The sequence below is a fragment of the Xenopus tropicalis genome, chromosome 9 (assembly GCF_000004195.4).
Source record: "Xenopus tropicalis strain Nigerian chromosome 9, UCB_Xtro_10.0, whole genome shotgun sequence".
In the NCBI taxonomy this organism is placed as follows: Eukaryota; Metazoa; Chordata; class Amphibia; order Anura; family Pipidae; genus Xenopus; species Xenopus tropicalis.
In genome coordinates this window covers 18,422,834-18,494,922 of record NC_030685.2, presented here as the reverse complement: position 1 = coordinate 18,494,922, position 72,089 = coordinate 18,422,834, and the positions used below count along the sequence as shown (strand labels likewise).

The 72,089-nt window shown below is 44.9% G+C and overlaps 1 protein-coding gene across 2 annotated transcripts; it reads left to right on the top strand.

Annotated features, from left to right (window-relative positions):
* Nucleotides 1–12,461: 12,461 nt before the first annotated feature.
* epn2 (epsin2) lies at nucleotides 12,462–49,924 on the top strand. Of its 2 annotated transcripts, none has more exons than XM_031892601.1 (9): nucleotides 12,462–12,815; nucleotides 28,289–29,120; nucleotides 38,108–38,220; nucleotides 38,701–38,793; nucleotides 39,670–39,841; nucleotides 40,398–40,571; nucleotides 44,457–44,552; nucleotides 46,266–46,478; nucleotides 47,694–49,924. In XM_031892601.1, exons 2-9 carry the CDS (start codon nucleotides 28,523–28,525, stop codon nucleotides 47,969–47,971), a joined length of 1,737 nt encoding a protein of 578 aa, XP_031748461.1. In that variant the 5' UTR covers nucleotides 12,462–12,815; nucleotides 28,289–28,522; the 3' UTR covers nucleotides 47,972–49,924. The 2 variants fall into 2 exon arrangements, with proteins under 2 accessions (XP_031748461.1, NP_001006853.1); NM_001006852.1 differs by having other exon boundaries at nucleotides 12,545–12,815; nucleotides 46,263–46,478; nucleotides 47,694–48,528.
* The last annotated feature ends 22,165 nt before the right edge of the window (nucleotides 49,925–72,089 follow it).

Here is a 72,089-nt window from a genome sequence, read left to right as displayed (position 1 = left end):
CCACAAGTGCAATGAGCAAAATGCAATGCAGAGTTTTTACCCAGAATTCCGCTGTCATTGCAGATGCAAACAGGCGATTCTCTTTTTCTCACCATAGATACTGTATATATGTGCAATGACGTGGCCATCACCATAAGAAATGAGGCCTAGACACCATGTAAAAATACTTGTGATTTTCTTATAGCTTGAGAGGATTGTGGGCTTTTGGTTAACCCTTTTATAGCAAGGGGACATTGTCCCGGCCCTGTGTCTTTCTCAGCTATGGGATAAAAGGCAGCCTTGGTTTCCTCCAACACTTTCTCTATTTCTCCCCCTTCCCAGCAAATCTGCAAACAGAGCAGGACTTGTTCTGTGGGTGCTTTTCTTCCTATCTCTCTGTTCTGAGACAAGCCCTTGTCTGTTCTTCCTGTGAGGATTCTGAATGTCCATGTCATTCCCATTAAATAGAATATAAGCTATACCTACAGCCTAAGCAAGCAGTACAATACTCTTGTGGATCTAAACGTCCAGCATTATTATGCCATAGCTTATATATACAGGTATGTACTACAACTCCCAGAATTCCATCGCTAAACCTGCTTTACCACTGTGTCTACTATACTATACTATCCCCCCACTGCTACTATAGGCACCATCTCTCCCTAATATACCTGCTATCCCACAGCCACAGACCCTTCCCAGAGGCTATTATCCCCCCACTGCTACTATAGGCACCATCTCTCCCTACTATACCTGCTATCCCACAGCCCCAGTCCCTTCCCAGAGGCTATTATCCCCCCACTGCTACTATAGGCACCATCTCTCCCTACTATACCTGCTATCCCACAGCCCCAGTCCCTTCCCAGAGGCTATTATCCCCCCACTGCTACTATAGGCACCATCTCTCCCTACTATACCTGCTATCCCACAGCTCCAGTCCCTTCCCAGAGGCTATTATCCCCCCACTGCTACTATAGGCACCATCTCTCCCTACTATACCTGCTATCCCACAGCCCCAGTCCCTTCCCAGAGGCTATTATCCCCCCACTGCTACTATAGGCACCATCTCTCCCTACTATACCTGCTATCCCACAGCCCCAGCCCCTTCCCAGAGGCTATTATCTCCCCACTGCTACTATAGGCACCATCTCTCCCTACTATACCTGCTATCCCACAGCTCCAGTCCCTTCCCAGAGGCTATTATCCCCCCACTGCTACTATAGGCACCATCTCTCCCTACTATACCTGCTATCCCACAGCTCCAGTCCCTTCCCAGAGGCTATTATCCCCCCACTGCTACTATAGGCACCATCTCTCCCTACTACACCTGCTATCCCACAGCCACAGTCCCTTCCCAGAGGCTATTATCCCCCCACTGCTACTATAGGCACCATCTCTCCCTACTACACCTGCTATCCCACAGCCCCAGTCCCTTCCCAGAGGCTATTATCCCCCCACTGCTACTATAGGCACCATCTCTCCCTACTATACCTGCTATCCCACAGCCACAGTCCCTTCCCAGAGGCTATTATCCCCCCACTGCTACTATAGGCACCATCTCTCCCACACATGAAGACATTTCTGGGCATGGTCATCTTTACGGGAAACTTTTTTTCCAATGATCTGTTCACTACATGAATGCTCCATAAATACAGTATTTGTAATAATGATGATGACAATGATGAAGCTGTAGGACAGGCTCTCTCAGTGCTGTAACTGCCATGTTTCCTTCCTGATCTGTATGCTGGAGATGCCACATATCAGCCCAGTAATGGGCTCTGTGCATTAAAAGGAGCAGTTAAAGGGGGCACTTTGCATGTTGATATGGCAGCTAATGGGTGGGTTTCTGATTGCCCTCCGCCCTAATCAATCCTAGAAACCACAGTTCCCGTATCAGGTTCTCACAAGCTGAGATTGCCTTGGGACCGCCGGGTCAGTGCAACCAATCCCCACCCCCTGGCCCGACTGATTAATCTTATTATCTGTCCATTAGCTGAGGCTGCTGGAGACACTAATTCAATGTTGTGTTTTATTGCCCAGGAAATGGAGAATAACAGGTCATCTGATGATGTGATCCCTAATACTTCTTCTTGTTAATCTCCCTCCATCATTTAGTGCCCTTGTATCTTGTCATCATGGTCATAAACGACGGAAAGCCTGAGCAAAAGCTTTTAGTGGTTTCTTCCATTGTTTTCTGTTATAATATAAAAAAATAATATATATATATAAATTTAAGAGCCCATTTAAAGAAATCTGGTTCTTGGAAATAGCAAAAAGGAGAATGCCAAGGCAAGCACTATGGTCACCCCTACACGTGAGATGCACACAGTAAGCCTTGTCATTGTTTTGTGATGTCTGTTTAAGAAAAAAGAATTAGAAGATAAACACTACATATAAATAGAGCACATTTTCCCTTTTGGGCTGGGCTGTAGTGCCGTGGGGAAAGCCCGTAGCGGCAAATACTTTGCAAATAGGAATGATCTCACGCAGGTTTGTACAGGGACTGTAGGCAAACAAGATGAGTGCTCTTTGTCCTCTCACACACACACAGAAATAAAGATAATACTACATGTCACCCCTTGTATTTCATTTACAGGCTGGAAAATATAACTAAAAAGCACCAATACTGGCACAAATGAGAGTATAATTAGTAACCCCAAATCCCACTAGGGTAACAGTCACCCTGCTATAGTTCCAGGGGTACCCAGGGCACAAATAAGCACTCACCCCAAATCCCCCCTAACTGGCCGTCAGGCTGGGCCCCCTTAGCCCATAACATGGTTACAGATATATAGAAACATTGGGGTAACAGTCACCCTGCTATAGTTCCAGGGGTACCCAGGGCACAAATAAGCACTCACCCCAAATCTCCCCCTAACTGGCCGTCAGGCTGGGCCCCCTTAGCCCATAACAAGGTTACAGATATATAGAAACATTGGGGTAACAGTCACCCTGCTATAGTTCCAGGGGTACCCAGGGCACAAATAAGCACTCACCCCAAATCCCCCCTAACTGGCCTTCAGGCTGGGCCCCCTTAGCCCATAACAAGGTTACAGATATATGGAAAGATTGGGGTAACAGTCACCCTGCTATAGTTCCAGGGGTACCCAGGGCACAAATAAGCACTCACCCCAAATCTCCCCCTAACTGGCCTTCAGGCTGGGCCCCCTTAGCCCATAACAAGGTTACAGATATATAGAAAGATTGGGGTAACAGTCACCCTGCTATAGTTCCAGGGGTACCCAGGGCACAAATAAGCACTCACCCCAAATCTCCCCCTAACTGGCCTTCAGGCTGGGCCCCCTTAGCCCATAACAAGGTTACAGATATATAGAAACATTGGGGTAACAGTCACCCTGCTATAGTTCCAGGGGTACCCAGGGCACAAATAAGCACTCACCCCAAATCTCCCCCTAACTGGCCTTCAGGCTGGGCCCCCTTAGCCCATAACAAGGTTACAGATATATAGAAAGATTGGGGTAACAGTCACCCTGCTATAGTTCCAGGGGTACCCAGGGCACAAATAAGCACTCACCCCAAATCTCCCCCTAACTGGCCTTCAGGCTGGGCCCCCTTAGCCCATAACAAGGTTACAGATATATAGAAAGATTGGGGTAACAGTCACCCTGCTATAGTTCCAGGGGTACCCAGGGCACAAATAAGCACTCACCCCAAATCTCCCCCTAACTGGCCCTCAGACTAGCCCCCTTAGCTGATGGTGATCCCTATCTCCCAAGAATTGGGATTTTCCAAAAATTAACCAATAAAAAAGATGCAGCATTAAAAATCTACCATGCGCAAGGAATGCGACGGTTGTACAGTTGAGTGCAATACAAAGCTGGGCAAAGCCATGGAACTGTTCGGCCACGTTTCTATGAATAGGCTGAGTGTGGGAGAGAATGTGAGACTTATAAAAGTAACACCCATAGTGATTGGAGAGGAGAGGACGAGTTGAAAACAATTATGTTCTTCTGTATGCGCTAATCAGGTACTACTGTCAGAAACTTCATTCCAGTAAACAATCCCATAGACACAAGGCTGATCCCAAATAAAATACTGAAAGAATTAAAGGGCCCCCAAGAACAAAACCCTGCTAATAATATCCCTTGTGCTGCTGTACCGAAAGTCCCACCTCTTGAGCTTTAGCGTTTTTGCTGTACCCCCTGTTGTTAATTATATAGTAAATAATGTACCCCCTACTATAAATTACAAGGATATTAGAAGTCACTGAGGGGTTCTGTGACCATATAAAGGCACAAGGCTGCAGGCTGAGTTATACAGGGAACTCTGAGTATCACTCATGTATTATAAGGGATAATGTACCCCCTACTGTAAATGATAAGGATATTAGCAGTCACTGAAGGGTTCTGTGCCCATATAAAGGCACAAGGCTGCAGGCTGAGATATACAGGGAACTCTGAGTATCACTCATGTATTATAAGGGATAATGTACCCCCTACTGTAAATGATAAGGATATTAGCAGTCACTGAAGGGTTCTGTGCCCATATAAAGGCACAAGGCTGCAGGCTGAGTTATACAGGGAACTCTGAGTATCACTCATGTATTATAAGGGATAATGTACCCCCTACTGTAAATGATAAGGATATTAGAGGTCACAGAGGGGTTCTGTGCCCATATAAAGGCACAAGGCTGCAGGCTGAGTTATACAGGGAACTCTGAGTATCACTCATGTATTATAAGGGATAATGTACCCCCTACTGTAAATGATAAGGATATTAGAAGTCACTGAGGGGGTTCTGTGACCATATAAAGGCACAAGGCTGCAGGCTGAGTTATACAGGGAACTCTGAGTATCACTCATGTATTATAAGGGATAATGTACCCCCTACTGTAAATGATAAGGATATTAGCAGTCACTGAGGGGTTCTGTGCCCATATAAAGGCACAAGGCTGCAGGCTGAGTTATACAGGGAACTCTGAGTATCACTCATGTATTATAAGGGATAATGTACCCCCTACTGTAAATGATAAGGATATTAAAGTCATTGAGGGGTTCTGTGAACTTTATAAAGACTGTTTAATAAAGATTTATAATAAATATCTTTCACTTAGTCATGTGTCACTGGTTACAACACTAAACATGTTTATAAGGTTATTCTTGGATATTCAGCCGTAATGGCACCATCACTGTGTATGTCACTCACACTACTGATTGGCAGGTCTCTGTATGGAAAATATACTTATATTTGTCACCCTCTGACATCACAGAGTTACAGATATACAGTTAAATATCACAGTATATTCAAGGCTCTTATATATATATTACAAATACAATGAAGGTCACTCTAAGCCTTAAGTCCAATCAACATCATATTTTCCCAGCATGCCTCAGGGATCATACTCAGCGTCTGTCATTTCTGTGTGTATTAAGGTAAGCTTCTTATAGGGCGGTAGAGATTTGTAAATACATAATACTGTCGACCTAAAGGGTACAGCCTCTCCTTCTGGCAATCGTTAGGATATCTAATAAATAAATAATATAAACAGTTAAACTACAAAACCCTGCAGCCTACAGTGGCTTTTATCTCCTGTAGGATGCTGGGAGTTGTAGTTTAATAGTCACTGCTACCATACTGCTTGCTTATAACACTATAGTCATCTACACTCCAGCAAACCATGGAGGAAGGTCAGGGAAGGGGTTGGCCCCATAAGGACTCCCATCATGCCTCCTCCCACGATATTCAGGGAGTGGTTAATGAATTGTGGCAGTGGGGTGCACCGACAAATATTTTTTATGATGGCTTGGGCCAGTCTCCTTTAACCATTACCTATTCCTAGAGCAACTAATCAGGCTTTTTCTTTCATTGCTCAATCTACACTGCACTAAATAAAAGCTAATTGCTGATTGGTTGCGATAAGTTCTTGCACTAGGGAAGGTTTACACCATACTAACATGCAACCTCAGCTGATCCAAACCATACAGTACAGGTATGGGATCCGTTATCTGGAAACCCTGTACCCAGAAAGTTCTGAATTACGGAAAGGCCATCTCCCATAGACTCCATTATAAGCAAATAATTCTAATTTTTAAAAATGATTTCCTTTTTCTCTGTAATAATAAAACAGTACCTGTACTTGATCCCAACTAAGATATAATTACCCCTTATTGGGGGCAGAACAGCCATATTGGGTTTATTTCATGGTTAAATGATTCCCTTTTCTCTGTAATAATAAAACAGTACCTGTACTTGATCCCAACTAAGATATAATTACCCCTTATTGGGGGCAGAACAGCCCTATTGGGTTTATTTAATGGTTAAATGATTCCCTTTTCTCTGTAATAATAAAACAGTACCTGTACTTGATCCCAACTAAGATATAATTACCCCTTATTGGGGCAGAACAGCCCTATTGGGTTTATTTCATGGTTAAATGATTCCCTTTTCTCTGTAATAATAAAACAGTACCTGTACTTGATCCCAACTAAGATATAATTACCCCTTATTGGGGCAGAACAGCCCTATTGGGTTTATTTAATGGTTAAATGATTCCCTTTTCTCTGTAATAATAAAACAGTACCTGTACTTGATCCCAACTAAGATATAATTACCCCTTATTGGGGGCAGAACAGCCCTTTTGGGTTAATTTAATGGTTAAATGATTCCCTTTTCTCAGTAATAATAAAAGAGAACCTGTACTTGATCCCAACTAAGATATAATTACCCCTTATTGGGGGCAGAACAGCCCTATTGGGTTTATTTCATGGTTAAATGATTCCCGTTATACAGAAGGCTGTCCTTTCCCCCCTCCCAGTCCCATCTGCCTGCTGCAATAGCTGGAAATGCTGGGAATTGTAGTTGAACAACAGCTGGTTAAGAAAACTGCTTTTTTATTTAATTCTCCCAAGGTGAAAGACTCCCAGGCAGGCACATACCGACTGGCTAAAAACAACACAAATCTTCACGTCAAATGGAGGCAGCCATGGTGGGACCGGACTGCCGGAGCACCAGAGAATACCCCAGTGGGCCAAGCCCATAGCCACAATAAAAAACACATAATGAGCCTTTTCAGTGTGAACAGTATGATGTAGAAAGTGCTAACCCGAGACAATTTGCAATTGGTCTTCATTTTTTATTAATTGCATTTTGAATTTTTTGAATTAGCTTTTTGTTTAGCAGCTCCAGTGTTTGAAATTTCAGCAGCTATCTGGTTGCTAGGATCTAATTTAACCTAGCAACCAGCCACTGGCTTGAATAAAAGACAGGAATATGAATAGAGGAGGGCCTAAATAGAAAGATAAATAATACAAAGCCTCACAGAGGAATAGTTTTGTTGCTGCTGGGGTCAGTATGTATGTATATCTTTATTTATAAAGTGCTACTTATGTACGCAGCGCTGTACAGTAGAATACATTAATACAAACAGGGGGTTTTAAAAATAATAACAGATAAATACAAAGTATAACAACAACAAATACAAGGTACAGTTGCAATAAGTTAAGAATCAAAGAGACAAAAGGATAGATGGTCCCCGTCCCGTAGAGCTTACAATCTAAATCAGTGACCCCCCCCATCTTAAACCTAGAAAGAGTCAAAAGAGGAAGGCAAATAATTCAAAAATGAAAACCAATTGAAATACTTGCCAAGAATAGACCATTCTATAACATACTAAAAGTTAAATTGAAGGTGACCTACCCCTGAAATGCACTTACAGGACAAAAATGGGGGCATTTTGTTAAAATATTTTGGTGAGTTACGGTGAAATTTAGCCATTTGCCCAATCCCTTGTGCCTCCAGTTGCTTTCGCTGTCCCTGCAACCCCTCTGACTCTGGCTAGCCAGCCCCTATCGTGCCAGTGTGTTTATGTGTGAAGCTAAGGGCGCTGATTAGCCCGCACAATGGTGCACAAAATACACAAATATTTGAATTCCCCCCCCCCCCAATGGCACAGTAACCGGTTTATTATGAACAGTTTCTTTATTCACCCAGTGACGCCCACTCCCCCAGTTCTGCTCTTGGAGTTATAGAGGCGTCGGCCTGCACAAAAGCCAAGAAAACAGACATTTGTGGCTCGTTTGATGAAATAGCAACAAAAAAAAGGAGCTTGGAACGAAAACAAACAATATGTGCATTTTATTGTGCTTAGTGGCGGTTACACCGTTGGCAGGTGTGCGGCACAGGTAGCGGTTTGGGGTCAGGCCTGGACTGGCAAATGCCGGAGGGGCTGCTGTAAGATGCAGGGCCGGAACTAGGGGTAGGCAGAAGAGGCAGCTGCCTAGGGCGCAACGATTGAGGGGCACCAGGCAGGTACCTCTCCTGCCTACCCCTAGTGCTACTTTGTCATTGCCTCCGCCGTGCCTTAGCGGTGGAGGCAATGACCGATCTAATCGCACCGCCCCCCCTGCACCTCCTCCTGTGCTTTGACGCGCATGCGCCGTTCGGGGGGGTGGGAAGGTGGGCGGAGTTGGCCAACCGTGTTGCCTAGGGCACCCGGATCGGCTTGGCCCCCCCCCGGTAAGATGCCATGGATTGATTGGGCTTATGGGGGGCTGGTTGGGCTTCTATGTACTGGAAATGCCAGGGCCTATTTTGATTCTGAGTCCAGACTTGTTAAGGGTATCTCAAAATGTAAAAAGACACTTCTTTATGTCCCCAACTTCTGGCAGTGAGAACTGGCTGGACAGAACCAGGATGGGACTGGACCGTCAGGACATTGGGAAAAAGACAAGTTGGGCCCCACACACCCAGGCCTGATCCCTGCCAGGAACTGCAAGGGCCCCCTACTTAATTGGTGCAGCCACATGGAGAAAGCTCAATGTGGAGGCGAAGAGGTTGAGACTTGGGTCGGTTGGGCCCTGGACACCTCAGTCCAACACTGGGCAGAGCTGCTGCTCCTCAGCACCACACACAGGCCAACACGGCGCATCATCAGAAGGGATTTGCAAACCTGCCCAATCCGTACCCGACCAGTGCCCATTTGGAATAGATCGTTTTGCTTGCCCTTAGAATCACTAATGCTTGGGTTTTCTCATGACTTGGTAGCTATTGGGGGCAGCACTGGAAAAAATACATTCTTTGAGGGTTTCCATCAGGCAAGTCGCTGACCCGCAACCCGACCTGGACTTGCCTACCCACATTGCCCCTTCTCCAGGCACCCAAGCCTACCTACTGCCCTACCTGCTACCCCAAAACCAAAACTGATGCCACCATGGGCTAGAAGTAAGAGGGGCAAATTCGAAATTAGTGCCTGTGATATAACCGGGTACCCAGGGTTGGTACCCATACACAGCGAGGGGATCAGGGATTTTTTGCCTGAAACCCTAGGCACCCATGGGTACCCACCCTGACCTAGGCAGGGTCAGACTGGGGTGTGTGAAGCTTACTGGGGCTGCTACCCCTGGGGCCCCCACACCCTCTGCATACACAAATGTCTAAAACTACAGAAAGAGATATTTTGGCTTGGTTGTTGTATTGCAAACCCCAATATCAATCAAGTTGGCCACTCCTGATTGGTCACTTTGCTTCCCCCCTCACTTTAGAGACTTTACTCTTTCTCTATTGCCACCCAGAGAGCTGTAATATCCTTTTCTCCAGCTGACTGATCTATTTAGATGCATCTATAATAATGGCCTATACCGGCAGGGTTCCATTTGGCCGCCCCATTTGTTTCTTGCCCAGTTCAGCAGAGCAAAGTGGGCGGAGCTACCCCAGGAAGGATTAGGTTGCTCATGGAGAGTGCGAATTGTGAGGGTTGCTAAATACACACAGACATATGGCCTGCAGCTACGGGAGCCTGAAGACTTCCTGTACAAACAAAGTGCATAGGCAGAGCTGTATGGAGGTCCCCTGGAATGCCATATGTTGGGGGGGGGGGGCACATATGGGCATCAGAACACTTCTATAACAACTGTATTTCAGTTCTGCCTCATAATGTTTTGTTTCATATTCAGTTCTGTATTGTGTACCCCCCCCCCCGCAAAATGTATATAATAAATCAAATTCACTGCTGGTTTCTAATGGAGTGAGCAGCGCTTCTAGGAGCGATTGGGGTGCACTGGGGCAATGTTGGGGGGCTTGCTTGCCTTGAATGGGGCGCAGAGGTTATCCAGTCGCCCCAGGAAGAAATGGAAAGGGAAATCATTCAGAACCACTAAATAAATAATAAAATAAGGAGGACCAATGGCAAAACTGCAGCCTCATCTGTCGGTGAACTTGCCCTTTTGTACAAGAGATTGGGAACGTTGGTGCCACAGAATGTGGGCAGGTAACATCAATGGGCGGCACCACTGCGCCTGGCACGGTCTCAGCTGCCTACTGCTCACTCCAACTCACACTCAGCTGCCTACTGCTCACTCCAACTCACACTCAGCTGCCTACTGCTCACTCCAACTCACACTCAGCTGCCTACTGCTCACTCCAACTCACACTCAGCTGCCTACTGCTCACTCCAACTCACACTCAGCTGTCTACTGCTCACTCTAACTCACACTCAGCTGCCTACTGCTGACTCCAACTTACACTCAGCTGCCTACTGCTCACTCCAACTCACACTCAGCTGCCTACTGCTCACTCCAACTCACACTCAGCTGCCTACTGCTCACTCCAACTCACACTCAGCTGCCTGCTGCTCACTCCAACTCACACTCAGCTGCCTACTGCTCACTCCAACTCACGCTCAGCCGCCTACTGCTCACTCCAACTCACGCTCAGCTGCCTACTGCTCACTCCAACTCACGCTCAGCTGCCTACTGCTCACTCCAACTCACACTCAGCTGCCTACTGCTCACTCCAACTCACACTCAGCTGCCTACTGCTCACTCCAACTCACACTCAGCTGCCTACTGCTCACTCCAACTCACACTCAGCTGCCTACTGCTCACTCCAACTCACACTCAGCTGCCTACTGCTCACTCCAACTCACACTCAGCTGCCTACTGCTCACTCCAACTCACACTCAGCTGCCTACTGCTCACTCCAACTCACACTCAGCTGTCTACTGCTCACTCTAACTCACACTCAGCTGCCTACTGCTGACTCCAACTTACACTCAGCTGCCTACTGCTCACTCCAACTCACACTCAGCTGCCTACTGCTCACTCCAACTCACACTCAGCTGCCTACTGCTCACTCCAACTCACACTCAGCTGCCTGCTGCTCACTCCAACTCACACTCAGCTGCCTACTGCTCACTCCAACTCACGCTCAGCCGCCTACTGCTCACTCCAACTCACGCTCAGCTGCCTACTGCTCACTCCAACTCACGCTCAGCTGCCTACTGCTCACTCCAACTCACACTCAGCTGCCTACTGCTCACTCCAACTCACACTCAGCTGCCTACTGCTCACTCCAACTCACACTCAGCTGCCTACTGCTCACTCCAACTCACACTCAGCTGCCTACTGCTCACTCCAACTCACACTCAGCTGCCTACTGCTCACTCCAACTCACACTCAGCTGCCTACTGCTCACTCCAACTCACACTCAGCTGCCTACTGCTCACTCCAACTTTTATCTTCTCTTGTTCACTTACATTCCAACTCAGCTGCTTACTGATCACTCCATCTCATACCCAGCCCTTTCCTACTCATCTCTCCTATACTCATAGTCTGCTCTCTCTTTCTTACTCCAACTCATACTTGATTACTTACATTGACACTCAGCTGCCTACTGCTCACTTCATCTCATCATACTCCTCAGCTTTCTCCTGCTCATTCCAACACATACCTCTCTTCTACTCATGTTCTGCCCCTCCTGTTTCTTCCATCTCATGCTCAATCCCCTAGTGCTAATTCCAACTTATACTCAGCTCTCCTGCACTCATACTCAGCTCCCTCCTGCACTCATACTCAGCTATCCTGCACTCATACTCAGCTCTCCTGCACTCATACTCAGCTCTCCTGCACTCATACTCAGCTCTCCTGCACTCACACTCAGCTCCCTCCTGCTCGCTTCCATTTACACTCAGCTCCCACAAGTTCACTTACAGCAGTTGAGCAATTCTGAGCTGCCCTCAGGTTCCTCCCTCACAGCCTCCCGGGGCAGCTAAGGGCAGCAGACCAGGGATGCAGGAGGGCCGCGGAAGGTGTAAATTCCTGGCTGCTGTGAGTTTGGATTGCAAGCTCCTGGGACAGAGTACATGCAAAGCCCGAGTTATTACAGTAAAGATGGCCCGTATAACCTTGGGGCCTGAGTAATAGATAAGTCATGGGAGTCTAACCTGCACCTCAGGGATGTCTGAACTGCAACTCTCTAAATCGTTCCAACAATGATTGGGACCTGGAGCTGCAGTTCAACAGCTGGAGGGCTGCTGGTTGGACCGCCCAGATATATATATTTCAGTAGGTAGCAGCAGGGATACAGAATAGGTAGTTTGTTGCTTCTCCCCCCTCCCCCAGGGGGCGCCGGTAATGCTGGGGGCAATATGATAATGTGACACCCACACAGACGGGAGCAGACAGGAGCTCCTTCCCTGGCCCTCTCTCCGCTCCCCCTCCCTCCCTTCCAGGCTCTTGTTTCTCCCCCCTCCCTTCTCTCCTCCCCTCATCCTCCCTCCCTGGCCGCCTCTCATCTCCCTGCCGCCGGGCTGGGGCAGTACAGACACCCGATCCAGTGCGCAGCAGTGGCCCCAGCGCTCCTGTGTGTAACAGTGGCCCCAGCGCTCCTGTGTGTAACAGTGGCCCCAGCGCTCCTGTGTGTAACAGTGGCCCCAGCGCTCCTGTGTGTAACAGTGGCCCCAGCGCTCCTGCGCTCCCCCAGCGGCCCCTCCGCACTGCTCTCACCTTGAGCCGGTAGGGGTGGGAGAGGGAAGACCCCCAGTTCCCTGCTGGAGGCTGGAGCACCCCTGACGCCCTGGGAAGGAGAAAGCTCAGTCCGGGGTAAGTGCCTGTTGCTCTATGGGTCTGGGGAGGTCTGTGTATTGGGGACCCCCTGTAGGACTCTCCTAATCCCCCAGTAACCCCTTCCTGGCAGTGTAGCTGCTTCTGTACAGGGGCCTGTTGCATGAGATGAGTAACACAAGAGGCCTCTTGCTATGGGTGTGGGATCCCTCCCCTGTGCCCCAAATTCATTCCTGGATTCCCATATGTGCCATGGAGCTGCTGCTCCCTCCTGTGGCACCTTGGCACCCATCACCCTCCGGCTGCAGTGCCAGTTCTATTCCCTGTGGGTGCCCTGTCCCTCTGGCTGGGCTCTGTATCAGCTGCTAAGTGCTCTGCAATACTACATGAGACTGGTGTAGCAATGCCAGGACTAATGCCAGGACTAGTGCCAGGGAGAGGGCAAGGCTGGCAGGGGTATGGCCCAGAGGGTACATGGCTAAAGGGGGGTGGGGAATGCAGCAGAACTAAGTAGTGAGTATTAGGGGCATTGTGCATGACCTATTGTCAGGGGCTTTCATCTTGTGCCTCCTGCAAAGGAACAAACTCCCGGCCTCCCACCCCCGGACCCCCCTCCTCCCCTCTTTGCAATTTGGCCTTTTAAATTCACTTCTGTTGTGAGTAGAACCACATGGGACTGTAACAGGACACTTAGTCCCATCAGAAGCTCTGCTGGTGCATTGCTTTACATGTGTGCCCCGCTGTGTGTGAGTCTGTGTGTTAGTGTGTGTGTGCGTGTAAGTGTGTGTAAGTGTGTGTGTGTGTAAGTGTGTATGTGTGTGTGTGTGTAAATGTGTGTGTGTGTAAGTGTGTGTGCGTGTGTAAGTGTGTGTGTAAGTGTGTGCGTTTAAGTGTGTGTGTAAGTGTGTGTGCGTGTAAGTGTGTGTAAGTGTGTGTGCGTGTAAGTGTGTCTAAGTGTAAGTGTGTGTGTAAGTGTGTGTGTGTGTAAGTATGTGCGTGTAAGTGTGTGTGTAATTGTAAGTGTGTAAGTGTGTGTGTAAGTGTGTGTGTGTAAGTGTGTGTGTGTAAGTGTGTGTGTAAGTGTGTGCGTGTAAGTGTGTGTGTGTAAGTGTGTGCGTGTAAGTGTGTGTGTAAGTGTGTGTGCGTGTAAGTGTGTGTGCGTGTAAGTGTGTGTGTAAGTGTGTGTGTGTGTAAGTGTGTGTGTAAGTGTGTGTAAGTGTGTGTGCGTGTAAGTGTGTGTGCGTGTAAGTGTGTGTGTGTGTAAATGTGTGTGTAAGTGTGTGTGTGTAAGTGTGTGTGTGTGTGCGTGTAAGTGTGTGTAAGTGTGTGTGTGTGTAAATGTGTGCATGTAAGTGTGTGTGCGTGTAAGTGTGTGTGTGTGTAAGTGTGTGCATGTAAGTGTGTGTGTGTGCGTGTAAGTGTGTGTGTGTGTAAGTGTGTGCGTGTATGTGTGTGTGTAAGTGTGTGTGTAAATGTGTGTGTGTAAGTGTGTGCGTGTATGTGTGTGTGTAAGTGTGTGTGTAAATGTGTGTGTGAGTGTGTGTCTGCGCCTCCAAACTATTCGCCTGAAGTTTAAAAATACAAAGCGAGCCTCAAAAAAAACCTGCAGAATGACAACTCTTTTTTTGGGAGTGGAGCAAAATTAAAGGGGCAGTTCACCTTTAAATTAACTTTACATATGATGCAGACATTGATATTCTAAGCCAATTTGCAGTTGGTCTATATTTTTATTTTTTTGGGGTTTTGTTCAACAGCTCTCTGGTCTGGTATTTTAGCAGCTGTCTGTTTGCTATGGTGCAGTTTACCCTAGCAACCAGACAGTTGTTTGAACAAGAGTTGGGAATATGAATAGAGGAGGGCCTAAACTGAAAGATAAGTAGTACAAAGTAACAATAAATAAAGCCTCACAGAGCAGTCCTTTTTAGATGCAGGAGTCAGAGGAGAAAGGCAAATAATTAAAAAACTTTAAAAAAAAATACATAATAAAGACCAATTGCAAAGTTGCTAGGAAAGCAATCACATTTTGGGGTATAATATTGACCTTTAGGCCCATGGCACAGGGGACATATTCTCTACCAGTCGATTGAAAAGGGTCCAAATGGCTTCATTCTGAAGAATACTGAGAATACAGGGAATAAGCCCCCTCCCCCCCCACGTGCACCGCGGGCCTTGTTACAAAGCTGTAATTGCATGTAACCTGCTACGCGGGCACCGGCGCCAACTTTATAACAGTTCACAAAAGTTATATTTATAATTGCAAAAGCTGTTTTGCACTTATAAGGAGAAAATTGCTGACACGGTGCATATTTTTTCCATTGTAGACTTTTTATGACTGAGTGGGAACTGTCCAATCCCTGCTTTTCTTCATGGGTGGGGCAGAGGTGTGACCCTGAAGGGCCTGCCTCTTACATGGCCAAGATGAGGGGTCCCCAGACTTTTTTACATGTGAGTCACGTTCGAATGTAAGCATAAAATGATTCCTGGGGTGCCAAATAAGGGCTGTGATTGGCTATTTGGTGTCCCCTATGTGGGCTGGCAGCCTACAGGGGGCTCTGTTTGTCAGTATACTGGGTTTTATGCAAACAAAACTTACCTCCATGCCGGGAATTCAAAAATAAGCCCCTCTTTTAAGGCCACTGGGAGCAACATCCAAGGGGTTGGGGAGCAACATGTTGCTGATGGACCACTGGTTGGAGATCACTGGCCAAGTTAGAAAGTTTGGTGATGTAGGAGAGCTGCAGAGTGCAGTGCTTTCCAAACTGTGGGGTTCAGACTGCCTTTTGGGGTGAGATTTGGTGTAATGTGTATTTGTTTCTCCTTGATACCCCTGAAAACCAAGCTTGAAGGTCCGTCAGGGTGAGATTTGGGGTGAAATGTTATTTGCTGCCCTAGATATTTTTGAAACTGTGACTGGTTGACTGATACACCCATATTGTCCCATATCTGGTACCTTCTTACGATATAATGGGGTTCCTGACCAAAGGCTGGACCTCCAAGTGGAACTGACGTATACAATGAAGCTTATGTGGAAATGGGTGGAGGTTTTTGTAGAGGCTGAGAATATATAAGGTTACTGAAGTGGAACTGTATTACCATCCAGGAAAGGTCTCAGGGCAGTTCTAGGGTGAGGCTGAGAGGGTCTTCCTGTGGGATTCTGGGGAGATGAAAATGATTTAAGAGGTTGAGTAAATAAACACCAATGGGGGAGGAAAGGGACCAAGAGAAAAAGTAAAAGAAGTTCATGGGCCAAGCTTATCAGACCTAGATCAGGGCTGTCCAACTGGATGCCAGATGTGAATCTCCATGAGATTTTTGGGCCCTCAGATTATTTATTGACCTCTTGGCGTGACATCATCATAATCATAATCTGGTCCAGAAACAAAGTTTAGTGATTAATTTGTTGTTTATTTGGAAACGGTTGGACGCGCTGACCTAGATCAGATGAAGAACATCAAGAACAATGTCAGCTGGATAGTATTTGTTGGTAATGCAGTGGGGCCCCAGGGGGATTTGTGCCGTAATGCTGGCACTCAACTGGCCACTTGACCAAATCTGTGTCGGACCATCCGTCCACCATTGTGACTAGTGTGTCCTGGGCCAGTGCGCTCCAGCTGTCAGAACTAGGGACCTCTCTCATAAGTTCACTGTTGATTTGACTGATCAGACAGAGCCCCCTCAAGACCAGGGCCCTTTTTACGCCACTGTTGTACTGTAATGAGAATTTTTCAGCTGGAAGCCACTAGAGGTAAAAGAAGCACAGGAGAAGGTGATGGTAGTGATCTGGATTCCTCCACCGCAACCATGGAAACCAAGTAAAGGGCCCAACCATAGGGGCCATATTTCAATGAGGGCTTATGATTTTGAGGTCAGGGCTGTCCCTATTGGTAGCCTACTGGCCAGATGTGGCCTACTAACTAATTATGGCTCACTCTAAACAAGAAACAATTAAACAACAACAAATGAAACAACCAATGACTAATAAAAAGAAACTCTAAATGACTAATATCCTTATAAAAGAATGGTGGGGGTACAAAATGTCACATATTTCACATTTGGTGTGCCCTTATGCTGCACGTAGGCCTTCACAATGCTCTTTTTCTTCTGTTGGGCAGTCTGCATTGGCCAATTATAAATAAACGATGAATTAAGGGGAAGATAAATTATTTAAAGTGCCAATGTAGGCCAGCCCCACAGCACCGGGGTCCAGATCATTCTGCATGAGAGGGCACTGTATAGAAATTATTACTGTTTTTACTGGGGGGGGAAAAACGCCTTCTTTGCTGCAGCCTGTCCTGGTTTCCAGACGCCGTGCAGATGCTGACCTTTACCTTTACGCTTTTTGTATGAGTTAAAACCGTGCAAGAAGGGAATAGTTGTAGCCTGAGCTGTGCTTTGCCAGCTGCTGTGCAATTACAGATCCTGGCAGAGGATGCTGGGAGCTGTAGTTCTGCTGAAGTCAAACATGCAACTCTCGCTTATTTATAACTGGCAAATCTTTGTGGCCCACATATCTGGTATCTGGCTCATCTCTTATCCCCGTGGGACAGCGCACACAGGGACACATTTATCCACGCACAGCTTCCAGAACAGTAAGGCACTTGCTGTTGGGCACAGCTTGGATTTAAAGGGCAAGTAACAGCATTTTTTTGGGGGGGGGGGATACAAATATTTTTTAATAAAATGAAGATTTATATCTGCTTTATATATTGGTGCTGAACTTTACCATGGCACAAATACCCACCAATCAGCTATTAGTTATGATCAGTATAATACAAGTTAGGAAATAAAAGCGACAATTTGATTGGTTGATATATAAAATTATCCTGGTGTGATTTACCTCTTATATCAACTCCTCCAACTGTTTTGGTAGGTTGGCTGAGGCATAGGCGTCAGTAGTATATTCCCAGCCCTAATTCTGGCCTGGTCGCTCTCTAAAGCTGGCCATATATATCTGCCTGTGGCTGGGCCCTCCCCGACTGCTTTCCTGATAAATATGTGGGCAAAAATCAGGCAAAAATATCTATTGTGGAGGTTTGAAAATTCCATTGGGTGGGGATTGATGTGGTCTTCTCCTGATGGGCCTGCAAAAGCACATATTTAGATGTGATTGTTGGCCTGTTCAGCCAAATGTACAGATGAATTGGCTGAGAATGTAGGTGGCCAAATGGGCAAGTCAGATTTTAATGTGTGTGGCCACCCTAAGGCTGGGGCCACACAGGTGACCAAGCTAGGAGCTAACTAGATCTTCTCAGAGCTCCAGGGCTTGGGGTCAGCAAGGAAAGCCGAGGGGTGGAGTGAGGAATTGTGTAGTAACTAACCTACAGCAGCCAATAAACTGTAGTGTCTCAGTGCCCTACAAAGTAATGAAAGGAGACATCCTATTGGCTGGTGGAAGAACATTGTTTGGCCAGCTGCAAGTTGGTATGGGTGGAAGCAGGTCAAGTTTCTTCACATCTGAGGGGCTTATTTCTGTTTGGAGCTGTGTGATTGGCTGCAGGCGGAAATACTATCCATTCTACTACTGTTATTTATCCTAAACCAGTGCTAGGGTCTGAATTGCTAGTAAGGACTACTGAAACTATGTGGCAGAAGCCAGATTAGGAGACATTGGATTATGGCTTCTGCTACATTGGTTCAGTAGTCAGAACTTTTAAAAGCTTTAACAGCATTTACTTTTATTGTGTGATATGTTATTTTTGGGTTTATATCCCCTTTAATTCTCTAGCAAGAAATAGTTTTTGGCAGATGTCGCCTGGAACTAGGAGCCGACTGTGTAAGTGTGTGACCCAGATTTTCACTTAAGAAGTGCTTTTAACCCTTTATCAGCACATAGACAGGATGCTTTTTAAATACGTGCTATTTATAATGTGTGTTTCATTTTGCCTAAATAGATATTGAAATGTGTGGGCGTAGCTTAAAAAGCTTGTGTCAACTGTGATAAAAATATGTTGTGTTTTTTCCCCTCAAGCATGAATATTTTAGCTGATACAAGTGAGCGGAGCTGGTCGTTCCAGTTTAGAAATGGGTTACGTCTCTTTCTGTATTTTCCCATTTATCTATGGGATTTGCCATATTGAATATCTGGCCTTTGCAGAAATCCATAGAAGGGCACAGCCTGGCACTTGGATATTAGCTATGCCCATAGGCTCCACACAGGCAAACATGCTGGAGGGGGATGTAGCTGACATTTAAGCTGGCCATACATGCCCAGATTTGGTTGGACGATGTGATGCTTTTTTGCTGTTGGTGGTTATACACAGGCAGACCCGTATAACACCTGAGCCTCGGCATAGGTACTGCAGTAAAAAACTACAATATCATATGAGTAGCCATAAGCATGTATTGCCACTTTTCAATTGTTCCGTTGTTTAGTACGACTAAATCCATTTCTGCTGCAAAATCTCAGGGCATAGTGGCCCTTTAAAGGGCAATTATAGCTCTTGTTATTATAAAGGTCATGGCAGATAGGGGGCTTTGTCACTCTTGGTTGAGGTAGAAGGGCAGCAGGCCTGGACTGGGTTACAAAATAGGCCCTGGCATTGTAAGTACACAGAGGCCCAAACAGCCCCCCACCAGCCCAATAAATAGTGACGATAGTCTATGGCAGGGGTGCCCAAAAGGTAGATCACAGTCTACCAGTAGATCACTTTTCTGGTAGGCCTCGAGGTGGAGTGCAGTGGGATGACATCCGGCCACTTCTTTTTCCCCCCCAGCATACTGGAGCTTTTGAGTGCGGCTGCTCAAGCCATCCATATTTGTAGTTTCATCCCAGCATAGAAGATTGTCCCCTCCGGGCCACTGTATATATTTGCTCCCACTTTATATATGTAGTGCAGACTACAAAGTGGCCCATGAAGAAAAGAAGTAAAAGCTACCACAATCCTTTCACATTAAACTTGAAGTTGGCACTTGTATAATGTTATGTGGCCATTAAATGTGAATTTGGCACTGCATTTATATATTGCTGTGTGTAAACATCAATTGAGACTTTTTCTTGCTTATTGCTCCAAATGATAGACGTCTGGGCACCCCTGGTCTATGGCATCTTACAGCAAGTAGGACTTTACGTTCAATGAAATAGGGCAAATGGCTGTGGGAAGTGGCACTCCAGGCCGTTATGGCTATTACGTCAATGCCACATGGGGGTGCTTTGTCATCCATGGGAAACTGTACTTCCCTGAGGGCAGCAATATCCCCAAAATTACCTCTTCTTACTGATTTGTTGCATGTGGACCCTCCTGTACCTCAATTTGCCCATGCCTTTCCCTGCGGTTACCCTTTAAACGAATATTTCCACTACTTACATGATAGACTGACATTTGGCGTGTTTTCAGTTGGGGTAATAAATAACAGTTTGTTACCCAGAACGGAAGCTTTGAACTCGCTACCGATGGAAGGCTGCTTATTTGCAAGAGACACTAAAGTTTGGGTTGCCTGGCAGTGGACAATGACGTCACGGAAACTAGTCGATGGATTGTGTGATTAGTCTGGAAATAAATGGAAACATAGGAAGAAGACAGAAACCAGGGAAAATATACGCAAAGCAAGTGGGCTCTGCGCCCCACCCCCCGGCTCAACATGAATCCAAGGGGGGGGACTTTTCCAACTTTTCCAAGTTAGTCTTCACTTCCAAGTCAAGGTAAAGTCAAAGGCAGGTCCTACAGGCACAGGTCGAGGAGGAGAGTGGGTTCTGTGGCCCCTAGATGTGCCACAGTTTAGAGGCACCAGTAAGCCCGAGGTTTGGCCTACATAGAACAACTGGTTTAGTACAATGGTCATAGTTACTGGGTAAGTACAAGGGTCTTAGTTACACTGGATGTTGGTTTGAAAAAGACATAAGGGCAAACCTGGACTTTTTGGGGGCCCTTAATGTTTCTTACCTGCAGCTATCACTATAATTACAAAAATTTGCAAAAAATGTTCTTGTGGCTTTGGTTTCCCTTTAACGTTTTGCTTTTCTTTCTTACTCCTGATCACTGGTGATTATTGGTCATTAATGCAGTAGCAATAGACGTCTTACCCTCAAGGGCACGCATTGGTGCCACAGCAATGAATAGGTGGGGGGTTCCGATCATTTTGTGGCCCACCCACTCATGTGCCCTTTGCCATAATGAAATGGTTTGATTTCTAAAGAACTATGGGAACTTTCCCTTGCTGAGATATAAATGTAATTGTGATCATTTCCAGGAAACTTAATTAGGAGGAAAGCAAAGCTGATTAGAGCCAAGGTCAGTACCAAGGCAGGCAGTCTCAGAAAAGCCTATGGTGGGGTATAATCAGTGTGTGTGCTGGGGCATATTGTTGCATCTCCGGGGGTAAAATCCTGTAGCTGCCCTTTAGTGGGGGATGTTTCCCAGGCTGCAAAATGAATACCATCAGTCTGGCCTCAGCCCAAGAAATGTAGTGATTGTCAGAGGAACCTGCTCCGACTTGCTGGGTGAGCTAACAGGATGCAGACCCGTGGGATTATATCCTTATAAAGACACGCAGATCCAGCGTCTCCACGATGAGTAGGAACACTCAGCGCAGCCAGATTTACAGGGGGGGGGGGGGCAAATCCAAGGCCTGGGATCCGATCTTTCAACAGTGCTAATGCTTGTTATAGGGATACTGTCATCTGAATAAATACAATAATTACTTGTACTTGGTAACAAGGTGTAATACTGTATTATGTAAAGTGGAGTCATTTGAGGAAAATCTAAATGTTAAAGTGTCCGTTGTTCTTGCACAGGGGGAATGTATTCCACTTTCATAAATCCATTTGTATTGGATTCTTTTAATACCATTCTGTACTTGCACAGTGAATACACTCGTATTCTACTTGTACAATTCTGTTCTTGCACAGGGGGAATGTATTCCACTTTCATAAATCCATTTTTGCACGGGGGATTGTATTCTATTACAGTAATACAATTCTGTTCTTGCACAGTGGAGTGTATTCTCTTAGTCTAATTCTATTCTTGCACGGGGCAGTAAATTGTACTTGTAGAATTCTGTTTTTACATGGGGAATTGTATTCTACTTGTTCAATTCTGTTCTTGCTCGGGGGAGTGTATGCTAGTTGTACAATTCTGTTCTTGCACAGGGGAGTGTATTCCACTTGTACAATTCTGTTTTTACAAGGGGGAGTGTATTTTCTTAGTACAATTCTTTTCTTGCACAAGGGAGTTCTGGTATAATTTTGTTCTTGCATAGGGGAATTTCCTGCCCAATAGCCCCTCTTCTCTACCTAGTCACACCAAAGAGACCCCCCCAGTACTGTATCTGTACTGAAAAGGCAGAGCTGTCCAAAGCCGACCCTGCGGCATAACTCTACTTTTTCAGTGCAGGTTTGGGGGAGCAGGGCCATTCTGGGGGGAGGATACGCTTCCTTGGAACAGTTTGGGAGAGAGAAGGGGGTCCTGCCTAGTGACTGTACAGCTAATGTTTGGTTTTGAATTATCTTTAAACTGACTATATACTGGATTTTGTTGTCAACAACACTGCCTTTGTTGATACAGACTGGGGAGCCTGGCACAGTGGGTTCCTTTGTAGAGGAGACCTGCCAGTCGCTACTCCAATGTACACTCATTGGGATGTAGGCAGCAGAAGCTATTCCCACTTTCCTAAACACACAGGATATACAGTATATGGTGCCCAGTCAGGTTCAAGGTCCCTGGGGTGGGGGGATAGACCGGGTCCCTGCCACTTCCAAATGGAAGAGAAACTCAGAAGTGCTTGAGATTAAAGGGGCTTTTTCATGATTCAGAACAGCCCGTGAATGTCCGTATTATTATACGGTCGCCTAGTATGAAGCCCTCCTTGTGTCGGCTGGGAACAGAAAAGTTGATTCTCTGGGCATCCTACAAGACGCACTTGTTTCCTTTTCTGTCTGGTAACACGAGGACTGGTGTAATGGAAAGGCCTGAAATAGTATCTCGGGAGTAGCCATGTAGCAATGCTCTGGAGAGGGTGATCCCTACCTGCCCTTGTTTGCTTGCACTGATCTGTCATCAAAGTAACATGGTCCCAGGATCCCCAGTGCCAATGGGGTGCTTAGCTCTGTGCATTGCTTGGGGATAGAAAGCTAGATAACCTGCCTTGCCTTTAGGGAGAAGATACATGGGGCGATTAGTTGGCGCAACTTTTCAAAAAGTCGCACTGACTAATCCGCACAGTGAAAAACCATTTGCAATTTGCAGCAACTTACAAAGTACCCTATAGCTGGAAAGCAGCCGCAATTAGTCACCCCATGTGTCTTGACATGCTGCACTGCACTGCTCAACCAAACTTTACTCAGTTGTTGCTGGACTACAAACCCCAGAATAATGTAACATATAATGAAGGTAGAGGCATGCTGGGAGCTGTAGTCCAGCAACATCAGGGTTGTATTCTTAAAGCAATTATGCACCAATACTTTTCCCCAAATCTCCACAGACAGCGACTGCTTTAAAATGCAAAAAAATCCTCCAATGAGAATCCCAGCTGATCTGTGTAAATCCGGCTCCCTGTTCTCTGTTCCTGCAATTGGAGTTGGGAGCATTAAGCCCAGTTTCCCAGCACTGAACAAGTCTGTCCCTTTATCCCCATGTCTGATTCCTGTGTCAAAAATAAAGGGAAAAATTAGAATTATATCTATATGTAAAACAACAGCAAGATGCCGGACAGTGGTGTGAATCAGCATTCTCATTGGTGGATTCTTTTGCAATTATTATGAAGTTTTTTGATTAGTAGAATTCTCATTGGTTAACTTTCTTGCATCTATTATTAAGTTTTTTAGCAATGAGTTTACAACCTCCTCCCCAAAACTCAGATAACCATTAAGGGCCCTGCTAAATACTAACCCAAAACTGACTTCCTTGCTGATTTCCTCACATATATTTTTATCATGAGTCAGTACATTCTGTTTAACCGCTCTGTTGCTCCACCTGTTGCTCTTTTGTCACTGAGTATGAATGCTTCTTATGTGCAGTGGGTGGTCCTGCTAGGGTTAAGCTTGGGTTTCCTTTGCTAGAGCGATTGTCTTGGACCCCCACGAGGGACCTTCCTGCTTTTGATCTCAGCAGCGTGAGTGCGGACCCCCCCCCCCCCCATAGTCACCAGATACCCAAGACAATATAGATAATAATAAATAGACTGGGCTCGGCATCCTGACAGTAAATAGGAGAACAAAGATATGGAACTTATCTTTCATCTGTCATAATAATCTGTATGGAACACAAAGGCTTCCCCGTATGAGAAAATGTATATATCTTATGGCAGCTTCGGCTCCAGCAATTGTGTTAGGAAGAAATTGTCTCCCATTGATAAGATGTGGTGGCCATTTTTTTTTTTTTGCATTCCACATGTCTCACTCATTCTCATATCAGTATGGAGCATGGACTCCAAAAATAAATGCGCCCCCCACCCATAATTATCATTAACCACCGTAGTCCCTACTGAGCACGGGCCTACCGTAGTTGGCGACTGCCACTGGGGGCAGAATTTAAAGTAGCTAGACATGGCGACTGCTAAGTCTGCTGTTATTTCACCGCATTGATGCCATATCAGCCAACTATCCCTATTCAGGCAGGGCTGACCCATTTTGCAGGGGTGGAAAAAAAATGGTGCAGTAAGTTGAAGGGGTTTTCCAGTCAGGGGCATGGATATGGCAGAAGTGGGCAAGGCTTTTATTGGTTTATTTCAAAGTTTGATTCCTGTGTCAGAACTTGTCACATAATCATCCTGCTTGTCTGGGAAGATAAATGAGATTACATGGCCCAGTGTGTGGGAAGGATTGGCATACAGGGCAGCATTACTGTAGTAATATAAAGGTGCTGTTATTGTGCAGAGCAGTTGGCACAATTAGCAGCTAAAGAATGAATTAAAGGCAAAACAAAGCTGTAAACCCTGGGTATTGTCTCCTCACTAAGCCTCATTGTTCAGCTCATCCATTTTGCTCTTCCCTGACATTTGACATGTTAATATGGATCCCTTATACAGTAAAGGTATCACTAAAGAATTATATATAATAGGCTTCCGAATGCATTGACTTTGATTCAATCTCACCCTGCAGATGGGCAGTGTTCAGCCCTTTAATGGGTGACCAATGGGATACTGGAAATGTTTAGTTCTAAGGTGGCCATGTAGGCCCTCTCATCTGGGCCTGAGTGGATTAGGGGCCCAATTTGGCCGCCCACATGCTAGATGGGCCCCATACATGGGCAGATTAGTAGCCTACCTGATCTGAAGGGGCTGGATTAACATCTTAAATCTGCCCATGTATAGCTACTTTAAGCTTTACAATATACATTTAATTAAATATTTCAAAGACTGTTAAGGTGGCCATACATATAAAGATCCACTCGCCTGGCGAGGTCACCAAGCGAGCAGATCTTCTCCCGATATCTTCTCGGCTCATTCGGTCGTTTGGCCTTGGGGACAAACAATCAAATTAGAACGACTGGAACAGACGCAGTCGGTTCGGGGACCGCATCAACAAGCCGATGCGGTCCCCGATTCGACTGAATTTTTTAACCTCCCCAACCAGCTGCTGACTTGGTCTGAAGGGGGCCAAATTGGCTGCTTACATCTCACCGTGTTTGGCCAGCTTAATATATTATCCTTGTAGGCTCTCCAATGGCACTTAGAGGTGTCTTTATTGCCTGATTCTCAGGAGGAAGTTACATCAGTCTGGGTCCTTGAGACAGTCATTCAGGCCTATTTTTCACACAGTGGGGCGACTATCTGTAATTATTTAATCAGTGAAGAGAAGATTTCCTGTGTGACGTTTACCTCACAGTACCTCACTGTGAATCACGCTGCTCTTTATTGATCAAATCTGAATGTACGAAACCCGGTGCTGATGTGAAGCGTTGAACAAATACCAGGTGACGCCAACAAACTGATCTTTAATGTATGACTTGGCAACACCAACACTTATATACAAAAATTACCTCATATTAACGCTTTGTTACAGTGCTGTCACACTTTCCCGCCTTTTTCTTTGAAAGTGTTGTTGGTGTTTGTTCCACATCTGGTGACCCATAGGAACCAATCACATGCTTGCTTAGCTTGAGCTATTACTTCATTCCCTTAGAAAAAGCACTATTCGTTGCAGAATTTCAGTTTAAAGGAGATAAGACAACTAAAGGAATATGCCTAGAATGCTGTACTTTATATACCGACTTTAATGCACAAGCCTAGAGGTTCAGCAGCTCTATAACAGTAATGATCCAGGCCTTCAAACTTGCCCACAGGAGCTCCATGTCTTGAATCTTGTTAGGCCTTCTTTTAGGGCTGTGACAGACAGGGATATTAGTCGCAGAGCGACAAATCTCCGTTGTCGCGGGCAACTAATCCCCCGAAATGCCATCCCACCGGCTAGAATGTAAATCGCCGGTGGGATGGGATACGCGGCGCTGTGATTTTCCAATCCCACTGGCGATTTACATTCTAGCCGGTGGGTTGCCCGCGACAAGGGAGATTTGTTGCGCTGTGACTAATATCCCTGTCTGTCACAGCCCTTAAGTGTCAGTGGCACTGCACATGCTCAGTGTGCTCTGGGGCTGCTGTTGAGAATCTAAGCTTGGGATCATCAGAGATAATCTAACCAGAAATTAGAAATTAGGGTGAAGACACACGGAACTTATTAGTAGCAGTCACAGCTACAGAAATAGACAATGCTGATCATTTACTGATAACTGTGTGTTTTACCAGTAGCAATTCTCAGTATTGTCTATGGCAGGGTATATATACTGTATATTGTGAGTGGATCCCTAAGCTCAGGTAAGTGACAGCAGCCCAGAGCTTGTGCTGGGAATTAGCAGAAAAGAAGATGGGGGGCTACTGGGGGCATCTTCAGGGGCACAGATCTTCCCTGATTAAGGGCTGTGGTGGCTATGGGTTGGTAGAGAAGCCCATAACATAAACTTTAATTTAAGTTAATACTTTGTTGAGTTTTAGTTGTCCTTTAACGGTTATAAATATTTATCCAGTCAGTGACTTTCTTTTAAATTGCCTCATAAATATGAGGCTGGTCTAGTATTAGCTGTGCCTTTCTGCGGTCACCCTGCCCTTTCCTTGTTTTCCCGCACCACATCTGTCATCTGCTTGTTGCACCATTTACTCAGGACTAAAAATACTTCGGAGGAGGCTGCTATCTAGCTCATGCAATGAAACCCAAGGTCCTAATATGCACCGTCCCTCATCCAAAAAAACAAATATATCTTGCTGTACCGTGATACAAGGAACTTTGCAGAATATGAGCATTTTCTAAAATATTTCCCATTATTCCATGAACAACAGAATTAACTCACAAAGCCCCTGACTATTAACCCACTGTAGGAATGGGGCCCCATGCACACATGTTTACACCCCTGATCTTACCTGACCCACCCTCTTTGCAAAATGCAAAGTTTTGCTTTCCCTTTATATGGTCATAGAACTGCTTTGTGACTTCTAATATTCTTATATTTTACAATAATTGTCAATTATAATGGGCATGTAATAAGATTGGGGGTCTATGTCAACAGTAGGAGTTTGGGTGGATAGCACTGGGGCATTGATACACCCTATGTTTTAAAATATAATAATTCCACTTAGTTTGGCTGTATCCAGGCTGTCACAATGGCTCCGGGTGCAGCTACAACAATTGGATTTTTCAAGCGTTGTGAAAGGGTCTGTTTACATTTTAATTGTTTTCCTCTGGACCCTGCACCGCTAATAATTCTTTACCTCGGCCTTGGAAGTGTAGTGTTGCAGTACATTTTAATTTACTCCTGTTAAGACAGTTATGGGCTGTGACAGACGGAGAGATTGGTCACCGCGCAACAAATCTCCCTTGGTGGGATGGCATATGCGGCGCCGCGATTTGCCAAAGTCGCGGAAGTTTCCTCTTAAGGCAACTTCCGCCACTTTGGCAAATCACGGCACCGCATATGCCATCCCACCGGCGATTTACGTTCTAGCCGAGGGGATGGCATTTCAGGGAGATTTGTCATGCGGCGACTAATCTCCCCATCTGTCACAGCCCTAAAGGCTCTGGCACACAGTGTGATTAGTCGCCCGCGGCAAAACTCCCTGTTCGCGGGCGACTAATCTCTCTGTTCGCGGGACTAATCTCCCTGTTTCGCGCAAATTGCCCCGCCGCGTCTGCCATCCCGCCGGCGACTTACATGTTCGCCGGTGGGATGGCAGGGGTAGGTAACTCGGGAAGATTAGTCGCCCGCGAACAGGGAGTTTTGCCGCAGGCGACTAATCTCCCCGTGTGCCAGAGCCCTAAAGGATTGCCACATTTATTGGGGTGGTTAACGATTGTAAAGATCAGCAGATTACTAGTAACCCTTAGCAACCACCTAGCTGTTAGCTGTTACAGGTTTAGAGCAGTTAGATTCATGAAACCAAATATCTCATTGGTTAGCACTGGGCCAAGTTTTCCCATGTTGTTCCACACCCACCTTGTGTTTCTTTAAATCATCCATTATTAATGCTTACGTTCTGTTTGGCTGACCAAGATATCTGAATGACCTATATCTTTTTCCTTTCCCTTTTAGTTTGTGCAAACCCATAATGCACCTGACTTGAAGACATGCTTTTACCCAGAAATATCCCAAGGAGTCTTTGCTTATTCTTACGCATAGAAAACCCGATTGGATTGCACAAGGGATTTTCCTCGCTTTGTTTTAATGTGTGGACATACCGGTCCTGGATGATGTCAGATTATTTTTAATTTTTTTTTTTTTTATTGGTAGAAAACAGAGGATTTGTAGGTTTCAATCTTTTTAAAAATGACGACCTCATCCATACGGAGGCAAATGAAGAACATTGTTAATAATTATTCTGAGGCGGAGATTAAAGTCCGGGAAGCCACCTCCAATGACCCATGGGGTCCTTCCAGTTCCCTCATGACGGAGATAGCAGATCTGACTTACAACGTAGTGGCATTTTCAGAAATAATGAGCATGATTTGGAAGAGACTCAATGACCATGGAAAGAACTGGAGACATGTTTACAAAGCCCTGACTCTCTTGGATTACCTCATCAAGACCGGCTCGGAGAGAGTGTCCCACCAGTGTAAAGAGAACATCTTCGCCATACAGACTCTCAAAGACTTCCAGTATATGGATCGAGATGGAAAGGATCAGGGGATTAATGTACGGGAAAAGTCCAAGCAGTTGGTGTGCCTGTTAAAAGACGATGAGAGGTTAAAAGGAGAGAGAGCTCAAGCCCTCAAAACCAAAGAGAGGATGGCCCAGGTTGCTACGGGCGTTAGCAGCAACAACCAGATCACTTTTGGTCGAGGATCAAGCCAACCCAACCTATCCACCAGCTACTCTGAACAGGATTATGGGAAGTCTGGGGGATCTCCAGCTTCCTACCATGGCTGTGAGTATTACCAAAGGTTATATATCCTACTGAAGCAGTGGTGGGTGGAGGGGCACTCAGCCTGATGGATTATTTGGGTGAGATTTCGGTTGAATGCCTATTTACTCTCTTAGACACCCATAAAAACATTATTTGAAGGTCAGTTTTGGTGAGATTTGGGATGAACATTTATTTGCTACCCTAGATATTCTGAATAGATGTGAAATAAGGGGAACCCTAAAAAAAATTTTGGACCTCCAAGGCTAGAACCAAAAAAGTCATGTCCCCCCCCTGTGTAATCACAGTCCACAGACAGCTGTTTTGTCCATCACAAGAATACCAATATAAGTAAAATGTTACTGTCACTATGTTACTGTAGATATAAGGAAATTAAAATCTGTCTCTTTCTACGCTCAGTAAGTCCTGTTTATCTAGTTTCATACTCTCGAACTTGCCTTTTAAACATCAGTTGTTGAATTAATTACATGTTATTACTTTGTTTTCACTCTTCGGGGTGAGGGGGGATGAAGAAAGTTGTTTGAAGGAGTTGGTTGTTTTAAAGGGCAAGTAACACCCAAATAGGAAAGGTTTTTTTTTTCTATGCATTTAAATATAATCAATTTTACATAACAAATAACAGGTACTTTGGGTCCATATGACCGTTTCCTTACAATTCTTTGTTAGAATTGATCCTGGTTTTAAACATTTCCCATTTTCATAAACCCATGACCTGGCATGCTATTTATTTCTATCTTGTACAAGCAAAAACGTTTCTCTTTGAAGTCTTGGTTTTTATTGCAGCATCTGTCTGTTATCAGCCCTGCTGCTTGCAGCCATCTTTATCTGCTGTCTGAGCGAAGCCACGCCTACACAGGGTTCTCTCAGCAGGTTCTGCTGTTGCTGAAAACTGGAAGTGGCGACATCAGAAGGGGGGAGTCGAGAGAATAACGGGGAAAAAGGGGTTAAAATGTCAAAAATGTGCTTATATTGAGACCCACAACCCAATCCACTACCCACAGACCTTCCAACCCACACCTGTGGTGTCAATGCAAGGTCCTGGCTTGGCCACCCATATGCTGGGCCAAATTGGACTGAACCATTAATCATATGAAGCGGCCTACAGACCCATCTGATAAAGCCGGCAAACCTGCCCCATAGATAGCTGGATGATTTTTAACCAGATATCAGTTGGACAGTCCTGTCTTAGGGCCCGATACACATGCCAGTAAGCTCCCGACCAAGTTGGTAACTTTTATCGGTCTTTGTATGAGCAGTTTAACCCATGGCGGCCAAACTAATCCAGAGAATGTGGCGACTGCCCAAGGCTCTTTCATATCTGGTTCTGTCTGTAGTTGCACCATTAAGCACATACATTTACTGGTAAATAAATTAATCCCCTTTGTATCTTGTCTTGTTCTGCTGTTCAGTCATGTGCAATGTACTCGCAGGTAAAGTGGCCACTGCATCGTGTGTCGTGCATGGCAATGCTGCATGCTTCAGTATAATCAAACCATTGCATTTTGTCCTTCTGGGCAAGTTACACAGCAACAGAAAAAAAAATTTGTGCTTACGATTAAGATAATAGTAAATATTATGTACTTAATAACAAGCTTGCAATGTGCCATGCCGCTGCCTGTGTAACTTAACCCTCGGGCTGTTGTTTAGGTTACAAGATGCATGATTGGTACATTCCGCCCCCTCCCACACAGACTTACAATAAACAGAGGCTCTCTTTATGGCAGATGATGTGGAGCCTGGAAATGGAATTTTGGATAAACAGCTGATTGTACCATTACACGTCTTTCTCAGGGACGCCTGAGCCTGCTGCTATTGTAATTACACCAGGGCAGGGGGGAACAAGTGCCTGATCACCGACATATATGTCCGATTTACCCTATGCTTTACCTGCTGTCTCCATAGAGTGGGCCAATGATTTGCTGACCTGCATGCTCCAAGGCCAAATTTTACTATAATCATGATGGCATCCATTGTTTGGGAGCCATAAATAAGACATACAGACCTAATGGCCTCCAGTTTTTATGATGTTATAATGTTTGTCTGCTCTGTGACTCTTTGCTCATTCAGAGCTAACAGTCTACAACATGGTGGGGGAGGATGTGGGGGGGGGGGGGTTAAAGTGAGCTCTACAAGGCCAGATCATTTTATTATATACACAAAAGCCATCACTAAAATGCAAAATATATCCTCATTAATAGTACAGGTAAGGGATCCCTTATCCGGAAACCCAATATCCAGAAAGCTCAGAATTACGGAAATCCTGTCTCCCATAGACTCCATTTTAATCAAACAATTCAGATTTTTAAAATTGATATCCTTTTTCTCTATAAAAATAAAACAGTGCTTTGTATTTGATCCCAACTAAGATATAATTACCCCTTATTGGGGGCAGAACAGCCCTATTGGGTTTATTTCATGGTTAAATGATTCCCTTTTCTCTGTAATAATAAAACAGTACCTGTACTTGATCCCAACTAAGATATAATTACCCCTTATTGGGGGCAGAACAGCCATATTGGGTTTATTTCATGGTTAAATGATTCCCTTTTCTCTGTAATAATAAAACAGTACCTGTACTTGATCCCAACTAAGATATAATTACCCCTTATTGGGGGCAGAACAGCCCTATTGGGTTTATTTCATGGTTAAATGATTCCCTTTTCTCTGTAATAATAAAACAGTGCTTTGTATTTGATCCCAACTAAGATATAATTAATCCTTACTGGATGCAAAATAATCATATTGGGTTTAATTAATATTGTATTGATTTTTTAGCAGACTTAAGGTATGAAGATCTAAATTACGGAAAGACCTCTTATCCGGAATACCCTTGGTCCCGAGCATTCTAGATAACAGGTCCTATACCTGTACTTGTCATCAGTTAGGTATCCCCTATAAGAAGGCACTAAATCCACTCTTTCGGATTCACTTTTTAAAGGGTTTGTTTACCTTTACATTAACTTTTACTATGATGTATGTAGAGAATGCTATGTCAAGACAATTATCAGTTGATTTTCATTTTTTATTACTTGTGATTTTAGAATTATTTTGCTTTTTGTTTAGCAGCTCTTCAGTTTGGAATGTCACCAGCTGTCTGGTTGCTAGGGTCCAAATTACCCCAGCAACCAGGCAGTGTTTTAAATGAGAGGCTGAATCATAAATAGGAGAGGCCTGAATAGAAAGAAAAGTTATTAAATGTAACAGTAAAATTGTAGCTTCACAGAGCAATCAATTTTTAGCTGCCAGGGGTATTTGAAAGCTATAGAGTCAGAAGAGGAAAGCAAATAATTAAAAAACCTTTAAAAAAAAAAAAAAGACCAACTTAAAAGTTGCTAAAAATTGTCCTTAAACAAAAAATCCTAGTTCTTCTAAAAAAAAAAGCCTCAGCTTTGGCACATCCCTAGTCACATGACCCACTGAAAATTGTGTCGCAATGGAACTATAAAATAGGGCATCAAAATGACCATTAATGTGCCATTATTTTATATTATAAACTCCACTGAAATGTATCAGGTGGACAAATGCCCTGTGTACACTGGCCTAACAGTTGTAGTGTATTTGTTGGAATTGGTGAATACTATACCTGGTATGTTCCATTCCCAAACATTGTCTATCTGTTCCTATTGGTTACTATGAGTTTTCTAGATCTTGCTAAAAGATCCACTCCATCTTACCTCCCGGCCTTTCCTCTGTTTATATAAATAGTTAAACACAGTGGGGTATCTGTGGATTTTCAGCCAGCTGGTGGCGGCCATTTTGCAAACTCTACTTGGCTGTGCTTAACCACAGCTGGGCAGGAGCAGAACTGAATTCCTCAGGCTGCTAAAAACCCAGCAACTTGTGGGAAACTTTCTCCACACGTCAGTGAGAGCTACATAGAAACAGCCTGTCTATAGCTCGGTGTGAGGATCGTATAGTCCGTTTGGCACACAGAAAGCTGATGTCAGAATACTCGGAGAACGTCACATTCCGCGGAATTCTGCATTCCACAGGGCAGTGGGGAAGGATGTAACACTTGTTAGAGAGGAATTATAGCACCTGTGAGGAATAGTAAGGCAAGTGTATTTCCTAGAGCGAGCACCCACTGTGCTGTAAGCGTATTCCCCCACCCCCTGCCAAAGAACTGGAAGGCAACTGTGGAAAATCCAGACCTTCGGGGTCTATGAAATTAGCCACACACATAAAGATCCACTTGTTTGGCAAGGTAGCCATCAGGGCCCACCCATGCACAGTAGAACTTTCCAGTTACATCAAGAAGGTGCCAGCTTGTGATTGGAACTGGAGAGGCGGCAGTTACACCTGTGTAACCCTATTAAATTGCTAGTGTGATTTACTTTCATGGACTGGTGATGATGTTAATGCAGGGCTGTCTCGACAAAATATGGGGGCTGAGATGAATGTCAATCTTAAAAGCCCCCAAATCCCTATAACAGGGCATTAAAGCCATGTCCACTTTACTATGCCCCCCCCCCTCCCTTTAGCCCTGTGGTTCTCAACCTTCCTAATGCCGTGACCCTGTAATACAGTTCTTCATGTTGTGGTGACCCCCAACCCTAAAATTATTCCTAAGACCATCGGAAATATGTGTTTTCCTATGGTCTTAGGCGACCCCTGTGAAAGGGTTGTTCGGCCCCCCAAAGGGGTCCCGACCCACAGGTTGAGAACCGTTGCTGTAGCCATAATGACAAGATATGCCAGTAAATTTGCATTAACCCCAGACATACCATTTAAATCAATGCAGAAAATGGATAATGAGCACTGCATTAACCCCAGATATTCCAGTAGAGCACCGAAGGAAAGGGATCCCCAATAAGATCACTAAACATTGGGTAATAAGCATTGCATTAACCCCAGACATGCCAGTGAGATTAGTGATGAAAACAGATTAGGGTCATTGCATTAACCCCAGACATGCCAGTAAGATCACTACAAAAAACAGATAAAAAGGAAGCTCAGGGACACCTGCGGGGCCCTTATTTACAACCCTGCCCTTACATTTTACAGTTAAATGCATATACCTCAGCAAAAAGTAATTTATGAGCAGTCAAATAAGAATATAAAACGTAAGGCAACCTTCCCTTCACCTTGTCCTGGAGACAGCTCTGCATCAGTGGCATAATAATTCACAGAAATAAGAATTTTTTCTAAAGATTTTTTTGCAATGTAATGTTATCCAAACATTATTACAATGTGAAATAATGGAGATTTTCATTACTGTTGATGGGCGGCCTTTTTTTTTTTAATTTAAGCAAGACATCCCTAAGATATCCCTACTGAGCGGCAGGTAGAGAGACAGATGGCATTTAGGGAATCCTGTATGTGTCATATGCTGAATTTGGATGGCATTTAATCTGCGCCCGTGGGTGCTGGGGAAAGCCAGTCTGTGCTACTCATCAATATAACGCTGCCAGCATTTCACTGCCTGAGCTCCAAAATAAGTATATACTGCTGTGTATGCTCTTGTCTGAGCCAATAGCTGGAACACAGGTTTCATGGGTATACTAAATACTGAACCTTAGCTTTAATGGGGATGTACCCCCAAAAGCAACATTCTCCCTAATGGAAAAAAATGTTTCTCCAAGAAACTTTTTGACATACATAATTTCAAATAACTTTAATGTCTGAAATATTGTTGTTGGGTTTACCTTCCCTTAAAAAGAAAGAAAAGTATACCAAGCACTTGTTAAACAGTCATTGTAGTGTGCTGGGGTTTTTTTTTCAGTGACATTTCCCCTTTAATGTCAGTGGCAAGCAGGGATCTCCAGACTTAGTGGTTTCAGCAGCCTTGAGTATAATTACAAGTGTAAAATGTGCGCAGTTCTAGTAACCCATAGCAACCAATTAGTAAGTAGATTCTACTGGTCCACTGTCTGAAAGCAAGCTTCTGATTGGTTGCTGTGAGTCAGTGGCATAATCACCAATGAAGCAGGAGGTGCAACTGCACTCGGACTCCCCCTGGAGGCAGGGGCATATCTACCTTGGGCACCAGGGCCCGTGCCCCCCTGGAGGCTGTATTGCATCTTCCAGAAGAGAGAAAACACTGCATCTGGGGAGGAGTGGGGTCCCTGTAGCACTGTGGCAGGAATTATTCTGAAGCCCCCAATGCCTTTCTGGCATGAGCTGAACCTGACATGACTGCCAGTGTATGGCCAGTATTGGCCTTGCTCCACAACCATCATATCAAGCTCCTCCCATTTACATCATCATCCCGCCCCTTATGGTCCCACACATCCCCACTATCGATGTGGAACTTATCAGCGAGTTGGGAGGCAAACCTAGGACCCATGCCTAGGGTGGCAGGTTTAGGGGCGGCCCATGTGTGCCTATGTAGAAAAACATTAAAAATAAAGTTTCCCCCTCAGCCAGATGATGGGCATTTTTTGCTAAATCTATTGGCAAAGCTGGCGAGGAGAGATTGTACTGCTCCAGCACTGATTGGTGAGGGAGGGGTGGGCAAAGACCCGGTGCCTGGGTCAGCACCAGACCCAACAGCGCTACCAAGCAGTACGGTATGTCCATTCAAACAGACCCCTGCTAAAAACCATGTTGCAAGCTGGCCGGCTAGGGAGCAGCAGACAAGCTATAGGAACATTTCCACAGCTTTTTCCACTCCGGCCCAGCAGTGAATATTTTGGCTCACAGGAATTCCGGGAATGAGGGCTAATGAACTCTCCAGCATCCCACAACACTCTCCCTATTTCCTGTCTGTGGGGAGTGCTTGCTCCTATTTTAGGAATGGTACAAGCTCTTTGCCAGGCTGGGGGGAGGCAGGCTATATACACAAGCCACATCCTCCGCTCTCGGAACGTCACCATTCGGTGCCCTACTGATCTGTGTTGGGTCTTTGATGGCAGAGTCTGTTGGAAGGCATTACTGAGAAGGCCAAAGCTACCCACTGATTGGAAAAAAACACTATATTAATAGCATTTCCCATTCAAAACTTAGGGCCATTACTATAAGGAACTCAAAACAATTAAGAGGAAAACGCACTAAAACAATAAGTATAAATATGAAAGGCTTAAGTGTATATTAAATGCTGCAATATCAGAAATAAATCATACCAAATATAAAGCTAAGACCCGGGTGTAGATACCCCGGGTCTATCACTCAGTCCAAAAGGTTATAAGTACATCAAAGTGCGGTAACAAAGCTCACTGTAGTCCAGTGGTGGTCCAGGTGCTCGAAGCCCCGAACCTGTAGCCAAGGTGAACTCCAAAAAAGGGTAACGCCAAGCACACCAGACAGCAGGATATTCTTTTTAAAACTCGATCTTTATTTATCCATTAAAAACAAAAACGCCTAACGCGTTTCGTACACTAATGTACTTAATCATAGGCTATAAGGCAGGCCTGGAGTAGGATTCAGAATAGGCTCTGGCATTTGAAGTACACAGAGGCCCAAACAGCCCCCACCAGCCCAATAAATAGTGAGTGTCTATGGCATCTTACAGCAGCCCCACTGGTATTTGCCAGAGCCCATACATTCGAAGTCCGGGCAATGACACAGGGGGCAAAAGGAAAACACTAGGGGGCACATTTACTAACCCACGAACGGGCCGAATGCGTCCGATTGCGTTTTTTTCGTAATGATCGGTATTTTGCAATTTTTTCGGAAAAATGTCGCAACTTTTTCGTTACTAATACGATTTGTGCGAAAAAACGCGAGTTTTTCGTAGCCATTCCGAAAGTTGCGCAAAATCTGGTGATTTTTCGTAGTGTTAAAACTTGCACAAAAAGTTGCGGTTTTTTCGTAGTGTTAAAACTTGCGCGAAACGTCGCACTTTTTAAGTTTTAACGCTACGAAAAAGGCGCAACTTTTCGCGCAAGTTTTAACGCTACGAAAAAATCGCCAGATTTTGCGCAACTTTCGGAATGGCTACGAAAAAGTCGCGTTTTTTCGCGCAAATCGTATTGGTAACGAAAAAGTCGCGACAATTTCCGAAAAGTCGTAAAGACGCCAAAAAAAATCGCAAAAAATACGAAAAAGTCGCAAAATGTTTGTTTTCAAATCGGAATTTTTCCAATTCGGTTCAGATTCGTGTCTTAGTAAATGTGCCCCTAGGTGTTATTTCTTATGTTTTGCCCCCCTCCAACAGAGCAACCCTTCTGCCACTGCCCTAACATGCCACCTTCCAGCTCATTACAGCCATATTATATTCCCCATATACAGCGGATGTTCCCAGCCCCAATCTGCTACGTCACTTGCTTGCCCAGTATAATCACACAGCCGTAGGTAAATTTCATTAGAGCGTCTGCAGTTAAACGATCCCTCTGCTGATTAAAACTCCCGGGTTCATGTGAGGGCATCCTGACAATCTGCCATATGCTGAGCCTTTTTGTTTATAGGGGCAGTTTGCTGAAATCATTTGGAATTGGGTACAGAAGTTCCTACCAGGGACCCTGTATAACATTTTTGGGGGCAAATCTGTACCTGTAGGCAATGAAGGCCTAGAAGAAGTGAATGCTAATCCGTTTCAGTCCTTAAAGGAACAGTAACATCAAAAAATGAAAGCATATCAAAGTAATTACAATATTTTCCCCTGCACTGGTGCAACTGATGTGTTTGCCCAAAAATACTACTATAGTTTATAAGCTTCTGTGTAGCCATGGAGGCAGTCATTCAAGCTAGGGAAAAGGAGAACACAGGTTACTTAGCAGATAACAGATAAAACCCCATTATATTCTACAGAGCTTATCTGTTTTTCTGCTATGTAACCTGTGCCTTTTTTTCCAGTTTGAATGGCTGCCCCCATGGCTACACAGCAGCTTATTTATATACACTATAGTAGTGTTTCTGTAGCAAATGCACCAGTTGCACCAGTGCAGGGCAACAGTATATTATATTTTAATTACTTTAAAACACTTTAATTTTTTGGTGTTACTGTTCCTTTAAAGTGCCATCATTGTCTCTGGCGCCCCCTGGATAAAACATTGTCCCTGGGCAAGAATGCATTGGTGCTGGAATGATCTGTGCTGTTTGTCTTTCCGCAGCAACGTCACCCAGGGTCTCATCGGAACTGGAACAAGCCCGGCCTCAGACAAGTGGAGAGGAGGAGTTACAGCTGCAGCTGGCACTCGCCATGAGCAGAGAGGTTGCCGAGCAGGTGAGTGGAGCATGAAAGCCCCCGCCATCAGTAACACCCAGGAGGTGTGGCCTTTTCACTTACTGCTGTAGTGGAAATTGACATAGCCAAGAAGTCCTTGTTTTGCCTGGTCTGTGTTAAAAATGCACTTTTTAGTGATGCAAGTTTTGGTGATATTAGCAGTTTTATACTGCTAATATCATTATATTAGCAGTATAAAACTGCTAATATCACCAAAACTTGCGTCACCAAAAAGCGCATATATGATCTGCTATAGAGCCACACTTTTAGGGTGCAAATGTCGACTACTCCATTTTTGTACAAGTTTATATACACTTGCTCCATTTTCAGGCTGGAATGCACTTTCCCTCACTAATGAGCCAAATGAATTGAAAAATATATATATATATCAGGGAATAGTGTATTGGTACGCCCAACAACAGGGGCAGCTACAGAACAATCATTATCATGCCTTTAAGAGCCTTCCATGTTGTTGTGCAGGAGGAACGCATCAGGAGAGGAGATGACTTACGGTTACAAATGGCCCTGGAGGAGAGTCGGAAACATACTATTAAAGCGCCCAGAAAGAAGGCAGTAAGTATTTAACGGACACATGTTAGGCTGTCACTGAGTATTTAATATTCCGCATTCTGGTTGGTCTACAATGAACATTTAATGTCTTTTTTCCAAGTAAGCCTAAACAAAGCATTTGCTATCAAACATCTTCATAGCCCTACAATGAGCATTTCATAACTAGTATTTTGTAGGCCAACACTAGCCACTAGTTGTCCTAGCCACTGGTTGGCCTACAGTGAGACACTAATATCTACGATCCTGGTTGACCTCACCCAGCCACTAATATCTAGTAAGTATCCTGGTTGGCCTACACTAAGCTACTAATATCTAGTATCCTGGTTGGTCTACAGTGAGCCACAAATATCTAATATCCTTGTTGGCCTACACTAAGCCACTGGTATCTAGTATCCTGGTTGGTCTACAGTGAGCCACTAATATCTAGTATCCTGGTTGGCCTACACTAAGCCACCTAATATCTAGTATCCTGGTTGGTCTACAGTGAGCCACTAATATCTAGTATCCTGGTTGGCCTACACTAAGCCACCTAATACCTAGTATCCTGGTTGGTCTACAGTGAGCCACTAATATATAGTATACTGGTTGGCCTACAGTGAGCCACTGATAGCTAGTATCTTGCTTGGCCTACAGGACCACTGATATCTAGTATCCTGGTTGGCTTACACTCAGCCACTGATATCTAGTATCTGGCTTGGCCTACAGAGAGCCATTGATATCTAGTTTCCTGGTTGGCCTACAGTGAGCCACTGATAACTAGTATCTGGCTTGTCCTACAGAGAGCCATTGATATCTAGTTTCCTGGTTGGCCAGGCTTGAGTTTTGGAAAGTTACAACAGCACCAGTAACATGTTCCGTGCGTGTTCCTTTTGTCAATAGCAGCAGCAAACCACTTTGTTGGACCTATTAGATGCCCTGCCCTCGGGGGCTCCTGCACCACAGAAACCAGACACCTGGGCAGCAGCGGTGGCAACAAAAAGCAAGTCTGACCCATGGAATGTGGCTGCTGTTTCACCGTCTTCCTCAGATCCATGGCAGTCCTTTGGCAGCGGTAAGGAACCTGGGGAAGGAGACCCACTAAATAGCACCATGCATTTGGTTGTCTGGGCAGGTGTCAGCAAGGGGGTAACTACCAATGCCCCAAAACCTCCTTTCTCAAATTTACCAAGGTACCAAAGTGCAGAATAGATCTACTGCCCTTATACCCCTGCCCCCATTTATAGCAAGATGATGTCATTACTTGGCCACTGCGCGTGATGAAATCATGCAGAATAGCCCATAGGCCAGTCATGGGGCTTTCCGACCAAGCAATTGCTTTTTACATCTCTGGCAGAAGGGAGTGCCCTGGATGCCAAATAATAATTATCACTGCAGTAAGAATATTGATACATTGTGAAATCCTGCTATTTTGCAATAATGACTTCAGCGAGTCAAGATTGACTCAGAGATCAGAGATAGGCTGATCCAACCCACTACTGCTTTACCAGCAAGGTGACCCTTTTATCCGCTGGCCACCAGTGACATCATCATTGACTGGACATGTCAAAAGCTGTTGTTAGTTGATAGTTTGTTATAGTGTCTGACTGTGCCCCCTGTTTGTCTGGCAGGTACTAAAACAGCAGCTCCCCAAGATCCCTGGGGAGGGAAAGCTGGTCCCTCAACACAGTCTCTTTCAAAGAACTCAGACCCCTGGAGTACGCCAAAGGCGGCGGGAATAGCGAGTTCTCCAACGGACCCTTGGGGAGCTACCCCACAAGTTAAAGCAAATATGTCAAATGCAGGTAAGGTGCACCAGAGGCTATTATCCCCCCACTGCTACTATAGGCACCATCTCTCCCTACTATACCTGCTATTCCACAGCCCCAGTCCCTTCCCAGAGGCTATTATCCCCCCACTGCTACTATAGGCACCATCTCTCCCTACTATACCTGCTATCCCACAGCCACAGTCCCTTCCCAGAGGCTATTATCTCCCCACTGCTACTATAGGCACCATCATCTCTCCCTACTATACCTGCTATCCCACAGCCCCAGTCCCTTCCCAGAGGCTATTATCTCCCCACTGCTACTATAGGCACCATCTCTCCCTACTATACCTGCTATCCCACAGCCCCAGTCCCTTCCCAGAGGCTATTATCCCCCCACTGCTACTATAGGCACCATCTCTCCCTACTATACCTGCTATCCCACAGCCCCAGTCCCTTCCCAGAGGCTATTATCCCCCCACTGCTACTATAGGCACCATCTCTCCCTACTATACCTGCTATCCCACAGCCCCAGTCCCTTCCCAGAGGCTATTATCCCCCCACTGCTACTATAGGCACCATCTCTCCCTATTATACCTGCTATCCCACAGCCCCAGTCCCTTCCCAGAGGCTATTATCTCCCCACTGCTACTATAGGCACCATCTCTCCCTACTATACCTGCTATCCCACAGCCCCAGTCCCTTCCCAGAGGCTATTATCCCCCCCACTGCTACTATAGGCACCATCTCTCCCTACTATACCTGCTATCCCACAGCCCCAGTCCCTTCCCAGAGGCTATTATCCCCCCACTGCTACTATAGGCACCATCTCTCCCTACTATACCTGCTATCCCACAGCCCCAGTCCCTTCCCAGAGGCTATTATCCCCCCACTGCTACTATAGGCACCATCTCTCCCTACTATACCTGCTATCCCACAGCCCCAGTCCCTTCCCAGAGGCTATTATCCCCCCACTGCTACTATAGGCACCATCTCTCCCTATTATACCTGCTATCCCACAGCCCCAGTCCCTTCCCAGAGGCTATTATCCCCCCACTGCTACTATAGGCACCATCTCTCCCTACTATACCTGCTATCCCACAGCCACAGTCCCTTCCCAGAGGCTATTATCCCCCCCACTGCTACTATAGGCACCATCTCTCCCTACTATACCTGCTATCCCACAGCCCCAGTCCCTTCCCAGAGGCTATTATCCCACTGCTACTATAGGCACCATCTCTCCCTACTATACCTGCTATCCCACAGCCACAGTCCCTTCCCAGAGGCTATTATCCCCCCACTGCTACTATAGGCACCATCTCTCCCTACTATACCTGCTATCCCACAGCCCCAGTCCCTTCCCAGAGGCTATTATCCCCCCACTGCTACTATAGGCACCATCTCTCCTTACTATACCTGCTATCCCAAAGCCCCAGTCCCTTCCTAGAGGCTATTTTCCCCCCCACTGCTACTATAGGCACCATCTCTCCCTACTATACCTGCTATCCCACAGCCCCAATCCCTTCCCAGAGGCTATTATCCCCCACTGCTACTATAGGCACCATCTCTCCCTACTATACCTGCTATCCCACAGTCCCTTTCCAGAGGCTATTATCCCCCCACTGCTACTATAGGCACCATCTCTCCCTACTATACCTGCTATCCCACAGCCCCAGTCCCTTCCCAGAGGCTATTATCCCCCCACTGCTACTATAGGCACCATCTCTCCCTACTATACCTGCTATCCCACAGCCACAGTCCCTTCCCAGAGGCTATTATCCCCCCCACTGATACTATAGGCACCATCTCTCCCTACTATACCTGCTATCCCACAGCCCCAGTCCCTTCCCAGAGGCTATTATCCCCCCACTGCTACTATAGGCACCATCTCTCCCTACTATACCTGCTATCCCACAGCCCCAGTCCCTTCCCAGAGGCTATTATCCCCCCACTGCTACTATAGGCACCATCTCTCCCTACTATACCTGCTATCCCACAGCCCCAGTCCCTTCCCAGAGGCTATTATCCCCCCACTGCTACTATAGGCACCATCTCTCCCTACTATACCTGCTATCCCACAGCCCCAGTCCCTTCCCAGAGGCTATTATCCCCCACTGCTACTATAGGCACCATCTCTCCCTACTATACCTGCTATCCCACAGCCCCAGTCCCTTCCCAGAGGCTATTATCCCCCCACTGCTACTATAGGCACCATCTCTCCCTACTATACCTGCTATCCCACAGCCACAGTCCCTTCCCAGAGGCTATTATCCCACTGCTACTATAGGCACCATCTCTCCCTACTATACCTGCTATCCCACAGCCCCAGTCCCTTCCCAGAGGCTATTATCCCCCCACTGCTACTATAGGCACCATCTCTCCCTACTATACCTGCTATCCCACAGCCACAGTCCCTTCCCAGAGGCTATTATCCCACTGCTACTATAGGCACCATCTCTCCCTACTATACCTGCTATCCCACAGCCCCAGTCCCTTCCCAGAGGCTATTATCCCCCCACTGCTACTATAGGCACCATCTCTCCCTACTATACCTGCTATCCCACAGCCACAGTCCCTTCCCAGAGGCTATTATCCCACTGCTACTATAGGCACCATCTCTCCCTACTATACCTGCTATCCCACAGCCCCAGTCCCTTCCCAGAGGCTATTATCCCCCCACTGCTACTATAGGCACCATCTCTCCCTACTATACCTGCTATCCCACAGCCCCAGTCCCTTCCCAGAGGCTATTATCCCCCCACTGCTACTATAGGCACCATCTCTCCCTACTATACCTGCTATCCCACAGCCCCAGTCCCTTCCCAGAGGCTATTATCCCCCCCACTGCTACTATAGGCACCATCTCTCCCTACTATACCTGCTATCCCACAGCCCCAGTCCCTTCCCAGAGGCTATTATCCCCCCACTGCTACTATAGGCACCATCTCTCCCTACTATACCTGCTATCCCACAGCCCCAGTCCCTTCCCAGAGGCTATTATCCCCCCACTGCTACTATAGGCACCATCTCTCCCTACTATACCTGCTATCCCACAGCCACAGTCCCTTCCCAGAGGCTATTATCCCACTGCTACTATAGGCACCATCTCTCCCTACAATACCTGCTATCCCACAGCCACAGTCCCTTCCCAGAGGCTATTATCCCCCCACTGCTACTATAGGCACCATCTCTCCCTACTATACCTGCTATCCCACAGCCCCAGTCCCTTCCCAGAGGCTATTATCCCCCCACTGCTACTATAGGCACCATCTCTCCTTACTATACCTGCTATCCCAAAGCCCCAGTCCCTTCCTAGAGGCTATTTTCCCCCCCACTGCTACTATAGGCACCATCTCTCCCTACTATACCTGCTATCCCACAGCCCCAATCCCTTCCCAGAGGCTATTATCCCCCACTGCTACTATAGGCACCATCTCTCCCTACTATACCTGCTATCCCACAGTCCCTTCCCAGAGGCTATTATCCCCCCACTGCTACTATAGGCACCATCTCTCCCTACTATACCTGCTATCCCACAGCCCCAGTCCCTTCCCAGAGGCTATTATCCCCCCACTGCTACTATAGGCACCATCTCTCCCTACTATACCTGCTATCCCACAGCCCCAGTCCCTTCCCAGAGGCTATTATCCCCCCACTGCTACTATAGGCACCATCTCTCCCTACTATACCTGCTATCCCACAGCCACAGTCCCTTCCCAGAGGCTATTATCCCCCCACTGCTACTATAGGCACCATCTCTCCCTACTATACCTGCTATCCCACAGCCCCAGTCCCTTCCCAGAGGCTATTATCCCCCCACTGCTACTATAGGCACCATCTCTCCCTACTATACCTGCTATCCCACAGCCCCAGTCCCTTCTATAATATGTTCTATATTAATTTTGCTTCCTTACAAATGCAGGGGGCTTGGCATTTGACCCATTCAGTAATTTAAATGGCACAGCAAAAGATGACCTTTCGGAATTTGACAGCCTCCGAACTTCTTCTAAAGTGTCAGGTGAGACTAAATGATGGATCTTTCCTTACAAGGCCTGTGAGTTGTAGCAGGTAGGATACACTTGGATATAAATCCATGTAGGATCCTTTTAGGAGTTTTCCTTTGAACAATTGTGTCATAATACACAGGCAGACAACAAGGTTAGCCATGAGTGTCACAACATGGCTGCCTTTAGCGTGATTTTCCTCAAATTTTTTAAGCCAGAAATCTTTAAAAAAAAAAGGTTAAATTTACAGGAACCCTAACATATAGACTGAGAAATCCAATCCCAGCTCCCCTTAGGCTCACAGTGTGCTGAAACCGCCCCTTCTCCTTGTTCCATTGTGAAGTAATGGATTCTGGGACCTCAACTCCCTCCAGAGAATCCACTATGGAAACTTTTAAGTCCTTGTATCCATCACTTCACAAAGGAACAAAGTAAAGTGTTGCATTACACTGTGAGCCTAAGGGAGGTTGGGAAATGATTTGCCAGAGAGAGAAGGGAAAGAAGACTGACAGGCTGTTAAATGTATGAGAAGCTTATTATTATTCTGTGCCTGTCCCGGAAGAGCTGCAAACAATGGGGCTCTTAAGGCCCGGGGCATATGCACAGTGTAAAAAATGGCTGTATAGTGCATTTGTACCTTTACTTACATTGTGAGCAGTAATATGGTAATACAAGAAATATCCCCCCACCCCCCCTGCACACGATAGACCCCCTTCAAGATAAAACAAAGAGATGGTTCCTATATATATTGCAGAGGAGCTATCAATGATTTTAGCAGCCTGTGTGTAATGGCCGAGCACACTGCAGCCTGCGTATTACTGGGGCATTGCTCACATTCCTCTAACAATGTGCTTGTTGTGAAGATTCCGGATTTGTTCTGCCTAAAAGACAAGCACTGAATTATGATGGGTCCCAGGTGCCTGGGAGGTCAGGTCAGCCTCTGTGAAACATCTGGCGTTCAGGCTGCAGCACTGGATTCCTAGCGCCAGCTGCACCTTCAGTTCAGCAGGAAAGGCCTTTGGAGAGGGATAAGGGGTCACACATGCTGGAGAGGTAATGGTGTTGTAGAAAGCCCACTAATGTCTAAAGCCAAGGCATGTTGTGCTAAGGCACAGCTATCCAAATCCAGGCCTTAAGGGGAAAAGGCATGAAGCCAGGGCTGGAACTAAAGGCAGGAAGAGGCACATAAATCGGGCACAACTGTAGAGATGTGGAAGGAGACCACAGGCAGTTATTGCTGGCATCAAGAAAGCAGCAAACACCGCAGGGGTAGCGTGCCCACTAAGTGTGCATGGGGGGGGGGGGGGGCAGTGTTGAGGAATTTGCCATGCAGACCTTGGGGGTGTTTGTATGTGCTAGGTGTTAGTATGTAAGAGTAGGGGTGCAGCTTAGATGCCAATACTGCTTGGGCTGGCTTTGCCTAAGGCTTTTGGGCATTCAGCTACAGTTGGTTGGGCTACCCCTAGGTGTAAGCCAACACTGCTGAACTAAATGCTTAAGGAAATGATTAATACGTAGTAGCTCTGCAACAGGACTGACAGTAAGTTCCACTGAGACTGAAGTGGTGAGTGGGTCTCATTGACCATGGCACTGATTCCTTCACCTTATCTGTAGGGAGGATATTTGGAATTCCTGTGCTGGGTATTTGGGGGTTGGACTTGGACTGGTTTGCACAATGCTTCTTCCTTAATATTTTAATGTCTGACTTACCCTTATTTAAACAGCAGATTCCAATTCCACATTACCTTCCCTGCGCAGCGGCACCACCAGCCCCGACCTCTTCGCTTCCAAGCCTGACAACGTGACGAGCAGTAAGCAGACGTCGGTTCGGAAAACGCCGGAGTCTTTCCTGGGATCCAACGCAGCCTTAGTAAACCTGGAAACACTTGTCTCCATGCCTCCTCCCGCGGCCCCCATACTAAACCCTTTCCTGGCATCAGGTACGCTTCTTCTCATGTTTTTTCCTTGCTCAGCTTAAGCCACAATGATTTAGCCTGTGAGGGCGGAGAAGCAAGTACTTTATGGAGAGAATGTGCTTTTGGACCATATCAAAGATCCTCAATACCCTTATATCCTGCTTAAGAGATATGTCCTTGAGATATTTATACCGACTGACCAAATCTGCCCTAGTGTAATAGGTTGGACAAGGACAATTTTGCCCAGTGTTACTACATGAGCCAAAAAGTGCACTAGAGCAATCTGTTTATTTTGGGCGCACTAAGAATGCTGGGATGGAACAAAATTAAGAGGCTTTTACAAGTCTGGGTCCCTAACTTGAAATCCAGTGCTTAATGTAGTAGGTGCATGGAAAGGGTTAACAATTTTTGGCCATAAACAGCTGTAAAGCTCTGGTTGCCCAGGGGCCCACTCAGTTTGCCTGATCTCAGGGCTTGCTTAGCTTTTCCATGTGTATCTAATCCAGCTTGCTCCTTACTCTGAGAGGCCCCTCTGGTTTCCAGTTTCACAAGGAATTTCTAATTAACCCTGGCACAGGGCCAGGGGCTCTTAATTCCGGAGAAAGTTCCTTTCCTGTGTCTTTCCTGTCTGTCTGAAAATCGGAAATGACCTGTTTACATTCAAGATTCCTGAAATACTTGGGAGACCTCCCCCCCCAAACCAGGCCCCTCGTAGCAGCATAATGAGGCCTCTCACATTACCCAGCTGAGGGACTTCCGTCAGCCTTTTCTTTTCTGGATGGGCTTTGCTTTCAGTGGTTTTGTGCATCGTTGTTATTGTTGCCAGTGTCTCTGGGGTTAAATACAGGCAGGAAACCCCTCCTACCTCCCAGATTATCTCATTGATACCTTCAGATGTGTTGAGTCCAGGGACTTCAGCCCAGGGAGGTACTAGTAGTTATTTAACTGATTTTGGAAACTGTAGTTAGGGAACCTCTATGCACCCTATCAGCTTACAGGGGCTTTAATTGGTAGTAAATATTGTTTTTATTCAACCTAAACTTGCCAAGTCAGGAATTCAAAAATAACTATATGGTTTGGGGACACTGTGGATGTTGCTCACGAGCCACTGGTCGGGGATCACTGTATAAGACCAATAAAAGCACTGTGGATGGGTTACTATGGGTTACTAGACCACAGCAACACTTTGTTAGTTTCATAATTGCAATTCCTGATTATGAACGCCTCTTTATTTTTTAGGAGCTGCTACAACAACAACAACGCCTCCTGTCAATCCTTTTCAAGTGAACCAACCCCAAGCTCTGACCTTGAACCAGCTGCGATCCAGCCCCATGATGGGAGCGGGGGCTGAACCCTTGTCTTCTGTTCCCCCTCCAGGGATGTCAACACTGCCAGCAGCACATCCAACAGGACTGGGGATTAATATAAACATGGCGGCCACCTTGCCTCACCATAGCACTGCCATGGCGCCATCTTCCACCCAAGCAGTGAACGCCACTAACCCTTTTCTGCTATGAAAGTCATGATGTTTGGACATTGCAAGGACGACCAGTTGCCCACTGCAGGGCTAAAAACCAATTGTACTTAGTGAGAGAATACATTTCTAAGCTGTCTGTATCTTTATGGATTAGCAGTACCAACCTGCAGGAAAGGAGAGTGATGGGGCCCAAGGCTGCTCTGTAGCAAGCAATAGAAAGCAAACAACTGTGGTGCGTCGGCAAAGGAATCCAAAATGGACTCTCTGCACCAAAGTCGTGTTCGTGTCATCTGCCACCGCTATTTCCTCTCTCAGAATGTTCTCTCTCTATCTGAGAATGTTCCGTCACACTGGAGTCAGCCTCTGTTTTATAGAATGTACTGGGACATGAAGCAAAGCATTAGTTCTGTTGGCAAGAGCTTTTGGATCTTTAGGCAGCAAGATGCTAACACTGGGGTGTGTGTGTTTCCTGGGCATCTTAAAATCGGAGAGAGAGTAGGTCGAAAGAAATTCCAAATTGGAATGATATTAGGTTTATTTAGCCTTTTAATACCTGGTACCCGCCATTGTAAATTATACCTACTGTGTTTTGTCATATATTATTCATAACAGTGACTTTGTCGTAGCTACAGGGGAATTCTTATTGCTTACTATACTACCCCGGCAAAAGAGTTAAAGGGGGTGTGAACACTGTCAGCCATAGCTTAATCAAATGTCGCAGAACTACAACTGCCAGCGTGGGTTAAAGCATGCTGGGAGCTGTAGTGCAGCAACAACATGATACACTGCTTGGAAAAAAACCTTTCCACGGATCTCCAGGGCCAGCAGCCCACTAAATGCAAAAGGATCCTTCAATAAGAGTTTCTGTACACTGGGTTTCCTGTTCTCTATTGATGTCCGGGCCAGCCTGAAACCTGCAGGACCCATAGCCCTCCCCATATATGAAGTCAACGTGACATCATGGATAGATGGGTGGGGCACAGGTATGTAAAGAATGACAGCTTCCCATAAGGTATGGGCCAGAAGTGGGCAAGTTACAATCAGATCCGGGTAAAAAAAAAAAAAAAGTCAACCCACATGTGAGTGCTGTTCTCTGATGGTGCAATCATTCTTGGAGTAATTAAACATATAGATATGTAGATGTTACACTGTAATCTGGCTTCGGTGCTGGGGACACAGTGCTCTTTAATGCCTCAACTGCACTGATTACAGTATAATAATCACAATAGCCAAATTTGCCCAGCAATCGCCTTACGTTCGATAACAGCAAGATGGCCGATGTAGCGCCTGTAGGCAGGACTTTCATTCGAAGATCCCTAATTACATTTGGATGCCCTTCGTGGTGCTTGGATGTTATCTCCATGTTTGCAGGGTTTTACTCCCTTACCTCAAGAACATATGGGGTATTTTAATTGGCTCCTGATGAAGTTTAGCCTATAGTCACATGTTTGTGCACGTGTGATAGGGATGGGACATTGGAAGCTGCATGGTTTCAATAAAGCCGTGTCGGAGGTACATACACACAGTATACATATATGCAGACTTTCAAACCCTTTCGTTTTAATGACTGATTTCACTGTAATTCTTAAAGGACCAGTAACACCATAAAGTGATATTTTGTTTTCTAATTTATAGTTTGTATCTGCCCATTCAACTCCTACACATAAACTGTTGTTCCTTTTATAATTCTATGGAGAGCCACGTGACCCATCTTCCTGTGTAAGAACTAAACCCATTGTATTCCACACATGCTGCCTCCGTGTTTACACAGTGGCTCACATATATCCGCTGTTACTGGTCCTTTAAGGGAATTCTGCCCTGTTTCTGCACCAATAGGCCTTATATTTGGATACAAAAATAAGAAGCGGTATCTGCTTTCTGGGACAGGAATGTACTGATGTCCAGAATCAATCAAGCGACGGAACTTGTGTAGCTTGGCCATAAAGCCCAATGATGAAATGATCACAAATAAAATAAGGTTACAGGCCCCCTGGAAGTGCTTCTTCTTGGGATCCATGTTGTACTGGACTGTCGCCTCTGAAAAATAGCGCTTACTTGCATCAGCAAAAGGTAGGGGAATTAAACCAATCAGATGTCTGCTTTCAGTAGGTAAATAGTAGCTGCTGCTTGGATGCTGCCGGTTGCCAGAAAGGCAGCAAACGTGGTGCCAAGTGCATTCTCCCACAGAATGGAAGTGCTTGGCATGTATGGAACACGCAAACAGTATGACAGTATAGAACACAGTAATAACTATAAATACTGATGGCTTCAAGTAGCATTTTACTGTAATAAAGAGTTTTTTTAAAGGAACAGTTCAGTATAAAAGTGAAACTGAGTAAAATAGACAGAATATTTGTAATATAGTTAGTTAGGCTTCCTGCTTTATAGCTCTCTAACCTCTTAGTTAGTCGGTGACTTTAGGGGGGGCCACATGGGACATAACTGTTCAGTTAGTTTGTGATCATGAAGGTCTGATTCAAAAGCAAACTAACTGACAGTTAGGTCCCATATGGACCCTCCCTCAAGTCACTGTTTGGTTACTGACTGCTAACAGCTTAGAGAGCTGTAAAGGAGGAAGTAGTATTCTGGCCATTATGTTTTATTTTTTTTGCGCAGTCTACCTTTTTTACCCAGTTTCATTTTTTAAGTTGTCTATAGGGTTGCCACCTGTACAATTATTACACGGGCTGTCTAAAACTGCACACACACTGACATTACCTGCCCCCTGGTGTCACTTGTCCTGCCCATGTAACATAACAACCCTAGCAGTCCATATTATTAGCACTGGATATACTGAGATGAAATATTCCCTATATAGTTTATATAAATACCCTGCTGTGTAGCCACGGGGGCAGCCATTCAAGCTGGAAAAAAAGGAGAAAAGGCACAGGTTACATAGCAGATAATGGTGTTAATATTCCTTTAACAGACTGATGGGGACTGCACATAGGGGTCCTGTATAGTCTCTTTAAAGGAAAAATATACCCCCCTTTTGGACATGAACTCATAAAAGTTGGGGTTATGTTAAAAAAAAAGGTCCATAATCACCAAACGTCCAAAAGAAACATAAATGTATTTTATTTGACACAGACATACCCGATTCTACAGACTGAAGGGAAGCCATGACAGTTTGTCTATGTTCGCTGGGACCAGTTTACCGATCCCTAAAGCTCACAGTGTCATTCAACCCCTCCCTCCCCATTGTCTTTTTGTGAAGTGATGGATTCTGGGACTTGAAGTCCCTCTGCTTTTCAGAGAATCTGCGCCGCCCATAATGGAACAGTTCAGAAAGCTGCTAAAGAGGGACTTCTTTGCCTCTCTCCGCCTCCCATCAATCCTGACATCATAGTTTTATGGTGACATTTCCAATGAAGATGACCCAGGTTTATGTTGGGTAAGGGATAAGGCTGCTGTGAGCTGGGTAGGGCTCCAAGTGGGTAAGAATTCAACTGGTCTGCCCAATATGACCCTTCCAGGTCTCCATCCTTAGAACTTCAGTTGATATTTATTGGTAATCATTCAAAGTGACACAGTGTCCCCAGCATTGCATGACACAGTGGCCCCAGCAATGTATGACACAGTGGCCCCAGCAATGTATGACACAGTGGCCCCAGCATTGTATATCACAGTGGCCCCAACATTGTATATCACTGTGGCTCCAACACTGTATGACACAGTGGCCCCAGTATTGTATATCACTGTGGCTCCAGCATTGTATGACACAGTGGCCCCAGCATTGTATGGCACAGTGGCCCCAGCATTGTATGACACAGTGGCTCCAGCATTGTATGACACAGTGGCTCCAGCATTGTATGACACAGTGGCCCCAACATTGTATATCACTGTGGCTCCAGCATTGTATGACACAGTGGCTCCAGCATTGTATGGCACAGTGGCCCCAGCATTGTATGGCACAGTGGCTCCAGCATTGTATGGCACAGTCACCCCAGCATTGTATGACACAGTGGCCCCAGCATTGTATGACACAGTGGCCCCAGCATTGTATGGCACAGTCACCCCAGCATTGTATGACACAGTCACCCCAGCATTGTATGGCACAGTGGCTCCAGTATTGTATGGCACAGTCACCCCAGCATTGTATGACACAGTCACCCCAGCATTGTATGGCACAGTGGCTCCAGCATTGTATGACACAGTCACCCCAGCTATGTATGACACAGTGGCCCCAGCATTGTATATCACTGTGGCTCTAGCTATGCATGACACATTGGCCCCAGAATTGTATGACACGGGATTCAGCAATGTATGATATAGTCACCACAGTGGCCCTAGCAATATAATACACGGTGGTAACAGAGTTTCATGACCTAGTAGCAAGAGTTTTATAAGACACAATGACCACAGTATTTCATGACACCGTGGCCTCCGCAGTAGGTCTCACAGTGGCCTCAGCAATATACAACACAGTGACCCCAGCATTTCATGAATCAGTGGCCCCTAACAAATTTGCATCCCCCCCCCCCAAATATTTGACTTTACTTCTCCTTTAAGAGGCATGGGGTGGCTAGCCATGGAAAGTGTCACAGCAGTCCTATGGGCTAATAACTTATACAATAAACATCTGCAGTGGTAGCCCAGTGCCTTATTATTACCACCGGTTACCTAGTGTGCTACATTGCTTGGTTGATTTACTTATTTCCTGACAATAGAAGGTCATTTTTATTATTTGTCTCAGCTCCCATGGGTACAAACCCACAATACAGAGTGAGATCACTGTGGCAGCTTAAAAGCCCTTGGGTATGTAGGATTAAAAAACAACTAAAAATGACTATTTAGGCACTTATAAACCTATGGGAAAAGCAGCAGCTCCCACCTTCTATATGTGCAAGAACAGTGTTCTAGAACTATTAGCTGCGTTCAGTGTTCTAGGCTGCCGCACACTGTGAATTTCCCATCACTCAGCTGCAAGTCTAAATTAAATGGCCCATGTGGGGCTCTCTTGTGTTTGCAATTAGCCATGATTTTGACTGTGTCATTACCAGGCGCCTATTGATTGATTAATTGTCCGACCAGCGTCACTTAACGATCGCTGCAGCATAATTGGCTGTGATTGGACGGAGCCCTGTGGGTGGTGGGGGGAGGAAGCTGGGGATAATTTACTTCAATTAGTACCGATTAGCCGTGTATATAAAAATGAGCTGATGAATCTGGCTGCTTGTGTGGCTGCTGGAACAATAGCATTGCCATTTTATTTACTATTACCGCCCCCTGGATTCACATTGCACACAAACAAGCCAAGGCACACACACATGCTAGGCCTCATCAGCCAATTAATGGGCAAAGTTCTGTCATTTGCTTCCAAACTACTTCCTGTTACAATTAGAGCTGCATTATTTCCTGTCAGGTGATCTCTGAGGGAGCACACCAACCTTTATAAAAAGGGACATAAAAGTGCAATATTTACTGATATATATTTTCCAGTTTGGTAATATTCCTTAAGAGGCCACTTAGTGATATAAATGATAAATAATCAGTTGGTTAAGTATTTATTCTGGGGGTATAGTTTTCCTTAAGCCTATTATTGTCCTATTATTTATATAGTGTTGACATATTCCGCAGAGAATATACATCATTCATATCCGCTCCTGCCACAGCGGAGCTAACAATCTAAGGTTGGGACCCTCAGTAAGGATCAGACTGGGGGCAGGGGGATCAGTTTGCAGGGCGGTGGTTAGGTGGAGGGATTTGCAATGAGGATAGTGGCCTCTGTAGCGGTGTGGTGAGTCCATGGGTGACGGCCCTTGGTGGGCCCTAAACACCCCAGTCCCATTTGTTCCTGTCATCAGCTCCAGGCTGAGACTGAATATGCCCTGGTGCTTCAAGTGCACAGAGGACCAAACAGCCCCTCAACAGGCCTAATAGTGATTGTCTATTGCTTCTGACTATTGCAGCCCCTCACCCGTCTTGGTCTGCCTATTACATTAATACACACTCGGGTCAGTTTTATCAGGAACCAATGAACCTGCCTGTATGGTTTTGGGGTGTGGGGAGAAACTGGAGCACCCAGACAGGGTCGGACTGGGGGGTGCAGGAGCCCCTGCCGGCCGCGTCCCCTAACCTCACCCCTCTGAAGGGGCCCCCCTAACCCCCCGCAGGGTCCCCCACCCAACTTCCTCCCCTGAGCGTGCGTAAATATAACGCGTCAGGGGAGGAATGGTCACGTGTGGGAGTGTCAGCAAGGGTGGGGTCTGGGCGCCGGGGCCACAGAGATTTTTCCCGGTGTCCCGGCGGCCCAGTCCGACCCTGCACCCAGACGAGACTAAGGCAGACAGGGAAATACATACTAACTCCTTGCAGGTAGTGCCCTGGCTGGAACCAAACTGGGGACACCAGTGCTGTAAGGCAATGAAGCTACCCACTGTATGCATGGATGTACAGTTCTGTAAGGGATACCAACACTTCCCAGATTTAAACAGGTGTCAGTATGCCTTTAATATTAATTATTAATTGGCTTAAGAACTTAATGTTCTACAACTAACACCAAAATTAGTCATGTCCCCCACCCACAGTACTAAAAGTGAACCAGGGCAAAGGCCCAATATGCTGGAGGGCAGATGTGTACAGTGGCCAAGCCCTACCACTAAGTAGCCAAGTGGGGGGGGGGGGGAGGAAAGGCGTCAATGCCAGAATATTAAATATCCCTTTGGGACATACTGCCTGCTTGGAACTGACCAGACCTTGCAGAATAAAGGGGGTGTCTTTGGAACCAAGCTAATATGGATTACGTGTTGGAATATTTTCAGAGCAAATAGTGCCGTCAGTGCTCTGGGGAGGGCCCCCCACAGTATAAAAGAAATTTATTGTATGATAAATATTTGAGTAAAGTGACCTTTCTCAGGATCTGTAGCAGGGCTGCTGGATGCCACCGCCGATGGATGAGGCGGAGCTAGAATTTTGCCACTGTGTTTCCCAGATGGTTCCCAGTCACGTTCCTAGAGCTCGTACTGTATGTACTGTATGTACTGTATGTACTGTATTACTGTATGTACTGTATTACTGTATGTACTGTATGTACTGTATTACTGTATGTACTGTATGTACTATATGTACTGCATGTACTGTATGTACTGTATGTACTGTATGTACTGTATGTACTGTATTACTGTATGTACTGTATGTACTGTATTACTGTATGTACTGTATGTACTGTATGTACTATATGTACTGTATTACTGCATGTACTGTATGTACTGTATGTACTGTATGTACTGTATTACTGTATGTACTGTATTACTGTATGTACTGTATGTACTGTATTACTGTATGTACTGTATGTACTATATGTACTGTATGTACTGTATGTACTGTATGTACTGTATTACTGTATGTACTGTATGTACTGTATTACTGTATTACTGTATGTACTGTATGTACTGTATGTACTATATGTACTGTATTACTGCATGTACTGTATGTACTGTATGTACTGTATGTACTGTATTACTGTATGTACTGTATGTACTGTATTACTGTATGTACTGTATGTACTGTATGTACTATATGTACTGTATTACTGCATGTACTGTATGTACTGTATGTACTGTATGTACTGTATGTACTGTATGTACTGTATGTACTGCATGTACTGTATGTACTGTATGTACTGTATGTACTATATGTACTGTATTACTGCATGTACTGTATGTACTGTATGTACTATATGTACTGTATTACTGCATGTACTGTATGTACTGCATGTACTGTATGTACTGTATGTACTGTATGTACTGTATGTACTATATGTACTGTATTACTGCATGTACTGTATGTACTGTATGTACTGTATGTACTGTATGTACTATATGTACTGTATTACTGTATGTACTGTATGTACTATATGTACTGTATGTACTGTATGTACTGTATGTACTATATGTACTGTATGTACTGTATGTACTATATTACTGTATGTACTGTATGTACTGTATTACTGTATGTACTGTATTACTGTATGTACTGTATGTATTGTATGTACTGTATGTACTGTATGTATTGTATGTACTGTATGTACTGTATGTACTATATTACTGTATGTACTGTATGTACTGTATGTACTGTATTACTGTATGTACTGTATGTACTGTATTACTGTATGTACTGTATTACTGTATGTACTGTATGTACTGTATGTACTATATGTACTGTATGTATTGTATGTACTGTATTACTGTATGTACTGTATGTACTGTATTACTGTATGTATTGTATGTACTGTATGTACTGTATGTACTATATGTACTGTATGTATTGTATGTACTGTATTACTGTATGTACTGTATGTACTGTATTACTGTATGTACTGTATGTACTGTATTACTGTATGTATTGTATGTACTGTATGTACTGTATTACGGTATGTACTGTATTACTGTATGTACTGTATGTACTGTATATACTGTATGTACTGTATGTACTGTATTACTGTATGTACTGTATGTACTATATGTACTATATGTACTGTATGTATTGTATGTACTGTATTACTGTATGTACTGTATGTACTGTATGTACTGTATTACTGTATGTACTGTATGTACTGTATTACTGTATGTATTGTATGTACTGTATTACTGTATGTACTGTATGTATTGTATGTACTGTATTACTGTATGTACTGTATGTACTGTATTACTGTATGTGTTGTATGTATTGTATGTACTGTATTACTGTATGTACTGTATGTATTGTATGTACTGTATGTACTGTATGTACTGTATGTATAGTATGTACTGTATGTACTGTATGTACTGTATTACTGTATGTATTGTATGTACTGTATGTATTGTATGTATTGTATGTACTGTATTACTGTATGTACTGTATGTACTGTATTACTGTATGTATTGTATGTATTGTATGTACTGTATTACTGTATGTACTGTATTACTGTATGTACTGTATGTACTGTATGTACTATATGTACTGTATGTATTGTATGTACTGTATTACTGTATGTATTGTATGTATTGTATGTACTGTATTACTGTATGTATTGTATGTACTGTATTACTGTATGTATTGTATGTACTGTATGTATTGTATGTACTGTATTACTGTATGTACTATATGTACTGTATGTACTGTATGTACTGTATGTATTGTATGTACTGTATTACTGTATGTATTGTATGTACTGTATTACTGTATGTATTGTATGTACTGTATGTATTGTATGTACTGTATTACTGTATGTACTATATGTACTGTATGTACTGTATGTACTGTATGTATTGTATGTACTGTATGTACTGTATTACGGTATGTACTGTATTACTGTATGTACTGTATATACTGTATGTACTGTATGTACTGTATGTACTGTATTACTGTATGTACTGTATGTACTATATGTACTGTATGTATTGTATGTACTGTATTACTGTATGTATTGTATGTACTGTATGTATTGTATGTACTGTATGTACTGTATTACTGTATGTACTGTATGTATTGTATGTATTGTATGTACTGTATTACTGTATGTACTGTATGTACTGTATTACTGTATGTATTGTATGTATTGTATGTACTGTATTACTGTATGTACTGTATGTATTGTATGTACTGTATTACTGTATGTACTGTATGTACTGTATGTACTGTATGTATTGTATGTATAGTATGTACTGTATTACTGTATGTACTGTATTACTGTATGTATTGTATGTACTGTATGTATTGTATGTATTGTATGTACTGTATTACTGTATGTACTGTATGTACTGTATTACTGTATGTATTGTATGTATTGTATGTACTGTATTACTGTATGTACTGTATTACTGTATGTACTGTATGTACTATATGTACTGTATGTATTGTATGTACTGTATTACTGTATGTACTGTATTACTGTATGTATTGTATGTACTGTATGTACTGTATGTACTGTATGTATTGTATGTACTGTATTACTGTATGTATTGTATGTATTGTATGTACTGTATTACTGTATGTACTGTATGTACTGTATTACTGTATGTACTGTATGTACGGTATGTACTGTATTACTGTATGTACTGTATGTACTGTATGTACTGTATGTATTGTATGTACTGTATGTATTGTATGTATTGTATGTACTGTATTACTGTATGTATTGTATGTACTGTATTACTGTATGTATTGTATGTATTGTATGTATTGTATGTACTGTATGTACTGTATGTACTGTATTACTGTATGTACTGTATGTACTGTATGTACTGTATTACTGTATGTACTGTATTACTGTATGTACTGTATGTACTGTATAAGGCCAGCACATCACTAGCAGGATAGAAAAGGGACACTGCCCTCATTTACTGCACTATTGTTTAACCCCCTACGAAATGTTTAAGGGGGTTGCTATGGGCAACATCACCGGTTATATTGGCTTGGCTTACACACTATAATAAATATGCCCCTCTGTGTGTGAATTCAACCTTTCACCTCCCAGTGCTCTTTTAACCCATGAACCCCTCATTTGCCCGCTGTATGTCATGGGAAACATTTTGTCATGCTAGTGAGCAGAGAAGAGCCCGTTACCCATAATGAACAGCAGGTGGTGCTGTTGTTTCAGATTCATTATATTTGGAGTTTAAAAACTTGCACTTGCATCGTGAAAAATAGAAAAATATCTTGTGAACTGGAAAAGTGCTCAGAAAGGCAATTTTGCTTTGTTTTTAGGGTTACCTTTCCTAGCCACCAGGGTCGCCAGGCAAATTTTGACCTAAGAGGGGCCCAGCTGGAAAGCAATGATATAGCAAGCAATGAGAAGGCAGAGTAGTGTGACAGGGGTAGGTAGGTAGGTAGGTAGGCAGGTAGGTGGGCAGGTATGGAACTTAGGGCAAACTCCACTGCCTCCCAATAAATTGGCTGACTTGTTAGCACATAATTAATGGAACTATTTATATGAACTAGCCATTATACAGTAAAATCAGCTATTTATATTGGGTTTTATTTACTAATTTATATTAGGGTCTGCAACATGAAATTTCCAGTAAGGGAATGACTGGTTATTGGGCCCCACAGCAATGTCACTGAGCCCCTAAACTTTGGGAACAGTCTGTTTCCTCACCCCAGCTTTTACTGACTTGCTAGCTGATCCTTTGTATAGCACATAGAAGGGGTCTGGCCAACATTGTTGGTACTTGGGCCGAAGACAAATAGGCTGTACGGGGCCCCGGGGCCTGTACAGGGCCCCAAGATTTCTGATGGCAGCCCTGCTAGCGACTGGCGATAAATTTTTTTTTTGGATCTCCATACCTTAAGCCTGCTAAAAAAAAATAATTTAAACATAAATTAAACCCAATAGGGTTTAATTATTATTACAGAGAAAAAGGAAATAATTTTTAAACTTTTTAATTATTTGCTTGTAATGGAATCCATGGGATATGGGTTTTTCGTACTTCTGAACCTTCTGGATAACAGGTTTCTGGATATTGAATCCCATACCTGTACAAGTAAATGTATTTGTGACTCCCCACTCCTGGCTCTACCTAAGCTGATCAGAAAACCCTGCACTACACTATTGAGCCCCAAGAAGGGCGAAACTGGTCTGTAGTTGGGAATCTGATCAGCTATTATCTTGGCTTCTGCTTTAAACCCAGTGGGTGAGCTTTAGCCTATAGGATAAACCCATGTAAATGGGATTTTCTTGCAGCTGCTAGGGATTACTTCCCAGAATTCCTTTTGCATACTTGTACTGGATAACTATACATGACTGCTGTACGCAGGTGATTTCAGTATTAACCACTAGATGGCAGTAGAAAGACACAGGTCTTTGCCTAGTGGAAAGGCAGCTGTAGTCAGTTTAAATATTTTAGCCTCAGTATTTGTATTGCTGGTACCAGTCATAAATTCTATCAACTCTTTAATGTTTTTAGCAAGAATGAACAGTGCAGGCAACCTTGTGGGAGTAACTACCTCTGTCTGTGGTGCAACTTATGGGGGAGCAGATACCATGGTGGTGGTGGTGGAGAATGCCTTCAGAGAGAAGACAAGAAAGTTTTGATAAATCCAAAAAAACAGATAGAACAGATAGTCCCCCAATTGTTCTGCCATTGCCGGCTCCTCAGGGGTAGTAATACAACTCATATTACATATTACAACTGATTCTTTATCCTGCACCCCCTAAGCATTTATTTATAATATCTTGAAGTCTATAGCATATATATATTTATATTGTTGCTAGGGTCAGTCACCCCCAGCAACCAGAAAGCAGATAAATACTCTGAGCCTTAGGGCTATTTTACCCATGCTTGCAGATGATTGCCATAGGAGTCAATAGGAGGATGTTTCCCAGTGTTTATATCCCACCACCCAAGCCCTTAATTGTTATTTAAACCAGTGAACAGCGAGACAGCAGTTTTATTGAGCAGTTTTTCTTTTGCTAGTTGTGCTTAGTAATGCCCGAACTGGCAATCTGTGGGTTCTGGCAAATGCCAGAGGGGCTGCTGTAAGATGCCATAGACACTCACTATTTATTGGGCTGGTGGGGCTGTTTGGGCCTCTGTGTAGTGATGGGCGAAATGTTTCGCCAGGCATGGATTTGCGGCGAATTTCCGCGTTTCGCCATTGGTGGATTGTTTCGCGAAATGGATGAAAAAATTAGCCGCGGAAAAATTTGCCACACGTCAAAAAATTGTCGCCGGCGTCAAAAAAGAATAGTCGCGGGCGTCAAAAGAATAGCCGTGCAACAAAATAATAGCCGTGCAACAAAATAATAGCCGCGGGTGACGAAATAATAGCCACGGGCGACGAAACAATAGCCGTGCGACAAAATAATAGCCACGGGCGACGAAACAATAGCCGTGCGACAAAATAATAGCCACGGGCGACGAAACAATAGCCGTGCGACAAAATAATAGCCTCGGGCGACGAAATAATAGCCTCGTGACAAAATAATAGCCGCGGGCGAGGAAATAATAGCCGCGCGACAAAATAATAGCCGCGGGCGACAATTTTTTTTGTCGCACAACATTTTTGCTTTTTCGCGAATTTTTCACCGTTTCGCGGATCTTTTGAAAGATTCGCAAATTTTTCGGCGAAGCGAAACGGAACAGATTCGCTCATCACTACCTCTGTGTACTGGAAATGCCAGGGCCTATTTTGTATCCCAGTCTGGGCATGTGCTTAGTAGCTTAGTAGCCTAGTAACTGTTTGCTCAATATGGCTACCCAGGTATTGGGCCCCGGGCTGGCACTAGGGGTAGGCTGAAGAGACACCTGACTATGATGCAGCTATGGGGGGGTGGGCGCCAGGCAGGTACCTCTCCTCTTTACCCCTAGTCCGTCATTGCCCCCGCCGCTTGTTATTACGCGGTGGCTAACTGGGTTGCTTAGGGTGCCCAGTCGGCTTGGCCCGCCCCTGATTGGACCATCATTCTAAGTGACTTTGCCACATGCATTCATTACAATTATCCTGTTCAGTAAATGTAACAGCTAAAAGCAGCTTCCTGTGCCTTTCTATTCTCTGCACTGATGATTGGGGCTCTCGAAGCAACGTAATACAGTACAACACATAACAGAACCAGCCAATTACCAAACCTATAAAAAGCAAAGCACTGCAGAAACACCTGGCTGGCGCAGGGCAGGCTTCAACCTTCATCTCAAGAGTGACAACCAGCAGTGCAGGAAGGGATGGACTAGCAATTACCAGTGAACATGGGGAATGAATGGACATTAGGAAACTGCTTAGAATTACAATTTTTTTCATTATGCAAATGTTGACATTTAGGTGGAATTCCCCTTTTTAATTAAAGCAGATTTCCCCAACACTAAAAGATGGGCCTTGTAATCTTCCTTATGCCTGATAATAGTGTCCCCTTTAAAAGCTGCCCCCTGACTGTGCCTTTTCAGAGGGGCAACAATAGAAACAGTGAGCTCCGTATATAACCCACTCCCCGCTCCCCCACTGCGTCCTCCCGGTCTCCCCTGCTTCCTCTGGTTCCCCCCTGCGTCCTCCCCGCTGCTTCCTCCGTCTCCCCCCTGCGTCCTCCCCGCTGCTTCCTCTGGTTCCCCCCTGCGTCCTCCCTGCTGCTTCCTCCATCTCCCCCCTGCGTCCTCCCCGCTGCTTCCTCCATCTCCCCCCTGCGTCCTCCCCGCTGCTTCCTCCGTCTCCCCCCTGCGTCCTCCCCGCTGCTTCCTCTGGTTCCCCCCTGCGTCCTCCCCGCTGCTTCCTCCATCTCCCCCCTGCGTCCTCCCCGCTGCTTCCTCTGGTTCCCCCCTGCGTCCTCCCCGCTGCTTCCTCCGTCTCCCCCCTGTGTGCTCCCACTCCCTGCTGCTTCTTCTGGCTCCCCCCTGCATCTTCCGGCTCCCCCCTGCTTCCTTTGGCTCCACCCTGAGTCCTCCAGCTCCCCCTGCTTGCTCCCGCTCCCCGCTACTTCCTCCGGCTCCCCTGTTTGCTCCAGCTCCCCTCTGTGTCCTCCAGCTCGCCCTGCTTCTCCTGCTCCCCGCTTCATCCTCTGGCTCCCCCCTGCTTGTCCCACTCCCCGCTTCATCCTCCGGCTCCCCCCTGCGTCCTTGCATCAGATCATAGTGGGGGCAAGGTAAATTACCTTCGGAGGGCTGTATCCAGCCCGCGGGCCATAGTTTAAGGATGCCTGCTTCACATATCTGTTTGCAGTCTGTGCCTGTGCTTGAATAAAATGCACGCCAGGGTGTCCTGCCAGGAGGTACCAGCTTACACATGGCATCTATTTGGGCACAGCGGAGCCTTCCATAAGAGCCTGTGCCTTCTTATTAATGCCTGACTGTGCCTTTTCAGAGGGGCAACAATAGAAACAGTGAGCTCTGTATGTAACCCAGGGAACCCATTGCCGTTCCATTACGTACATATTTAATAACTGTTTTCTTTACGTCTGTTTGCAGTCTGTGCCTGAATAGAATGCACATTATTGCACCCCAGGGAGTTGTGCCAGGAGGTACCAGCTTACACATGGCATCTATTCGGGCACAGCGGGGCCCTGTACAACAGCTTGCTGCTGCAGGTACATGCCGAGCAATGAATGCCAAGCGTGCAGGCAATTACAGCGCGTGTAATGTGCGCGGAGAGATAACAGACATCGTTAGCCTTGTGCATAATTTAACATTTACAATGGGACTCAGACGCATTATCCCTTTTATTCCTCGTTTATTACATCGCCATCTCGAGAAACGCAAAGATGTAAATAGAGGAGAATAGGAACGCTCTGAGATGTAGATAGCAGGGGGGTTACCTGGGGAATTCAAATAAAGGGCACCGCGACATTATCCCAGTCAAAAAGGGTTTTATTTGCGTCCAAAAACAATCTCTGATGATGAATGAAGCGATATGTTCGGAAATAAATGGGATTTATGACGTTTTAATTCCTTGCGGGGGGGGGGGGCATATTCATACAGAATGATGCTCAGCTCAGGGGGGAACCTCCACACATATTGCTGAAGCTTTAGCAACAAGTTTAGTGTCAAGAACCACAGCACCTTCATTGTACTATTTTGGGATTTGGGACTTGCCTTTTGCCCAAGTACTCTTGTACAGGTATAGAACCCGTTATCCAGAATGCTCGGGACCAAGGGTTTTCCGGATAAGGGGTCTTTCCATAATTTGGATCTCCATACCTTAAGTCTACTAAAAAATCAATAAAGCATTATTTAAACCCAATAAGATTGTTTTGAATCCAATAAGGATTATCTGTATCTTAGTTGGGATCAATTACAGGTACTATTTTATTATTACAGAGAAAAGGGAATCATTTAACCATTAAATAAACCCAATAGGGCTGTTCTGCCCCCAATAAGGGGTAATTATATCTTAGTTGGGATCAAGTACAGGTACTGTTTTATTATTACAGAGAAAAGGGAATCATTTAACCATTAAATAAACCCAATAGGGCTGTTCTGCTCCCAATAAGGGGTAATTATATCTTAGTTGGGATCAAGTACAGGTACTGTTTTATTATTACAGAGAAAAGGAAATCATTTAAACATTAAATAAACCCAATAGGGCTGTTCTGCCCCCAATAAGGGGTAATTATATCTTAGTTGGAATCAAGTACAGATACTGTTTTATTATTACAGAGAAAAGGGAATCATTTAACCATTAAATAAACCCAATAGGGCTGTTCTGCCCCAATAAGGGGTAATTATATCTTAGTTGGGATCAAGTACAGTTACTGTTTTATTATTACAGAGAAAAGGGAATCATTTAACCATTAAATAAACCCAATAGGGATGTTCTGCCCCAATAAGGGGTAATTATATCTTAGTTGGGATCAAGTACAGGTACTGTTTTATTATTACAGAGAAAAAGGAAATCAGTTTTAAAGTTCTGAATTATTTGCTTAAAATGGAGTTTATGGGAGACGGGCTTTCCGTAATTCGGAACTTTCTGGATAATGGGTTTCCAGGTAAAGGATTCCATACCTGTACTTGCTGGTAAATTTGTAACACCTACTTGTTCCATCCCTGTCCCACCCACCCACAAGCTCTGATTCACCCAAACTTGGCTCATTCGGATTATCCGGAATTCATCCCGGCGCTGCACATTTTTGTGACGGATCCACCAGTGTACGTCATTGCCCCGTCCCTGTTATCCAGCTCCCCCAGCCTGCCGTGGCTGGTAAATTTGTAAAAGGTGGCAGCCCTATGTCCAAGTCCCCAGCCAACGATATCCATCTTTCCCCAGGCCCCTAGGAATACACAGTTACAAGGTCTGGGCTGAGATTTAAAATAAACCCTGGCATTTCAGGACCCCAAAAGACCCAATAAATAGTGACTGTCTATGGCATTTGCCAAAATATATAGCTTGCCAATCTGGCACCCACTAAGCTTACCAGCTACACAGTTAAATTAGCCCTGGGGCTCAGGGTCTAGCCACCCCCACTAGCTGCAACAAGGGACACCCCCAAACATTTAAGAAGGAAAATTGGAATGGGTGCTGCTATGTTCTTGGTTCTTTCCTGATGGAATAAATGGTAAAGTACAACTTCCAGGCCCATCGCTAACTCCCGAGCCCCAGGACTCCTAGTACAATCAGATGTTGGAATTCCGGGAGAACCAGCTCATTCCTAAAGCTAAAGGGCCATTAACACCAGATTGTAAGCTCTACGGGGCAGGGACCTCCATCCACTTGTGTCTTTGACTCTTAACTTATTGCAACTGTATCTTGTATTTGTATTTATTGTTCTACTTTGTATTTATCTATTATCATCTTAAGAACCCCCTGTTTGTATTAATGTATTCTACTGTACAGCACTGCGTACATAAGTAGCACTTTATAAATAAAGATATACATACATACATCAAGCAAAAATATACTTTTTTCCTTTGACCTTTAAAGCTGGTATCTGCTCATCCACCCCCTGCAATAATTATTTCTTGGCAGCTATTATACAGGAGACAGCTATTGTATAGGGATTCTGAATGGCATTTGACCTGTTTATCTTCCTCGGTAAGAATTAAACTCATTGTATTCTACAGAGCATATCTGTTATCTACAATGTAAATGTGTGGCCTACTGCCCTATGCTGAATTGAATGGCAGCCCCATAGCAGCTCATTTATATGAACCATAGGAGTGTTTCAGGGCAACAGTTCATTCAGTGCTTCTTGTAAGTACCGTATATACTCGAGTATAAGCCGAGGTACCTAATTTTACCTAAGAAAACTGTAAAAACTTATTGACTCGAGTATAAGCCTAGGGTGGGAAATGCAGCGGCTACTGCTAAGTTTCAATAATCAAAATAAATATCAATAAAATTACATTAATTGAGGCATCAGTGGGGTATATGTTTTTAAATATTTATTTCAAAGAAAAACAGTAAACTAGCTCTGTAAGTGGAGAAGAGGGTCAACAAAAACAACAGGCACTGTAGGGTCTGGTTGCGGGGGGCCTAATTTGCACACAAAGGACAGAGGGTGCTAGTCTGGAGGGACCCATAGCACCCGACTCGAGTATAAGCCGAGGCTGACTTTTTCAGCACATTTTGGGTGCTGAAAAACTAGGCTTATACTCGAGTATATACAGTATGTTGGCTTATACTGCAATACCCGGCATTATTAGTGTAATAGTGTAATAGCACCCTACTGTTTATGTCATATGTAAAGTGAATCAAAGTCGGGGTGCCATGTGTTTCCCCCTTGCTAATATCCATTTGGGTGCTATTGAGCTGTTGAATGTAGGTGCAGAATATTAATAGAACCCTTGACTCAACTACTGGGATCTCTTACTCCTATATATTCTGGGACATTCACAAGACATGGGGTATTGGTGGGGGGGGTAGTCCCCATTTGGAATAGCCTCTGTGTGCCGACAACCTTCCCTTTTGCTACTGTCAATAGGCGCCACTATGGGTAAGCCATGCTAGGAGCAACTTGCTTGATGCTAAATCAGGAACCGAATCTTTGGCCACATGACCACACCCTGTTACACCCCATCCACACCCCTTGCGCCACCTCTGCTGGAGCTATAAATATGGGTTACTCCCATCTGTCAGGGGCAAATAAGTGGCAATCTTCTTTTTATTGGTACAAATCTGCAACTATTTTTAGGCCATTCCCCACAAAGTATCTTGATATCAATGAGGCCCAGGAAGAGATATCAAGAGCAGCATCGTCATTTGTATAACGTGAGTAAATTACGCAGGGCTTTCCAATAATATATAACAATAACCATAACTGTAAGAGAAATCCCATGTTTGATTAGGATTTAGGGTCTGGGGATTTGCCCAGGGTGGGGATCTTGGTGAGTACCGTGATTCTGCTCAGTATTGAAGGGAATACCATCAGGTGGTGAGAATGGAGTATTTGGCAGGGACGGAGCTGCTCCCTTGTTGCCTTTGTTCCTGCAGGAATCAACCCCCTGGGCACTCAGTTACTTTGGTACGTTCTGCATATAGTAACATAGTAAGTTGGGTTGAAAAAAGACATACGTCCATCAAGTTCAACCATAATGCCTATATATAACCTGCCTAACTGCTAGTTGATCCAGAGGAAGGCAAAAACCCCCATCTGAAGCCTCTCTAATTATATATGAAACTAAAATGGCCAATGCGTTTCTGTGTCCTTCAAGAATCTCCACATTGATAGAACATTTTACCCCACAGAACTGCTGCCTCTCAGCCCTCAGAATTCCCCCCACAATTGCACCTTAGACACATGCGTCTGCACCCCAACCCCCTAATTCTGTCCCTGTTTCCCCAGGCCAAAGCTTTCACCTTCTCTCTACACCAGTGCAAGTCAATGATAGACCCCTCCATGCCTGAGCACAATTCTGATTGGATAGTACTAAATCTTTTGCCACTACTATCTGAGCTGAGGGCAAGGAATTGGGGTGCAGGAATATAAGGCATCCCATTCCCTAGATCTGGCGGAAAGGCTCTTGTTATGTTGCGCTTTGCACCATTGTCTGAGACACATTAAAAGCATCTAACACAGCCTCTGAGAGATTCTAATTACTGCACAACAAAGCGCCCATTCAACTGATACAGGAGAAAGTGAGCAATTAGTTCTATACGGCTCATTATCAGTGTTCAAGCAATGTTCCCCTGAATGGCATAACCTGTAACGCCCACACATGCGCTCGCTGGCACCAACAGGGCACCACAAAGAGAAGGTTTTGCATCAAAAACAGCTACACTTTTAACTTTTAATTGCCCCCATGTAAGATATAACCTCAGGCACCTCTGGGCAGGAACCAGAGTATAACGTTTATACAGTGTATTCCCTTCCAGGCTAACTGCCAGGCTTAGATTTAATGAGATACAGCCTTCTGTCAGTTCTGAGTGTTACATGGGTCTGTAGAGCAGGGAGTATGGCCAATCCAACCAGTGGCCCCTTCTGTGTGGTGCCCTGTGGAACTAAGAAGGTTGGACCAGTCTAAAGGGACCCCATTGTTGGGAGGGCTCCATTGTTCGTAGGGCCAGTGTCGGACTGGGATCTCAGGGGCCCACCAGAAAACCTTAGACCATAGGCCCACTCTCCAAATTTCCTCACCCAGCCTCTTTATTCTCCTAGTCTCTTTTATTTACCTGCTAGCATCTATTCTTCCATCTATTTCTCCTCTTTCTTCCCATTCAGAAATAGGGAATGGCCATGAAACAGGCCAAATGGCCAGGAGCAGGAGGGCCCACTTACACCTGGGCCCACCGGGAGTTCTCCTGGTATCCTGGTGGGCCAGTCCGACACTGGGTAGGGCCCCACTGCACAGGGCAACCAGGTGATCATTGGACTGAAAATTGGTGCCCCCTGAGTGGAGGATCCCCCATGATGGAGAATGTGCCTTGGATCTGGCTGGGGTACAGATTAGACGCCAGTAACCTGCAGCTCAAGTGCTACAATATAGGACTGCAAAAGGAAGATAATGGAGCAGCTTCCCCCCTAGACAGAGACATGGCATATTCCCCAAGGTTTTCAAAGGCACACCTATATTTGTTGTTGCATTATTCACTAAGCAGATTCATGAGTCGGGCCAGCAGGTTAATAGCATAGAGGAACAGTCTGATTATATAAGGAAGCAGCTCAGGACTCCCTGTGACACAGGAGAATAAATAGAGCAGTTGGTGGGCGACATAGAAGGTTCTTCAGAAACAGACCAGGACTAGCTTACTACTCTACATAGAATGCATATACTGAGAATGAGAATTTGGGTTAAAAACACAGTTCTTTGCATATTGGGTACCAACATGTTTGGCCTGCCCTTCATAATTATGATATTTTATCTCTGTACCGAGGACACTTATCTCTGTACCGAGGAAACTTTGCACAGAGTTGGGTAATCCTATGTATAATGGGTATTATGATGTTAAGAAGCCCCTGACACCTAGTGGGCATTGAGGAAAACACGTGGGCAGTTTGGACATTCTCAGGTCAAGTGCCACGTGCTGGAGATACAATAGAATGGAGGTCCCTTATAGGCACATAGAGGGGGGGGGGGGAACATACAGACACATGGGGGGGAACATACAGACACATAGAGGGTGGGGGGACTTACTGGTACATAGAGGAGGGTAATAAGTGCTGCTATTCATAATGTATATGTATGTATATCTTTATTTATAAAGGGCTACTTATGTACGCAGTGTTGTACAGTAGAATACATTAATACAAACAGGATAATGGTTGGGGCACTGGCCCAAATGCTCTCCTAGGAGCATATTTATTATAGTGTCAATATCACCGGTGATGTTTCCCATTGCAACCAATCAGCAATAAGATTTGAATGGTTACCTACATGCTAGAAAATAAAAGCAAAGATCTGATTGGTTGCTAAGGGGACATCATGTTGGCTTACACACTGTAATAAATATGCCCTCAAATGTGAGAGAAAAAGGGGTGGACAGAAAGAGTAGCTGCCATTCTTCTTGTGTGACACTTGGCATATCTGCCACATGGTGCTTGATCAGCAGGTAAAGAGAAGGTAGGGGAAGAGACAGGAACACAATGGGGGGGGGGGACATACAGGAACGAACAGCAGAAAAAGAACATTTCCTGTGTTTCTCCCTACTTCTGTGGCACCCTTCAGAACTCCCTGCATGTCTCCTACCGAATCAGAGGTTCAGCTGGTATCGCCAATACTGCCATCTGCTGCCAGGTGGGGTAGTTACCTAAGAAATGAATGATTTCAGGGGTGCTGCATTCAGACCCCCCAGTGGCAAAACAAATAGTACTAGAACAGTTGTACCCCCTGGAACCCCCCAGCTCATATCTCCATGATGATTGTATGCAGGGAATAGTGAGCTGTGGATTCAGTACATTGGAGCAGTGGGACCCTATCAACCAGTAAAATCATTATTTTGCTGTATTATGTTGCTGTATAAAACATTAGATCAAAAAAATGTGTAAGATATATGAATTAGAATATCACTGCCTGCATCAGATGTGATACAATAAAGCCCATGGGTAATGTAAATAGGTTTGACTTCCCCTTTAAGCACAAACGTCGCAAGCAGAAGGGGGAGACCTGGCACCCTGCGGGAGCAGCTTGTGGCTGCGGAATGTGTAACCTCTCCAATAACGTGGGCTACAGCTGAATGGCACGTGCCATCTGTACAGAGAAGCACAATTCTTTCAGAGCAAAAATAAACTCAGCAGGGGGAGAAGAAATCCCAGCATTGAGCACCTGTGGGTTTAAATGCTGGTCTGGAGTCTTTCCAACTAAAGGTCCCCATACACGGGCAGATCCGCTCCCTTGGTGATGTCGCCAAGCGAGCGGATCTTCTCCCGATATCCCCACCTACGGGTGGCCAATATCGGGAGAATCCAGGGTAATTCGATCGTTTGGCCCTGGGGCCAAATGATCTAATTATAATGACAGGCACAGGAAAAGTCGGTCCAGGGACCGCATCAACGAGCTGATGCGGTCCCTGATCCGACTAGATTTTCTAACCTGCCCGATCGAGATCTGCCCAATTTCAGGCCAGATATCGGTCGGGCAGGCCCGTTATTAATGCCCATACATGGGCTGAATAGCTGCTGAATCGGTCTACGGGGCCCATATCGGCAGCTACTATCGGCGGACCTTAAGAGCTGCCCAACAGGGTGACCGCTGTGCCAGGACATGGCAGGACAGGTGGCATCAAACTTATAAGGGGAGAGCCCATTGACCTGTGGGGGGGCAGTAGAGTTACTGCTGTAGGATTTCCCTGCGTTCCACATACAGGACACCTTTTAACCGGATTAGACCAAAACATCTCTACTCTGGTTGGCCCTTCTACAGCCAGCTCATGGGCTTACCCTACTCTTTGACTCAGCTTTGGCAAGGCTCCATGATTTCTGTAGAGAAAACATATCTGAAAGGTAGTCTAATTGTCCTATAAACAATAGAAATGATAGTCCTCATTGGAGCCAAGCTGTCTGTCCCACTTACACGACAAACTCAATAATACATTTTAAAGGTACCAGCTCCAGTGTTGCTTCACCAGAATGCTGCAATGGGAAGTAGGGTGGGACACAGTGCCACGATTTCATCCTGCCAGGTCATGGTGCAGGTTGGGCATGGTTAAACTGGTCAACTGATGTCAGGATCCATGGGACTCCCTTGGTGGTTCCAGAGGATCTCCCCTTTCAACCTTTTCTTCTTTCTGACATAGGCTTATTCAGTAGTACAGGTATAGAACCCGTTATCCAGAATGCTCGGGACCAAGGGTATTCCGGATAAGTGCTCTTTCTGTAATTTGGATCTCTATACCTTAAGTCTACTAAAAAATCAATAAAACATTAATTAAACCCAATATGATGGTTTTACATCCAATAATTATATCTTAGTTGGGATCAAGTACAGGTACTGTTTTATTATTACAGAGAAAAGGGAATCATTTAACCATTAAATAAACCCAATAGGGCTGTTCTGCCCCCAATAAGGGGTAATTATATCTTAGTCGGGATCAATTACAGGTACTGTTTTATTTCTACAGAGAAAAAGGAAATCAGTTTTAACTCTTTTACTGCCAAGCACGTATGGCATACGTGCTGGCAGTAAAAGGGCTTAAACGCCAACGACGTGTCTCATACGTCGTTGGCGTTTAAGCGCTGCCCTCTGCAGCGGCGGCATGTGCCGCCGCTGCAGAGGGCTTCTAACAATGACAGCCCCCCTGGGCAATGTGCCAGGGGGGCTGTCATCAGGGTCCTGCGAGCCGATCGCTCGCAGGACCCTCCAGGAAGCAGCAGACGCGATCGCATCGCATCTGCTGCTTCCTGCTTCCTCCCTCTCCCCCAGCGCCGGCCCAACTGAGCCAGGAGCGATCGGGTCTTCAGGAACAGGTAAGGAGTTTTTTTTTATTGCTTTTACACACTTTTACACACTTATACACACATTTACATACATTTATACACACTTACATACATTTACACACACTTACAGCACACATTTTAGCATTTTTTTATTTTTTATTTATTTATTTATTTTTTTTTCATTTTTCACACTTTTATACACTTATTTACACTCATATACACACTTACACACTATCACACAACTTTTACACATGTACACACATGTATACACAAACACTTTGGTTTTTTTTTGTTTTGCTTTTTTTTTTTTTTTTTTTCATTTTACCACTTTGTTTTTATTTTCTTTTACCTAAAAACTGTTTATTTTGACAGCGTAACTATTGGATCAGATATTCTGGCCACTAATTACACTGTCATGTGACTTATTTTGTTGTTTCACTGATTTGCA

Bases quoted from the DNA above. Each gene is read 5' to 3' on its own strand.
- epn2 (NM_001006852.1), top strand. From the start codon at position 28,523: ATGACGACCTCATCCATACGGAGGCAAATGAAGAACATTGTTAATAAT. The intron at 39,842-40,397 runs GTAAGGAACCTG...TTTGTCTGGCAG, and splicing joins ATGGCAGTCCTTTGGCAGCG to GTACTAAAACAGCAGCTCCC. The intron at 40,572-44,456 runs GTAAGGTGCACC...TTACAAATGCAG, and splicing joins AGCAAATATGTCAAATGCAG to GGGGCTTGGCATTTGACCCA.